Source organism: Oncorhynchus kisutch, linkage group LG19, assembly GCF_002021735.2.
Source record: "Oncorhynchus kisutch isolate 150728-3 linkage group LG19, Okis_V2, whole genome shotgun sequence".
In the NCBI taxonomy this organism is placed as follows: domain Eukaryota; kingdom Metazoa; phylum Chordata; class Actinopteri; order Salmoniformes; family Salmonidae; genus Oncorhynchus; species Oncorhynchus kisutch.
In genome coordinates, this window is record NC_034192.2 from 29657087 (window position 1) to 29721989 (window position 64903).

General features: G+C 42.1%; 2 protein-coding genes and 1 long non-coding RNA gene across 11 annotated transcripts in view; 1 reads left to right on the plus strand and 2 right to left on the minus strand.

Annotated features, from left to right (window-relative positions):
* LOC109864605 (collagen alpha-1(XXIII) chain) overlaps window positions 1-23951 on the minus strand; it is a 204965-nt gene extending 181014 nt beyond the window's left edge. For 4 of the 7 annotated variants that reach the window (XM_031797653.1, XM_031797652.1, XM_031797650.1 and 1 more), the window contains exons 1-2: window positions 23322-23950; window positions 22190-22259 (exon numbers count right to left, since the gene is read on the minus strand). In XM_031797653.1, the coding sequence (XP_031653513.1) occupies window positions 22190-22259; window positions 23322-23618 (367 nt within the window). In that variant the 5' untranslated portion in view covers window positions 23619-23950. Of the gene's footprint in view, window positions 1-22189; window positions 22260-23321 lie in introns of all 7 variants that reach the window. The other 3 variants (XM_031797654.1, XM_020452457.2, XM_020452456.2) reach the window with 1 other exon arrangement.
* A 7891-nt stretch (window positions 23952-31842) lies between these two features.
* LOC109864607 (dual specificity protein kinase CLK4-like) lies at window positions 31843-41202 on the minus strand. Of its 3 annotated transcripts, none has more exons than XM_020452460.2 (12): window positions 41060-41202; window positions 40288-40445; window positions 37564-37813; window positions 36797-36896; window positions 36322-36388; window positions 35984-36100; window positions 34771-34937; window positions 33632-33726; window positions 33332-33461; window positions 32868-32950; window positions 32544-32714; window positions 31843-32404 (listed from the first exon to the last, which is right to left on the minus strand). In XM_020452460.2, exons 2-12 carry the CDS (start codon window positions 40443-40445, stop codon window positions 32255-32257), a joined length of 1488 nt encoding a protein of 495 aa, XP_020308049.1. In that variant the 5' UTR covers window positions 41060-41202; the 3' UTR covers window positions 31843-32254. The 3 variants fall into 3 exon arrangements, with proteins under 3 accessions (XP_020308049.1, XP_031653516.1, XP_031653517.1); XM_031797656.1 differs by having other exon boundaries at window positions 31850-32404; window positions 41154-41197; XM_031797657.1 differs by lacking the exon at window positions 36797-36896 and having other exon boundaries at window positions 31850-32404.
* Window positions 41203-54067: 12865 nt separating this feature from the next.
* On the plus strand, window positions 54068-58774 carry LOC109864347 (uncharacterized). The gene is made up of 3 exons (XR_002251434.2): window positions 54068-54209; window positions 55169-55253; window positions 56357-58774. It is a non-coding gene; the product is annotated as an uncharacterized LOC109864347 (long non-coding RNA).
* Window positions 58775-64903: the final 6129 nt, after the last annotated feature.

A 64903-nucleotide genomic window follows, 5' to 3' on the forward strand; every position in this document is an offset into this window, starting at 1 on the left:
AGTGCACTACTTTGACCAGGGCTCTGGTCAAAAGTAGTACACTATGTAGGGAATAGGGTGGCATTTGGGATGCAAACCTCTCATAGTTCACTCTATCATGGGCTTGGCAGATCATCAACATCATAATCAAGAGAGACAGGATAATGGTTTTAGGACATAACTGTAATTATGTTAGCATATCAGCTCTGAGGGAAGAGCAATAATGTGTGAAATCAATGTGTGTGTGTGTGTGTGTGTCTGTGTGTGTGTGTGTATGAAGTCATGTCAGTTCGTGGCACACTGTCTTGTTTACAGTGACAGTCTGACAGTGTGATACTGTAGCTCAACTACAGTAGTTGCGGTTGAATGACTGATGTCTTTCTCAGGGTTGAACCAAAGAAAAAAATGGGTAAATAACAAATGAATGATGTTCGTTAGACCTCCTGGGTAGTTGACATTCCTGTAGCGGTCCCAGATTTGGGGATTGAGGAACTAGGAGGATGCGGGATACAACTCCATGCCAGAACATTTGGCTAAAACTCTATGAGTGCCTAAAGGTGATTGGTTCAAGGTTGGCTCTAATGCAATGGTTCTTAACCAGGGGTACTAGTAGCTGGCCTATACACAGGAAGTACTTGAGAAGACTCATAAGACCATAGGCTTACTGGTTAAATGCCCACGAGGGGTGAATTCGGTGGACAAAATGTATTTGTTGGTACAGTAACCAAAAAATGTTGAGAAGTTGAGAAGGGGTGTGTGCTCAGCCTCCTCCTATACTCCCTGTTCACCCATGACTGCGTGGCCACACACGACTCCAACACCATCATCAAGTTTGCCGACGACCCCGTGGTGGTTGGGCCTAAATACCGGCGACGATGAGACAGCCTACTGTGACATGGCAGTGTGGTGCCAAGACAACAACCTCTCCCTCAACGTCAGTCCAAGGAGATGATCGGGGACTACAGGAAAATGGGGGGTGAGCATGCCCCCATCCACATCACAGTGATGCAGTGGAGCAGGTCGAGAAATTCAAGTTCCTCAGTGTCCAAATCACAAAGGACTTAAAATGGTCCACATACGCAAACAGTCGGGAAGAAGGCACGACGGCACCTCTTTCCCCTAGGGAGGTTGAAAAGATTTGGCATGGGCTCTCAAATCCTCAAAAATGTCTACAGGTCCTCCATTGAAAGCATCTTGACTGGCATCACTGCTTGGTATGGCAACTGCACAGTCCTACATCACATGCTACTACACTGTGGTGCGGACAGCCCAGTACATCACTGGGGCTGAGCTCCCTGCCATCCAGGACCTCTAAAAATGGTTAAAGACTCCAGCCATCCAGACCATAGACTGTTCTCTCTGCTTCCACACGGTAAGCGGTACCGGAACTTCAAGTCTGACCTCAACAGGATCCTGAACAGCGTCTTTCACCAAGCCATTAGACTGCAAAATAGCTAACAAAAATGGACTATCTGCATTGACCGTTAATGCATTACTTAATTTCTCTATGCACTCTCTATGCAATTTCTCTATGCACACTCACTCTATGCACACTCTACACACTCACTCACACACTTAATTTGCTCATGCACACACATTCATACTGACTCTATACATATGCACACACAGTCAAATACAATAATCATATCGTATGCTGCTGCTTCTCAGTTGATTATATATTCTGATGCCTAGTCACCTTACCCTTATACATACAGTGCCTTGCGAAAGTATTCGGCCCCCTTGAACTTTGCGACCTTTTGCCACATTTCAGGCTTCAAACATAAAGATACAAAACTGTATTTTTTTGTGAAGAATCAACAACAAGTGGGACACAATCATGAAGTGGAACGACATTTATTGGATATTTCAAACTCTTTTAACAAATCAAGAACTGAAAAATTGGGCGTGCAAAATTATTCAGCCCCCTTAAGTTAATACTTTGTAGCGCCACCTTTTGCTGCGATTACAGCTGTATGTCGCTTGGGGTATGTCTCTATCAGTTTTTCACATCGAGAGACTGACATTTTTTCCCATTCCTCCTTGCAAAACAGCTCGAGCTCAGTGAGGTTGGATGGAGAGCATTTGTGAACAGCAGTTTTCAGTTCTTTCCACAGATTCTCGATTGGATTCAGGTCTGGACTTTGACTTGGCCATTCTAACACCTGGATATGTTTATTTTTGAACCATTCCATTGTATATTTTGCTTTATGTTTTGGATCATTGTCTTGTTGGAAGACAAATCTCCGTCCCAGTCTCAGGTCTTTTGCAGACTCCATCAGATTTTCTTCCAGAATGGTCCTGTATTTGGCTCCATCCATCTTCCCATCAATTTTAACCATCTTCCCTGTCCCTGCTGAAGAAAAGCAGGCCCACACCATGATGCTGCCACCACCATGTTTGACAGTGGGGATGGTGTGTTCAGGGTGATGAGCTGTGTTGCTTTTACGCCAAACATAACGTTTTGCATTGTTGCCAAAAAGTTCAATTTTGGTTTCATCTGACCAGAGCACCTTCTTCCACATGTTTGGTGTGTCTCCCAGGTGGCTTGTGGCAAACTTTAAACGACACTTTTTATGGATATCTTTAAGAAATGGCTTTCTTCTTGCCACTCTTCCATAAAGGCCAGATTTGTGCAATATACGACTGATTGTTGTCCTATGGACAGAGTCTCCCACCTCAGCTGTAGATCTCTGCAGTTCATCCAGAGTGATCATGGGCCTCTTGGCTGCATCTCTGATCAGTCTTCTCCTTGTATGAGCTGAAAGTTTAGAGGGACGGCCAGGTCTTGGTAGATTTGCAGTGGTCTGATACTCCTTCCATTTCAATATTATTGCTTGCACAGTGCTCCTTGGGATGTTTAAAGCTTGGGAAATCTTTTTGTATCCAAATCAGGCTTTAAACTTCTTCACAACAGTATCTCGGACCTGCCTGGTGTGTTCCTTGTTCTTCATGATGCTCTCTGCGCTTTTAACGGACCTCTGAGACTATCACAGTGCAGGTGCATTTATACGGAGACTTGATTACACACCAGGCAGGTATTTATCATCATTAGTAATTTAGGTCAACATTGGATCATTCAGAGATCCTCACTGAACTTCTGGAGAGAGTTTGCTGCACTGAAAGTAAAGGGGCACGCCCAATTTTTCTGTTTTTGATTTGTTAAAAAAGTTTGAAATATCCAATAAATGTCGTTCCACTTCATGATTGTGTCCCACTTGTTGTTGATTCTTCACAAAAAAATACAGTTTTATATCTTTATGTTTGAAGCCTGAAATGTGGCAAAAGATCGCAAAGTTCAAGGGGGCCGAATACTTTCGCAAGGCACTGTATCTAACCCTACCACTCCAGTATCCCTGCACATTGTAAATATGGTACTGGCACTGACCGTGTATATCGCTTACTTACTTTCTAGTGTCCTTATTTCTATTTCTCTTGATTTTCTTCTACTTGACTAATTTAGTCATTTATTTGTCGTAAAACAGATATTGATTACTGCATTCTTGGGAAAAAACAAGAAAGAAAGGCATTTCACTGTATTTGTAGACGTGACAATAATAACATGAGACTTAAACGACTGCATACAGAGACAACACAGGCCGTTCCATTTCTCTCTGCCTGACAATGTGTGAGTGACTGTACTACTCCAGGGAATGAGCTTGTGGGTTAGACGCACCTGCAGGGAACCTCTTTTAATGTGACACGTCCATCTTAGTCTACATCTCAACTGTGTTTATACAGAGTGTGCGACAGCCATCTCAGTCCCCTCCCATCACTCTTGGCTGAACTTTGTGGTAACGTACACACATCATTAACAGATTGTAGATACTGTAGATCACTAGGAACTATGTGATTTTTTTATTTAACTAGGCAAGTCAGTTAAGAACAAATTCTTATTTACAATGATGGCCTACCCCAGACAACACTGGAACAATTGTGCACCACCCAATGGGACTCCCAATCATGGCTGGATGTGATACAGTCTGGATTTGAAACAGGGACTGTAGTGACACCTCTTGCACTGAGATGCCGTGCCATAGACCACCGAGCCACTCTGGAGCCCATGGCTTGTCTCTGGGTAAAGCTACTTACCCTACTTAAAATCACATAGAGAGACAGAAATGGAAGGAGCGAGGGATGGACAGTTAGAAAGAAAGAAAGAACAAAAGAAAGAAAGAATGAAAGAAAGAAAGAACACAGAAAGTTCCTAGGGCTAGAACCCTGGACTCACAATCCAGTCAGAACTCAGACACAGACATAAACACTCACTTCTGGGGGTAGTGACTGGTGTTGTTGATTCCCAGGTGCTGAATGTCCTAATAACCATTAGGCGCGCACACACACACACACACACACACACACACACACACACACACACACACACACACACACACACACACACTTATGGAGTGAGTGGTGCTGAGTGTTTGAGGGCCAGGCAGCGCCACAGCAGACATGGCCCGGCCCTCGTAACCATCACATAGACTAAAAGGCATCGGTGATGCTGAGGGCCATTTCAAAGAGTTCAGCTCCAGTTTTACAAGCCTTTACAACCTCTCATTTAGGAGGTGGTGGGAGAGTGACGAGTCTACAGAGAGGAGTTTTAACACTAACCAGGGCTTATTGGGGCTGTGGAGTAATCCGGGTCACTGCAGAGAGGTGGAACTTTGTTATTCACTGTGTGTGTGTGTGTGTGTGTGTGTGTGTGTGTGTGTGTGTGTGTGTGTGTGTCTGTTTCACTAGAGCTTTATTAAAGATTTATTAAAGATAATAAAGATTGTGGCTAGTAATGGTGAGCGGATCTTTACCGTCCTTCTATACCCTCCTTTATATATATTTTGGGGGGCAAGCTCCAGTCCTAGAATTTGGATATGAAAAATGAATCACTTCTCACAGATTTCCTCACTCTAACTCTCAACACCTCAGTCCCAGGGAGAGATACCTCACACGATAATACATCCGAGAGGCAGGGAAGGATGCGTGGGAGAACCACACCATGAAAAATAAGCCTCAATCTGTTTGACTGGGTCTTCATCCAAAGATGCTATCAGGATGTAATAAGGATTCAATCTGCATTCCTAATGTACATAACAGACTGTAAATACTGACCAGATCACGTAACTTTTCACTGTACAAGATGTCTTAAATGATGAGGAGATTGGGAAATAGTATGCTGGACCTACTATTTGGAGGAAGGGTAGGGGTAAAGAGGTACGGGGACATAGCTTCTGCTTTAAGAATGAATTAATCACTGCATTTAAAGTTAATATAGGTCCTGAAAGGTCCTGAAATTCAGGTCATATGACAAGGACACAACATATAAGCTGAGGACGCCTTGTAGCTCACAACACCCCCAGCCAGCCAGGGGCCATTGCTGGGTGTTAGGAGTTTTTCCGCTCCCTCATTAAAAGGCAATTCAAGTTGTCACTCGCCACTTGTGATAGTTAAAGCAAACACCATAATGTTTCCCACATTTCCCTGCTCTCTCTCTCTCTGCTAGACTCCTGCCTCTACATGGGCTAAATCCCAAATGGCACCCTGCATAATGCACTACTTTTGACAAGAGCCCTATGGGCCCTGATCAAAAGTAGTGAACTACATAAGGACTAGGGTGCCATTTAAGACGTGCCCATACTGTACTAAGCACTCCACTCGATGAGCTGGGCTGAGACTGACTTTTTGGTTTAATGCAGTAATAAGAGCAGTGTGAGAAATATGCACATCTCACATTTCCACACCGGGTCCCAACTCCCGAGGCACTGAGGGCGGCATGCATCTCGCCGGTTCCTGCTCTACTTTTTTTGTGGCTATTTTCGTGTAAATTATAACTTTGTTTTCCTTGCAATATTTCTTACGACCGACAAACACTTCTGGATCATGAATGGGAAGCTACACACTTGTCTCTCAGCCTCCCAGATCTGGAATACTATTCTTTCCTTTGTTCGGCGCACAGTTGCTTACCTGTTGCTGCTGACCGAGATAACCGAAGGCAACGAAGAAGAGGAAGGAAATGGAGACTACAAGCTAGGCTGAAAAGACAGGCTACATGGCCTCTTCCTGGTATTCTAATGGCTAATGTCCAATCGCTGGAGAATAAACTTTGTGAACTCAGAGCGAGGCTTCAATCGCAGAGGGACATCAGGGAATGCCGTGCCTTTGTTTTAACAGAAACATGGCTGACTGACAATATAGTCGACTCTGCTATTCAACCAGATGGCTTTTCCATTTTTCCGTATGGATCGAACGGCAGTTTCTGGTAAGAGTAGGGGGAGGTGTATGCTTGCTAATCAACAATTCCTGCTGTACCGAAAAAACATCTCGAGCTCCTGTTCACCTGACCTGCCGACCCTACTATATGCAGAGGGAATTCATGTGTGTCATTATCACAGCTGTGTACATGCCGCCAAAGCAAACATCAAGGCAGCACTCAGTGAACTGTACAAGAATAGTCCCGTCCCCCCATAAATAGTAAGGTGACTATTTCTGCCAATCAGATCATGTCTCTCTGTTCCTACTCCCCGCCTACAAGCAGCAACTCAAGAGGGCGCCACCAACACAGAGAATAGACTCTGGACAGAGGAGGCAGACTCAAAGATGCAGGACTGTTTTGAGAAGGCTGATTGCATATTATGTTCAAAGATTCACCCATCAACATTGAGGAATATACATCGTCAGTCAGACTTCATTAGGAAATGTGTTGATGATATTGTAGCCAGAATAACAATCTGGACATACCCCAACCAAAAACCCTGGATGAACGGGAAAATCTGCAAATTCATTAGGGACGCATAAATACAATACAGACTCAGACTTTTGGCAAGGACTACAGACTAGGACTATGAGGCAATGGCTAGAGACTATAATGGACTACATTTACATATTTAGCAGATGCTCTTATCCAGAGCGATTTACAGTTAGTGCATTCATCTTAAGATAGTTAGGTGGGACAATCACATAACACAGTCATAGTAAGTACATTGTTCCTCAATAAAGTAGCCATCAGCAAAGCCAGAGCTAGTAAAGGGGAAAAGTAAAGTACAAGTGTTAGTCTTTTTTGACGGGGTGTGGGGTGGTCACGGTCGAGCGTGAGAAGGGTGTACATGGGGGAGGAGGGTGCTGTGGGGTTATTTAAGATACTCTTTGAAGAGGTAGGGTTTCAGATGTTTTGGGGAGATGGACAGGGACTCTGCTGTCCTAGCTTCAGGGAGAAGATGATTCCACCATTGGGGTATCTGGGCAGAGAAGAGCTTGGACTGAGCTGAGCGGTAGATGCCCTCCCTTAGGGGTGGGAGGGCCAAGATGATACCAGAGGTGGCAGAATGCTCGGGTTGGCGTGCAGGGTTTGAGCATAGCCTGAAGGTAGGAAGGGGAAATTCCTCTTGCTGCTCTGTAGATGAGTACCATGATCTTGTAGTGGATGTGAGCTTCGACTGGAAGCCAGTGGAGTGTGCGGAGGAGCAGGGAGAACATGGAAAGGTTGAACACCAGGTGGGCTGCAGCATTCTGGATAACTTGCAGGGGTTTGATGTAGAAATTAGTGTCTCCACCTGGGTGTCAGAAGGGGGAATCAGAAAAGTAGTTGAGTGTCATCCACATAGCAATAATAGGACACACCATGTGAGGATATGACAAAGCCAAGTGACTTTGTGTAAGAGAAGAGGAGAGGGCATATGACTGAGCCCTGGAGGACACCAGTAGTGAGAGTATGTGGTGCAGACACAGATCCTCTCCACGTCACCTGGTAGAAGCAGCCTGCCAGACGGGATGCAATTGAAGAGTGTGCAGAGCCTGAAACACCCAGGCCTGAGTGGGTTGACAGGCAGATCTGATGGTGCACGGTGTCAAAGGAAATTGATCAATCTAGAAGGATTAGAACATAGGAGAGAGAGTCAGCTTTGTCAGCCTCCGAAAGTGGCTTTAACAGCGGATACAGAGGAAGAGAAGTTAGACAAGAGGGAGTGAAAGGATGATAACTACACTTCCAGATTGCCTTTCCTCCATTTACACTCAGCAGCCTGCAGCCGTGTTCTGTAAGCTCGCAATGAGTCACGGAGCAGGAGGGGAGGGCTGAGCCGGCCAGGAGGAAAGGGGACAGTGCTCGTCATGGGATGCGGGATGCGAGGAGAGTAGGGTCGAAGAGGCAGAATCGGGAGACAGGATGGAGAAGGATTTAGCAGAAGTGAGAGATGATAGGTAAGAAGAAGAGTAGAGAGAGAGAGAAGACTGCAATGGCGCATAACCATCTGTGTAGCGGCTGAGTGGTTAGGGTTGGAGGAGGGGGAGACAGAAAAGGAAACAAAGTAGTGATCAGAGACCTGGAGGAGGGTTGCGGTGAGATGAGGTCAAGCGTATTTGCCTGCCTTCTGAGTGGGAGGGGACTGGGAAAGGGTGATGTCAAAAGAGGCAAGGAGTGGAAAGAAAGAGTTGGAAATAAATTAAAACGCAGATGTCGGGAGCTTATCAAGGTGTCAAGCTCATTGAGGAGCTCTAAGGGGACCTGGTGGACGATAGATGACAACAATGTTAAGTGTGGCTGGACCAGTTACAGTGACAGCATTGAATTCAAATGAGGAAATGGACAGGGGAGTGAGGGAGAAAAGGCAAAATCTCCACTTCGGTGAAATAAGTAGCCCTGTGCCACCACCGCAATGACCAGATGGTCTCGGACTATGAGAGGAAATGCAGTCAGATGAAGAGAGAGAAGCTGGAGTAGTAGTGTTCTCTGGGGTGATCCATGTCTCCGTCAGGGCCAAAAAGTCAAGGGGCTTAAGGGCAGTATAGGCTGAGATGAACTCAGCGTTCTTGACCGCAGATCGGCAGTTCCGAACGCTGCCAGAGTCCAGGAATTCCGCATGGGTTGTGCACTCAGGGAACACTAAATTAAAAGGGTTTCAGCCAAGGGGTGGGGAGCGTCTGTAATGTGAACAGGTATAGAAAACCAAAGCTACAAAAGAGCAAAATGACATATTCTGAAAATAACTAGCTGAGAGAATGGTGTGGAGCCTTCCTCTCTTTCCTTTCTCAAATAACTCAGTGGAACAACTTGGCAGAACTGTCTTTGTTTCGGCGACGGTCTTAGTTTTGCGGCAAGACCACCACTGGCAGCTGCCACTGAAAAACAGGGGAAACTGAAGTACTAACACTAATTGCTAATTGGATTGCAGAGGTGAAGACCACACCTCCCCATACTAATTGTTGATTGCCTAGGAGAGGAGAAACCACTCCCTTTCCAATACAACCACTGACTACAAAGATAACAACAGTCACAAATTGCCCTGTCCCTTAATCCTGGTTGATGTGTCAACAATCATCTGCAAATTCATAGCAGTCAGCAGCTCACACACCAAGTAGGCTATTGGGAAGACGGGCAGCACTTAAAGTAGATGGCCCTAGCTAGCAAAAAGACAGAACTAGATGACAACAGGTTAAGTCAAGAAGTATGCAATAGTTACTACTGGCGATACAGTATCAGGAGTCCTCTAGCTATAGAAGGCAAATCCAGCTGTGCTCACCAAAGCCTCCCTCCCAGATCAGCTTAACACATTCTATGCTCGGTTCGAGGCTGACAATACCGAGCCATCCAGGAAGGCTCTCGCTGCTCCGGAATACCAGGTGCATTCGCTCTCCGAGGCTGTTGTGTGGAAAACTCTGAAAAAGAGTGAGTAGTCACAAAGACCGCCAGCCCAGATGGCATCCCTGGCCGCGTCCTCAGAGTGCGTGCTGACCAGATGACAGCTGTCTTCTTTGACATCTTCAACCTGTATTCCCCACTTGCTTCAAGGAGACCACCATCATCCCAGTGCCCAAGAACACCATGGTGACCTAGCCACTGCACGAAGTGAAGCATGAAGTGCTTTGATAGGCTTTGAGAGGCTGATCATGGCCCACATTAAGGCCAGCATGCCAGGCACACTGGACACATCTCCAATTTGCCTACTGCTCCAACAGATCCATGGAAGATGCCTTTTCCATTGCTATTCACATGGCCCTAACACATCTGGACAAGAGGAACACCCACAGTATGTGAGAAGGCTGTTCATTAACTACAGTTCAGAATTCAGCACTATTGTTCCCTCCAAGCTTGACACCAAGATCAGAGGCCTGGGTTTGGACACCACACTATGCGACTGGATCCTGGACTTCCTGACGCGCAGACCACAGGCTGTGAGGATTGGCAACAACCCCTCCTCCACACTTACACTTAACACAGAAGCCCTAGAGGGGTGTATACTCAGCCCTCTGCTGTACTCCCTGCTCACCCGTGACTGCGTGGCTTTGCACGACACCAACTCCGTCATTTGCTGACAACACCATGGTTGTTGGCCTGATTACAGACAACAAGAAGTCAGCCTATAGGGAGGAGGTAAGTGAACTGGCATTATGGTGCCATGACAACAGCCTCTCCCTCATCGTCAGCAAAACAAAGGAGTTGATTGTTGAATTCGGGAAGCAGAGTAAGGAACATGCCCCGATTCAACATCAACGGGCCTGCAGTAGAGAATGTCAGCGGTTTTAAGTTCCTCTGTGTCCACATCACCGAGGACTTCGCATGGACCAACTGTTGACAAGAGTGTGTAACAGTGCCTCTACTTCCTAAGGCAGCTGAAGAAATGTGGCATGCCACCCTTGGTCATCTCCAAATACTACCACTGCACCATTGAGAGCATCCTGACCGGTTGCATCACAGCCTGGTCCTGGAATTGTTCCTTCCACGACTGCAAGGCCCACCAGCGGGTGGTGAGGGACAGGGCTCCTATTTATCAAGGATATCTACTCAAAAAGGAAGTCCTGGAGCATCATCAAGGACCCCACACACCCCAGCCACAAACTGTTCACTCACGTACCGTCTGCCAGATGGTATTGTTTTTTTGTTTTTTGTTTTTAACCGTTTTAGTAATTACAATAACTTAAAGATCTCTAATGATCGGTGTCCCACCCTCGGGACATTTGAGCTAATGTGCACTAATGTGATTAAGTAGCAAAAACATATTTGAGCAGACTTGATCCAACATTTTGAACAGAAATGCAATGGTTCATTGGATCAGTCTAAAACGTTGCACATACACTGCTGCCATCTAGTGGCCAAAATCTACATTTTGCCTAGAGTCCTAAGTCAGATAATGGCCTTTCTCTTGCATTTCAAAGATGATGGGGAAAAAATACAAAGAAAATGCATCGTTTTTAAAAATCTTTTACCAGATCTAATGCGTCATATTCTCCTACATTAATTTCCCATTTCCACAAACTTTCCACAAAGTGTTTCCTTTTAAAAGGTATCAAGAATATGCATATCCTTGCTTCAGGTCCTGAGCTACAGGCAGTTAGATTTGGGTACGATATTTTAGGCAAAAATTGAAAAAAAGAGTCTGTTCCTTAAGAGGTTCTAGGCATGTCAGTTAAGAACAAATTCTTATTTACAATCTGGCCAAACCCTAACGACGCTGGGCCAATTGTGCGTTGCCCTATAAGACTCCCAAGCACAGTTGGTTGTGATACAGCCTGGAATTGAACCAGGGTCTGTAGTGACACCTCTAGCACTGAGATGCAGTGCCTTAGACCTCTGTGCCATGAGGACTGATACCAACAAGCTCTGAGACAGCTTCTATCTACCAGACTGCTGAACACTTAAAATGGACTGACCACTGTCACTGACTCTCTCCGCACCTTAGCCCACACCCAGACAGACACACACACACACACACATACATTCATGCTACACACACACATCAAAACTGCTTCATACTGTACTCTTACTTAATATTGCTAAATACAGCACAATTTAAACACAAGCCCCACAATCCCACCTTCCCCAAGACACATGTAAACATTGGACTATAAATTGTGCCTACCTGTATTATACTTATGCTAAAATGTTTATTCTATTCTACTGAGCCATTTACTTCATGCTTGTATTCTCTTATATTTATATATATATATTTTTTTTGCATTGTCGAGAAGGAACCTGCAAGGAAGCATTTCGTTGGACAGTGCATACCATGTGAATGCTGTACATACAACTAATAAAACTTGAAACTGTTGAAACTGAATGCCAGGAACTGATTTGCTGCTCGAAACCATCAAATCAAATCAAATCAACCCGTATTTGTCACATGCGCCGAATACAGTGTGGACCTTACCGTGAAATGCTTACTTTACAAGTCCTTAACCATCAGTGCAGTTCAAGAAGAGTTAGAAAAATATTGACCAAATATACTAAAATAAAATATGCTAAAAAGTAACACAATAAAATAACATTAACGAGTCTATATACTGTGGGTACCGGTGCCAAGTCAGTGTGCAGGGGTACAGGTTAGTTGCAGGTATATCGAAGCATATGGAAGCTGCAATAGACCTTGTGCTCTCTTACTTTCTTTTGCCATTGCTAGAGTAATCAGAAATGAGGAACCAGAGGGGAAAACCTAGGGACACTGATCACACTTTTATTATCCACACTACATGACGGTAGGCTTCAGAGCGTGAGATGGCCTTGTAAAGACGTCTCAGTCATCACTCTACCTCCCGTGTGTCCACTTCCCCTTAAAGAGATGCTTGTAAAAAAACAATACTCATTTATGTCAAACATACATTTGTGTTGCTGTATGTTGCTCGATAGTTGCATGGGACTCTGTGGAGGGAGCTCTTCACTGTCTTTGTTTCTTTTTTCTTTACTGTCATATGTAAGCCAATTGCTTAAATATGAACACACATACACACACTGATTTTACTCACATATCCCATAAATGTATACTTCATCAAACCAATTCCAGCTGTTAATAATTTGGAGGAATCAACGGATAACAGCCAATATCACTACTTTACTACCATTCTGGAGCACCTTCTAACAGCCAGGACTGTGCGTGTGTGTGTGTGTGTGTGTGTGTGTGTGTGTGTGTGTGTGTGTGTGTGTGTGTGTGTGTGTGTGTGTGTGTGTGTGTGTGTGTGTGTGTGTGTGTGTGTGTGTGTGTGTGTGTGTGTGTGCGTGTGTGTGTGTGTGTGTGTGTGTGTGTGTGTGTGCGTGTGTGTGTGTGTGTGTGTGTGTGTGTGTGTGCTGCCCTTACCACAGTCCTGCATGGGTGTTTATCATTTTAACCAATCTCAGTCCTTCATGTATGGGCAGTGTGTGCTCTGTACAGTCCTTCATGTAGGGCAGTGTGTGTGTGTGTGTGTGTGTGCACTGTACAGTCTTTCATGTAGGCCAGTGTGTGTGCTGTACAGTGGCATTGCCTGTCAAGGTTTTTGGTACCATGGGCACCGTCCACCCCCCATCCTGCCCCACCCCATCCCACCCACCCAACATGGCAGGACATGGTCCCTCTCCTGGAATCCTGTGGTCCTCGTTGGGATGCCCTGTTGCCTGCCTGTGTCCAGCTGCTTATTTTTCAAAGGAAAGAATGTGAGAGTTGGCGCGGCGCTAAACAGTGTGGTTTTACAAAGCTAACTTTAATAAGATGGCCGATGAGAGACAAGGAGGTAGAAGGGCCCAAGTGTGGTGGGAAGTGGCGGGGCAATGCGGGGCGGGAGGGTGGGTGTACACGTGTGTGCCTTTGCGTGCGAGCGTGTGTGTGTGTGTATACCACCCCCATCACACATCCTTTCACCCCACCTGGCAGAGAATGTCCCAACAGAGACTCTCTCCTCTTATACAAATAAACCAGATATGAGGCACACACACTCCCATTGTCTCTGCTTAACATTGAGCAGATGAAATAACAGTGAATGGGAGAGTGAGAGAGCATCTAAAACAACATGATCTGAAGACACACATCTAAATGAGGGAGTCGTTTAGTGCTGAACTCTAAGCCCTCCTGTCGACAGGCTGATAGCGTCTTTATTAGCTGCTCTTCATACAGACACAAAGACATAGTGAAGAGATGGTCAGTCAGTCAGTGGTCTGAATAGCAGCAGCTCTCTGAAGAGTTGTGAAAGTTCTTTAGAGAGATGCGCACAAACTCACACACACGCACACCAACAGTTGGCATCCAAATGTAATACAGTCAGTGGCGACCCGTCCTTCAGGGCAGGTGGAGCTGGTATCAGTTTTATTTAACTTTTGTACACCTGGGGTGTTCCCGGTCAAAAATGACCCATCATTAGAAATAAATGGGTGAGACGACAATTAGTGTATAAAATTGAGTTCAGGCACATGCCCATTCATCAGATAGACACACTTCCTCTCCCAGACCCCCACATGCATGTATGCATGTCTGAGCACACACACTCACACCTCACTCCCCTTCTTGGCTTCCATGGAACCCCCCACGGGAACCTTTCCCCAATAGAATCTTTCCCTCACGGGAACCACTGTTGGCATTCTCACAAACAATCACAACATTGTTTCAGTAATATATAGAACTTTTCTCGCAGCTCTGGTATATAAAGCTTTTTTGAGGCCTTGCTCACAATTCATTCTGTGGCAGCACAATGACCAAACGATATACTGTATGTGAGGCTCTTGATCATATCTTTGATCATGACATCGGTGAGGAGGAGAGAGGCCAGGAAACTTACAGTGAAAATGGCTTAGAGGAGAAAGTAGTCTGTGATAAATAGCACAATATGTTTAATCTGAGTATTTGTTATAGTCAAAATAATCCATACATTATGCTTTTTTTCACTCAAAAACGAATTGTATGAGCTCAGGTCAATGAGGCCTACAGGCCTACAGATCTAACACCACATTAGGTGATAATATGTGTATTATGGATTCATAATCAGCTATAATGGGGCGGTTATTTTGGACCCGGGGAACACAGAATTAATTAACATGAAACGAACACAACAGGAGGGTTAAGCAATTCTGCCATATCAGCTATATTTTTAAAAAAAGGCAGTAAATGAGGCTGAATGAACTGTTTCACTGCCAGACAAGGCTCCGCTGATGCCAGGTGTAGCGGTTGTAAGGATTCACTCCATGGTGCTGAAAAGAAGTTTGTATGCACCGTTTGTCACCGTTAAAGTGCAATTAATGTATTGTTTAGTGTTGTGTTGTGTTGTGCTGGCATGCATCTAAAAAGCATTTTTGTTTGCCACACCAAGGTTTACGTGCTAAAATCACCACGGGTAAAGACCATAGGGAGCACATGAGTTTCAAGTTTGGGGAAACTTACAATTTATCCTACCATTTCTACTGATCCACGTGCCAGTTATGATTATTTTCAAATGCACAATTTAATTTCAATAATCATGTTTTTGTTTCTCAAAATCATTGTCACGTGGTTAATCATTTAAAAAACCTTTTGAGAGTTTACGTCATCAAGATCTACATGTTAAAATTGCCACTGAATCAACATTGGTTCCAGACATAATGTTATTATTATTATTTCAACTGTTTTGCAAGTCGGATAAACACTGCAAACAGCCTACCCGACCGCTCGGAGGCGTCCGCATGGTCCTAAAGCACACTGTTGCGCATTTTGCATGACATTTTATCGCATTTTATCACAAAGATAAAACTGGGGAGGGACAAAAATGCAATTTCAGAATGTGGGGGGGACATGTCCCTCGTCCCCAGGGAAAGTGGTGCCCTTGGAATCTAGTTTACAATAACAGTTAAATCACCTATTTTTTATATATATATACATATATATATATATATATATATATATATATATATATATAATTATGCCAATTTCAAAAATGCTTTTTAAGAAAACACATTTCCTGGGCTTAGTTTTGATTATTTATTAGTCATTAGTAATGGTTATAGGGCTCATGCATTGCCCCTGTGTCGGTGGTGTTGTATATGAGCCTGTACAGTGGTTGCTTCCTGTCTGTTTTATTATGGCTTTAAAATCAAACGTAGCTCTAGGAAGGGTGTTAGCCCCAGTGTGGGTCTATGCAGCCTGGCCTGCCCCTTCGCTTCCCGAGGGAGGTTGGGGTCTTAAGTGACCGAGCCTCCGATAACAATGGATGCGGTTGGCATGTAGTTTATGTGTATCTGGGTTGGTGCCCAGTGCGGGTAGACTGTGCCTCATAACCAGTGGTTGTGACAAAAGCACATATCACAGCATACTACAGCAAACTCTCTAGAGACAGCAGGAGCGGTAGAGATCCTCTCAATGATCGGCTATGAAAAGCCAACTGACATTTACTCCTGAGGTGCTGACCTGTTGCACCCTTAACAACCACTGTGATTATTATTATTTGACCTTGCTGGTCATCTAGGAACATTTGAACATCTTGTCCATGTTCTGTTATAATCTCCACCCGGCACAGCCAGAAGAGAACTGGCCACCACACATAGCCTGGTTCCTCTCTAGGTTTCTTCCTAGGTTTTGGCCTTTCTAGGGAGTTTTTCCTAGCCACCGTGCTTCTACACCTGCATTGCTTGCTGTTTGGGGTTTTAGGCTGGGTTTCTATACAGCACTTTGTAACATCAGCGGATGTAAGAAGGGCTATATAAATACATTTGATTGATTGATTGATACTACAGGTTGAGGAGGGTGTGAGAAGCTCAGTTCTGGTGATAAAAAAATACATTCTACTCCAAAATGAATGAAAATAAAATGATGCTGACATCTAAAATATATACTGAACAAAAATATAAACGCAACATGTAAAGTGTTGGTCCAATGTTTCATGAGCTGAAATTCAGGATCATAGGAAATTTTCCATACACACAAAAATATTTTTGCTCTAAAATGTTTTCAAATTTGTTTACATCCCTGTTAGTGAAAATGTATCCTTTGCCAAGATAATAAATCCACGGTTTGCTGATGTCAACGTTGTGAACAGAGTGCCCCATGGTGGCGGTGGGATTATGGTACGGGCAGGCATAAGATACATACAACGAACACAATTGCATTTTATTAATGGCAATTTGAATGTATATCGTGACAAGATCCTGAGGCCCATTGTCATGTCATTCTTCCCCCCACTATCACATCATGTTTCAACATGGTAATACACAGCCCAATGCTGCAGGGATATGTACACAATTCCTGGAAGCTGAAAATACCCCAGTTCTTCCATGGTCTGCATACTCACCAGACATGTCAACCATTGAGCATGTTTGGAATGCTCTGGATCGTCATGTACGACAGCATGTTCCAGTTCCCAATATCTAGCAACTTCGCACAGCCATTGAAGAGGAGTGGGACAACATTGCACAGGCTACAATCAACAGCCTAATCAACTCTATAAAAAAGAGATGTGTTGCGTCGCATGAGGCAAATGGTGGTCACACCAGAAAACCAGATACTGACTGATTTTATGATACACGCCCCTAACCTTTTAAGGTATCTGTGACCAGTCATGTGATATCCATAAATAGGGCCTAATTTATATATAGTGTATATATACTGAGATCATGTGACACTTAGATTGCACACAGGTGGACTTTATTTAACTAATTATGTGACTTCTGAAGGTAATTGGTTGCACCAGATCTTATTTAGGGGCTTAATAGCAAAGGGAGCGAACACATATGCACTTACCACTTTTCCATTTTAATTATTTAGAATTTTTTTAAACAAGTTATTTTTTAAATTTCACTTCACCAATTTGGACTATTTTGTGTATGTCCGTTACATGAAATCCAAATAAAAATCCATTTAAATTACAGGTTGTAATGCTAGAAAATAGGAAAAACACCAAGGGGGATGAATACTTTTGCATGGCACTCTACCACACCTTGACCAAACCGGCCCTGCGCATGCATCCACGTGCGCCATCCCCACCAGACGCGTTTATCCCCACCAGACGCGTTCATGACAGGCAGGTTAAAGTAGCAAAACCAACTTAGCTAGCTTGTTGTTGTTATTTCATTTGCACTGGGAGATTAACATTGCGTTGTTATTTGACTAGAAATGCATATGGTCCTTTTGTTTTGCTGGATCTTTGTAGAATTTCACTCCATTTTGAGTCATACAAAATGTGTGTTCTCTACTCTGACAATTAATACAAAGATAAAAGGGGACACCTCGTTTGTTTTTAGTTCGTTTTCTTTGATGAATCTCTCCTTGTTCATGTTGTGCCCTAGAAACGAATGTGTAGCCCTGTCAATAGATTGATTTATTATAAAAAGCTAAAATGTTGATACATATACCTGTCATTGAAATTACAAACTAATTTGTGGAATATTAGTTTTCTACATTATGTAAAAGCATTATGTTCCTAGTGAGATGCATTATATTGAAAATTGTACACTGTCTATTTAAGATCAAGTTTTTAATGATGACATGCATTGCTATGATCATTGATCTCCTGAAGAAGCTATCCCTTTTCCATTCTTTCTGCGCCCACAAATGTTTGCATATATTGGCAAAGTTAACAGTTGTTAGCTAGCTAGGTAATGAGGTAACAATTATGACTGAACAAGGTGTAAAACAAATCCCAGGTAGCATATTTGGTCCCTTGGAAGTTATGGGAATGTATGTTTTTGGTTTCACATTGATTGTGTGAACTAAGTCATGTTCTGGGAACAATCATTTTCAGGTTGCAAGGACGTTCTGAGAACGTTTTACTCTGGTTTCTTGAATTTTTTCCTGGGAGCTTTTATTAAGGCTCTGAGAAAATAAATGACAGGTTATTTGGAGGTTTTTAAATAACTTCCTTAAAACCTTCACTGAATGTTCCAATAAGACTTTTAATAACACTGCTAACGTATTTGGGGTTAACTTGGTTTACTCCAAGCACACATGGAAATTCATTTCCTTTTGCATAATCATGCAAACACATTTATTTTTTATTGTGACATGGGATCATTGACATTCAAACCTATAATCTTCTGTTCTCTATCCATGGAATTAGTCTTCTGCGCCACCGGAATGGAGCTAGTTTTTTATGCATACATAGCTGTTCATTTTTGTCTATTCAGATGGGTCCAATTTCAAAGGAATCAAGCACATTCAGATCAGGTGTGGCCAATTAGTGGGTGCAGTCAACACACCAGAACACAATTAACAAGATAGAGGATAGAGAGTTTTGTTGGTGCTGAGAACGAAATGTATATGTTTTTAAATATCCTTCATAGAATGTTCTCTGAATATTACTAAAGTTTTCTTGTGGATTTTATGTAAAGAGTTCTTAACGTTCTCGGAACAATTTCAGAACATGACAAATAGAACTATGAGAAAACCTGTGAAAACCTGTAGGAAACGTTATTACCAGAATAACTTTGTTTCTAAATGTTCTCTGAACTATTTGAGAACATTCCCAATGTCAAACCAAATTGGTCGCACTTTAGAGTGCTGGATGTCTATATCCCCCCTCCCCTTCATTCTGTTACAGACTACACATGGCTTTCATCAGCTGAGGCAGTGCAGAAGTGTGTGTGTTGTGTGTGTGCGGATAGTGTTAATTGCAAACACCTGAGTGACATGCTTGGCTCAAGTCTTATAGCTGCTAGGATGTCACTTTGGGTGATTATAAAAGTGTCACGATACTCAGTCCCTGCTTTCACTGCAGTGACACACATTTGACTCCCACATTACATGACAATGCATTTATATATTTTTTGCACACTCTCATTCATTTAGGATGATTTACAGTAAGTACCCTAAGCCCAGATTTAAATCAAGATACTTAAGCAACTATATTAAACCGTCACCATAACGTGTAATACCTACATGAGCAGACAGACAGACAGACAGACAGACAGACACAGACAGACAGACAGAGAAATGGCTCAGTCTGTGCTCTGGTCTTAGAGAGCATTAGGTTTCAGGTGGCGAGCGTGGGTCTTAAAGGGAGAAGGGCTCGGCTTACAGCGCCGTGCAGAGAGGGCTGCCTATCGGCCCCTCAAAGAACTAGGGACAGACAGACACACTGACTCACACACATACAGGGGGGCTCAAATGTACACACACATACACGCAGGCACTGAAGCACTCACACACACAGGCACGCACATACACACCACACCTGCATGCACACAGACCACACACATGCAACACACACACACGTACACACACTGTACACAATCACACAGACATACACAAGCACACACACACGCATGCATACATACTGTACACATACAAGCACAAACAGTATACATGTGTTGTCTCCATGTATGTGGGAACAGACTGGGAAAGCAGAGGACACCAAACTCAACAAACCCTATGCTAATTGGCTGAACTCAACAAACCCCATGCTAATTAGCTGACAAACATCCATCTGAAATAAACACATCAGCTGAACAATTAACTTAACAGCCTGGGACAAAGACAGTCTAATTGTTAAGAGATGGTTCAAACGTGTCTATGGGCTGTTTGTCTGCATTTAATACTCTTGCATTTTGATAATGCTAAGCATTTACAAACACCATGCTTTGGGGTTAAATAGAGACAAAAATAAAGATCTTTGAATAGATTTCAGAGAATAGCTGTGGTTACATTTCATTCCGAAACCCGACTAACCACAGTGAAACCACGTTGATTACACAGTCATTTTGTATAATGAACTGTGCAATAAAACGAAACATCTGATATAATATGATATTGACATAATTAAATGAAAAACATGAGTAATCACTAGGGGAGGGAATGAGCTATTTCAGAGCACATTACTTTTACAAGACCAGGTTACTCTCTACACTTATTCTCCAGGTGGTACGATCATTGAACCCATTGAGATGATGCACTGCATATAGGAAGTAAAATACTACAAACACATGTCCTTTACCACATTCTGCTTTCCCTCAGCTAATTGAGTACATACTGAAGAACAGGCTTCCAACAAACACTCTCACGCATACACACACACACACACACACACACACACACACACACACACACACACACACACACACACACACACACACACACACACACACACACACACACACACACACACACACACACACACACACACACACACACCATGAACAGGCCCCCAACAAATACTTTCACTCTCTCTCTCTCTCTCTCTCTCTCTCTCTCTCTCACACACACACACACACACACACACACACACACACACACACACACACACACACACACACACACACACACACACACACACACACACACACACACACACACACACACACACACACCATGAACAGGCCCCCAACAAATACTCTCTCTCTCTCTTTCTCTCTCTCTCACACACACACACACACACACACACCACAAACATCAGAGAGGAACAACAATGGTCCAATTGACTAACCAGCTGACCAGCTAGGGAAGAAGTATGGTGCAGAGCCACAAGTGGACCTGGAATGTTTTGAATGTGCTCCAGAAATTCAGGCATGCAAACTTTTCCACCTGCTCTGGAAGCCAGTGATTCACACAGGGACAATAGAGACATGGCTGACCACAGAGGAGACAAGAGCAATGCAACTCATGAAGACAGCTAGAGAAAAGACACACGCACGCCTGCACACACACACACACACACACCTCCTATCTCACTCTTCCTCTAAACTAGGGGATTTCTTTGTCATGGTGAATTAGGAGCCAGCTCTGTACTTCACAAGTTAATATGAAGAAAAACTCTCGATTAGATAAGTAACAATAACAACTTTAAGGTTCACATTTTATCAATCTGGGTAGCAAAGTCTTTGAGTAGAGGAAGCACGCATGGCAAATGCTGAAAGATGAATTTCCCCAAAAACAGGGAAGGGCCAGCATTCCTCATATAGTTACGATTACAGAAACGCATGAATAGCAGACGACTGGTTGTGTACATGAGTCGGTCTGGGTGTGTGCCTACGTGTTTGTGTGTATTGCACTGTTTTTCACCCTCCGGACTATCACAGGCCGTGTAATGCACACCACACGCCAAACGTGGCCAAACTTGGCGCATCGCCGGAACGTCTATTAATGTTAGCAGGTTCCACTGGCACTAAGCAACAGAGCTCACCCTGTCCTGTCCTGGCCATCCCATAGACATAGACCAATCTGAGGGGTATTTATCACACTCTCCCTCTGAGCCTCTCCCAGTCTGGGTCTACAGGCTTAGGGACACTAATCCTTTACAAAAGGCATCCATCCACTGAATACACACTTGAGGAAAACTTGGGATGCTGTAAACAACTATCAATATTAACTGGTGGTAGAGAGCGTAAAGCTCAACGCACTCTTCTGGATTCCTTCGATACACAGCCAACCCAGCAACAACTGACACTAGTGTAAAACAGTCCAGCGTGTGCGTGTGCGTGTGCGTGTGTGTGTGTTTGCATACATGTAATGTTCATGTGTTGCGTGCGTAGAGGCTTTGATAACCATGATATAGCCATGAACCAATAGGAGAGAAGAGAGAGACGTACCTGGTGGGCAGGAACACTCTTGGGGGACGTCCCTTGCCGTGCGCAGTTTGGGCATCACTTCACTCAGTCTCTGGGGAGAGAAGGGAGAGAGAGAGAGCGAGAGAGAGAGAGAGAGAGAGAGAGCGCACGAGAGAGAGAGAGCGAGAGAGCGAGAGAGCGAGAGAGCGAGAGAGAGAGAGAGAGAGAGAGAGAGAGAGAGAGAGAGAGAGAGAGAGAGAGAGGTAAGGCTCTGAAACAATGCAGACTGCGTGTGCAGTAGCAATAACCATAAATTCACCATAAAAGGTTTAGTAAATCCAGACTTGATCTGGAAACATTCATTTATCTGAGTTAGAGGGGAAAGTGAAGGCCAGGAGAAATGTTTTGGTACAAACATTATGTTGAAGATTACTGCACATTCCAGTTGGTTTGACTCAAGTCCATCTCCCGTCGGTAGTTTTAAGAGGGCTATATAAAGCAACCACTATGCAATGAGACATACTGGTGAATTTTGTGGGTTTATAACAAGCAGTATAAGCAGTAAGATTAACTTAAATAACTTAACCTATTGTTAGAAATGGACATTAACCACTATAAGCAATACATCAATCATTATGTAGCACCTTGGTAACGTGAATATAATACTGTAAAAAATGATAAAGTGATGTAATTATAATTTTACCAGTTCAGGTAAATAATGTACGAAAACGTAACCAGGTTTTCAATGACCTTTCCATCATCCTTTCTATCAAGAGGGGACTTTTTGGGAGATAGCCTACAACATATATGGTGAAATACTGTCACAGCACAGACAGACAGTATAAAAGCCAGCTTGTGTATCACCAAGCTTTACATCACTTATCTTTCATCAGGCGATACCTGATAATATCTAGAGACAGAAGGAATCTCACAGCGGTGACTTGACCATTTGAGTCAGTCGCTTGAGGAATCAACATCTTCAGACATGAGTCATTATGTCATTACGCGCAACATTACGCACGGCATTTAGTCTATTCTGGCTACATATTATGGAAACCCAAACAGGAAGCTGCATGAATAAAAAATAAAGAGAAATACACTGTGATATATTTACATAGTGTTACATTTTAAATGTCCCCCCCCCCAAAAAAAAAAACGTCGTGTAGCTAGCTACCTCTTGCAGGAGCGTCTCGATAGAACTCCTTAGTGCCGGTAGTACAGTCCCATCCTCGCGCGTGAAGGCGCTCTCCGGAGGGTTAAACACTGTGTTTTTCTCCAACTCCAGCGCATCCAGTCGGTTCTCCAGTTGGTAAGTCTTGAAGCTCATGAGTAGGCAGATGGCTATGGAGCTCAGGGACAACATGAAACACACCACCATAGGGAAACAGACCAGACAGCGCAGGAGAAGAGACCTGGGCGCGCATGGACGGAGTGCTGCCTTGCTCTCCCGGTTATCCTCCGTTGAATCCATAACTTTAAATCCCGGTTAGAAACAAATGGTCTTGATGAATTTATGAATAAAAAAATGTATAATGATGAAATATGCGCATTTAGTAACTAAACTATGTCAGACTTTGTAGTGTGCTGCTGCTACACATTCAACTCACCCCAACACGGTTTCTTAAATTAGCCTTGGAACAAGAGGCTGAAATGCTGAGCGCGTTGCGCACGGTTTGCATATGGCAGACACAGATGGGTGCAATCTGGATGCGCACCAGATAAATTGAGTCCTCTATCCCAGATCGTTTTGTTCCTGCGCTAGAGAGTATGTGGATGGGATGGGGAATCAGTCAACAGTCAAATTTCTTAAAAAAAAAAAAGTTGCATGTTCGGCAAATTGAGATGCGCCCGCCCGGTTGACCATGTGGGGGAGGGAGATACAGTCGACAGAGGGAGAGAAATGTTGGCTGTAGATCGACAACTTCCGTGAAAGCGTGAAGTTATAAGGCTGTGAATGTGTATAGACTATAGCCTAGATATGTTTTGAGTTACTTTGATTGGATTCAATCTCGGGCAGTCAACATTATAGTTTCAGGTGTTTGAGACTTGGATTTCAACCTCTAAATGATATTTGGCCCCATAGCAGTAATTTGGCCCCGGAGAGTCATGTTTTCTGTCCTTGGTGTTGAAATCAAATCAGTTTAATAATAGATCTGCCAGTCAAGTAGCCTACACCTCGGTTGTTGACTCTCAGAATAAGATCTCATCTACTTTGTCCACATTATATTACTGTAGTCGAGGCTATTTAATTATTCTTCAAATTCGTAAACATGAAGTATCAAGATGATGCTGTTCAGTGCCATGGGTAGGCTAGTCGAGTATCATGGCTGTTGAGTATCATGCCGGACAGACTCTCTCGATCGATAACCTAAATTGACCTATATTTGAAACAATTTAAAATACAATTGTTTTCGTGTTTGCACAGTATTTAGCTCACTGCAGTTCCTCAACCTGGTTCCTGAACTTGTCTGCCTTACCTGACCGCGGATTCATCCAATTGCGTTATTCTAACACATTAAAACGGTTGCCTATATATTAACGGAAATATATAATCTAATAGATATGTATCAATGGAAAATGTATGACACTCACCAAGTCTTCAGTTAAAGTGTGATAGGCCTGGGCAGTGAGCTGTCGATTATTGCGCCGCAAGCACAGGTTGTGGAAAAGCTCTCTCCTGCCACCTACTGCTCATCATAGCTTAAGTGTCACTCCACCAAACCATTATGATTTGGACTTAGATTTTTTAACAACTTTCTACCCCAAATAAATAATATTTTCTGAACACCTCACGACATGAAGTGCATATTTAATCTCCAAGAAAACATATTTTCCCATCTCAGGCATCAAAGACTATTATTGTCGGCCATTTTCTTCTGATACGGACACCACATGTCTTCAACCCTCTTATGGACTCTATGGAAGTTGTCTGAAAAAGATTATAAAGACACTTGTAATAAAATCAACATTTCCCTATGAATCATAAGTCCCTCAAACTAATTAAATAATTGCAAATTTAACATGTATATAAAATCTCACACTTTTGCTATACTAAATCCTGAAATGGACACTGTGTCAGCGGCCTTATCATTTTTAAAATCAAAAGTATGGTTTCACTTCAGAATTTGAACAAAAATGTTCATGATTGGTTTAAACATTTCAGACTGAGCTGAACAAACATTAAATTCATATTTCGTAACCTTTGTATAACAAAAGTGAAACAGGGTCTTGAAACAGGATTGAGACTAGGGTAACAGGGTAGAAGATGCGGTCTGCCCAACGCACCACCGGGGGAAAACTTACCACCCTCCAGGACACCTACAGCACCCGATGTCAACAAGAAGGCCAAAAGATCATCAAGGACACCAATCACCCGAGCCACAGCCTATTCACACCGTTATCAACCAGAAGGCGAGGTTAGTACAGGTGCATCAAAGCTGGGACCCGAGAGACTGAAAAACAGCTTCTATCTCAAGGCCATCAGACTGTTAAACAGCCATCACTAGCACATTAGAGGCTGCTGCCTATAGGCATAGACTAGGAATCACTGGCCACTTTAAGGAATGGAACACTAGTCACTTGAATAATGTTTACATATCTTGCATTACTCATCTCATATGTATATACTGTATTCTATACTATTCTACTGTATTTTAGTCCGTCCCGCTCTGACATCGCTCCTTCATATGTATATAGTCTTAATTCATTTCTACTTAGATTTGTGTGTATTGGGTATATGTTGTTTAATATGCTAGGTATTACTTGTTAGATATTACTGCACTGTCGCAGCTAGAAGCACAAGCATTTCACTACACTCGCAATAACATCTGCTAATCAAGTGTATGTGACCAATAAAAATGGATTTGATTTTGATGGTAACGTCTTCCATTTAAATTGTTTTTTGTTTACTCTCAAAATTCACTTCAACATTTTCTATAAACATTGTATTTCATAGCTATAACCATGTAGTGAGGACAATAGATATAAATTTGAATCAAACTGAGTTTTATTAACCAAACTTCATAAAATAATAAAAATAAAAATAACAGACATGAATAACATTGAAGATGTGGGCCTGCCTGTTAAAACACCACAGGCTGGGTTCCCACTGGGTACACATCGTATTGGATGGCTGAGGCTTTGGCTACCTGTCAGACTTTTTCGCTTTCAATAACCGTTTAATCAAACTCCGTATTTAACAAGTTGACCAAAGTCTTAGTTTTGTCCTGTTTTACACCGGACCTTTTATGTGGGCCTGGATCTGCAAGACTTCCTCCGGCCAAAAAAGCTAACTAACATTATGCCTTCTCATTGCAGGCGCTGTACACATAATGCACATAACCATCACATTATGGTGAGGATAGCCAAGATGTAAGCCCAGGCGCAATCGTTAGGCAAGGGCAATTGAAGTGTAGGAAAGTATTATACCGTGCCACCAGTAAATACAGGTAGTAGTGTTAAGCACAGTCTCCGCGGCCAGACAATGTTCTCATGGCTTCTGGAAAGAAATGCTAAACCGGTGTTGCTCATTCTGTCTCAGTCTCCAATATCTCTGCTGCAATAGTCTATGTGCAGAGGGGCTATGGTCAGTCTGTCTTATCTGGTGTCTCTTGCTCTTTCTCCCTTCCCGGTGGACCTAAGTCCTAGGACCATGCCTCAGGACTACCTGGCCTGACGATTCCTGGCTGTCCCGTCCCCAGTCCACCTGGTTGCGCTGCTGCTCCAGTTTCTGCTATTCTGTCTGTGGCAAAGGAACCCTGACCTGTTCACCGGACGTGCCTCATTGTCATGCTGCTGCTCCAGTTTCAATTGTTCTGTCTGCGGCTCTGGAACCCTGACCTATTCACCTGATGTGCTACCTTGTCACATTGCTCCTCCAGTTTCCGCTGTTCTGCCTGCGGCTATGGAACCCTGACCTGTCTCCCGGACCTGCTGTTTCGACCCTTTCTCCCCCTCCCCCTCCCTCTCTACCGCACCTGCTGTCTCAAACTCTAAATGCTCAGCTTTGAAAAGCCATCTGACATTTACTCATGAGGTGCTCACCCGTTGCACCCTCTACAACCACTGTGATTGCTATTTGACTCTGCTGGTCATCTATAAACACTTGAAAATATTGAAGAATGAGCCTGGTTCGTCTCTAGGTTTCTACCTAGGTTCCTGCCTTTCTAGGGAGTATTTCCTGGCTACCGTGCTTCTACATCTGCATTGCTTGCTCATTGAGGTTTTCGGGCTGAGTTCTGTAGAAGCACGTTTCGACCATGGAGCAGGTCTTACAGGTAAGTAGATACTTTTGGTGTGTGTGTGTGTGTGCCTCTTGCTTCATGGTGTTTATCCCAAAAGTCTGGCCGACACATCTCTACATGGCGGGATGTCACGGGGGAGGGGGGGGGGGATGTTTTCAAGAACATCATCAAACAGGTACCGGTGGATGTCATCACAAGCAGGCCAGAAGAATCTGTTTGGTCCAACACAATACACTTTACTTTGACATGCGTTTCATCGTGTTAAGGATGATGCCTGGATATTGGTCTTCGTCGTATCCGAACCTACACCACAGCCCAAGCTGCCCTGGACTTCCCCACTGGATTTCCTTCAATGGCTGTGGCCTTCCTTCACTGTCTGGCTGTGGCCTTCCTTCACTGTCTGGCTGTGGCTGTGGCCTTCCTTCACTGTCTGGCTGTGGCCTTCCTTCACTGTCTGGCTGTGGCTGTGGCCTTCCTTCACTGTCTGGCTGTGGCCTTCCTTCACCGTCTGGCTGTGGCCTTCCTTCACCGTCTGGCTGTGGCCTTCCTTCACTGTCTGGCTGTGGCCTTCCTTCACTGTCTGGCTGTGGCTGTGGCCTTCCTTCACTGTCTGGCTGTGGCTGTGGCCTTCCTTCACTGTCTGGCTGTGGCTGTGGCCTTCCTTCACTGTCTGGATGTGGCCTTCCTTCACTGTCTGGCTGTGGCCTTCCTTCACTGTCTGGCTGTGGCCTTCCTTCACTGTCTGGCTGTGGCCTTCCTTCACTGTCTGGCTGTGGCTGTGGCCTTCCTTCACTGTCTGGCTGTGGCCTTCCTTCACTGTTTGGCTGTGGCGCAGCAGTTGGCACATTCTTGCTGAAGCAAAGGTTGTGTGTTGAAGCACTTGCAGTCGGGTTGCTTCTGTGTTGAGCACATATAGCTGACATCACAATATATCAGATGTCATATCCACATACAGTGTCTTCGGGAAGTATTCAGAACCCATGACTTTATCCACATTCCGTTAGGTTACAACCTTATTCTAAATTAATTAACTCGTTTTTTCCCTCGTCAATCTACACACAATACCCCATAATGACAGAGCAGAAACAGGTTTAGACATTTTTGCAAATTTATTGAAAAAGAAAAACGGAAATATCACATTTACATTAGTATTCAGACCCTTTTACTCAGTACTTTGTTGAAGCACCTTTGGCAGAGATTTCAACCTAGAGTATTCTTGGGTATTCCTGGGTCGCCCCAGTCTGAGGTCCTAAACGCTCTGGAACAGGTTTTCATCAATGATCTCTGTTCTTTGCTCTGTTCATCTTTACCTCGATCCTGACTAGTCTTCTAGTCCCTGCCGCTGAAAAACATCCCCACAGCATGACACCTCCACCACCATGCTTCACCGTAAGGATGGTGCCAGGTTTCCTCCAGATGTGATACTTAGCATTCAGGCCAAAGAGTTCCATCTTGGTTTCATCAGACCAGAGAATCTCGTTTCTCATGGTCTGGGAGTCTTTAGGTGCTTCCAAGTGGGCTGTCATGTACCTTTTACTGAGGAGTGGCTTCCGTCTGGCCACTCTAACATAAAGGCCTGATTGGTGTAGTGCTGCAAAGATGGTTGTCCTTCAGTTTGGCTAGGTGGACAGCTCTAGAAAGAGTCACGGTGGTTCCAAACTTCTTCCATTTAAGAACAATGGAGGCCATTGTGTTCTTGGGGACCTTTAATGCTGCAGAAATGTTTTGGTACCCCTAGACACAATCCTGTCTCTGAGCTTTACAGACAATTAATTCGACCTCATGGCTTGGTTTAGCAAAGGTTGTGAATACTTATAGAAAGTAAGGTATTTCTGTTTTTGAAAAAATGTCTAAAAACCTGTTTTTGCTTTGCATTACGGGGTATTGTGTGTAGATTGATGAGGATATTTTGGGGGGTTTAATCCATTTTTAGAAAACATTAATTTAACAAAATGGGGAAAAAGTCAAGGGTCTGAATAATTTCCAAAGGCACTGTATATACAGATTTTCAGGTAATTTACTAGATGTGATGATCTAAGCAGAAATGTATATTGACAAGATCAGAATGCTTTTTCCAGTGATGTCACTCTAATAATCAGGGCCGGTCCTTGCCTTTCTGCCGCCCCTGCAAGAATAGAATAGTCCCAGTAAGCAAAATTACATTCCAGACGTTGAAGTTAGGTTCAATTTAGGTTCTGAATGAAAGATGAAAAGGTATTTTCTATATGTTTAAAATACATATGGACGTTGAAAATGCCTCTTTTTCAGACTTTGAAAATATGTGGTTTCTGGATGTTGAAATCTGGCTCATTTTTACTTCTGAATTAAAGTTGAAAAGAAGGTCATTTATAGACATCTATGCTTGGGCCAAATCCAGGCTGTTCCAGACTGGACAAAATCTAAAAGAAACAGACTGCACCAAAAAAAGATCCAAAAGGCGTCGGTCCGTGCTTACTGAGGTGTAGCCTACAGTGTTGCCTGAAATTTTATGATAAGCCTACCATTTGTAAAACACCAAAAGTAGACGTCCGTTCTGGACAGGACCAAAAAAAAGACATTGGCTCACGCTTAATGTGGTGTAGCCTACTATGTTGGCCTGCAAATATTTTCTTTTTCGCTCTGATCAGCTTGTCAAAAATGTACAGATACAAACTTGAAACCACTGATCATGACAATACGGTTCAACTCCTGGACAGTGTGATTGTCCATTCCATATTGTCCATTTTACTTTGAGCTGTCCTGTTTTTAGGATATGTTGCTTGTTAACATGACATTTTTATTTGATTTGATTGAGCGCCATTTAAGCTAGGCTATTTGATCGGAGAAACAGTTTAGCTCAGAAAGTACTGCCCTCGTCAATCTGCCTTCATCGATGGCCGCCTAATCCTGCTAATAAACCTATTCATGACGACTACTGTATATATTCTTAACATGGACAACATTGCAGTCAATATATGCATGTGGTTATGAGAATGAAGATAAACAATAATAATGAACTTGAATAATTAGATAACTTCACAAAGTGACAAACTCAACCATGTCAGTCTCACAACATGGTTTTGTCTCAAAATGCCCACTGATGTCACTTCCAGTTGATGACATCACATAAAGATAAAGGATAAATTCACAATTTTTATGGGGGGGAGATTGGTTGGCGTAACTGGGTTGAGGGTAGACTGAGTTATGCAACTAAATATTGTGTTTTTAACAAATAATCCCACATTTATTTGGAAACATTTATGGGATTATATGCACATTTTATTAGTAATATCCGAAATACAAATTCAGTGAAGGCCATGGAGGTCAAGACACAATGATTGGTGTCAGTGGAAAACAAGATAGTTTCTGATATTAAAGATGACATTTATGTAACTTTTCTTAGACTTCATTGCAGGGGACATTTTAAAACCAGAACCTGGAACCTGGTTCCCAACCTAAGGATCCTGAGTTTCCTGGGGGGGTCCCAATGCCTTATTGATTTGAGGGATTAGGGGTCATTTTGGGGAAAGGTTGAGAACCCCTGAACTAAACAGAATGCTGTGCACAAGGTTATCTTTGTTGTTGCACATAATCAGTGGGGTCCGGAATTATTGAATCCCTTGATAAAGATGAGCAAAAGATACTGTATAAAATAATATTTTATGCAAAAAAACTTCTTTTTTGGGGGGGGGGGATTATATTATTTTATACTAATACAATTGCTCAGAGAGAGATCATGTTTAAGATGTAATAAAAAAAAAATCTTTAAAAAAAGTCAAAATGATTGGATCATGTTTTCAATACTCCTGCACTCCCCTTGCGAGGATAAAAAATATGAGATTGGAGAACACATTGGGAGGGATTTTAGACCATTCCTCCATACAGAATTTTTACAGATCCTTGATGTCGTCTGCACTTTATGGATTTCCTTCAATTCAACTCACAGGTTTTCCAGTCCGGAGGCTGAGATGGCCATTGCAAAATGTTGATTTTGTGGTCAATTAACCATTTCTTTGTGGATGTTGTATTGTTGAGATTGTTGCCTTGCTGGAAGATTCACTTATGGCCAAGGTTCAGCCTCCTCGCAGAGGCAAGCAGATTTTTAGCAAAAATGTATTGGTTCTTCATAAAGCAAAACAGCCCAATAAAGATCCACCACCATATTTTACAACAGGGATGAGATTTTCTGAAAAGGCATTGTTCTTTTTTTTCTCTTTGGTCAGGCACACCATTGGTGTGCCTGACCAAAGAGCTCTATTTTCATGTCATCTGACCATAGAGCTCTTTGGCTACACACACCAATGGTGGGTTTGGCCTTCAAAATTACAAATATGCAGAAAATACCTCATATGCATAAGATTTTAGCAAAAAGCTGAGTTTGGTTTCCTCGCAAGGAAGAGGGTACTGGAGTACTGAAAACATGGGATGCAATTATTTTGACAGCCATCTTTGAAAATTCTGGACCCTACTAGATACTTTCATATTTCCGTTTTTATTGAGAAATGTACACAGTGATATTCCAAAAGTTACAAATCCAGTCAAATTGAAAAAAGGGACTTGAACAAAAATTGTACAACTCAATAATGCATCAGATTAATAAGTACAAACAGTTGCTACTACAATACTACAAAACAATAAATTAACACTAACTAGCATGACAGCGATGGACTTTGTGACATCGGCTGATGTAAAAAGGGCTTTATAAATACATTTGATTGAAATTTGATTGACTACGGAGCCATGTGGGCAGACTGATACAGTCATTGCTAAACAATCTCTCTCGGAGAGTCAGAAAGTATTGCCACGGCGATCATCAATCATCATGGTTGTCATGGCGATGGCCATTGCCCCAACGGTTGTCACAGTGACAGGTAGGGTTGGTAGGTCAGTTTTTGGTGGCCTTGAGTAGGCAGGTGAAGAAGGGGTGTCTGAGAGCCTGGTCCAGGGAGAGGCGTTTAGTCGGGTCATACTCCAGCATCTTCTGGACCAAGTCAAACAGCTGTTCGTGGTCAGCACTCTGGGCCGTCATGTAATGCTGAGAGAAGAATACAGAGGAGATGGTTAGATTCATCGATATCAGCCAACACAGGACACACCAACACTGTGATTCAGAAGGCTTTATATAATTCGCAATACAAAATAGGTTCGCCCATATTGCAAGAGGCCCTCCTCACCTTGAGTGGTTTGCAGTGTTTCCTCACATATCTGCCAGAAGAGCTGTGTGCGTCCCAGTCCAGCTTGTAACGATGGACGTACCGACGCTTCCTGGTTTTCTGCAGGAGGTGTACGGGTATGGTGCCGAGGACCCTCTCCATCATAGCCAGGTGTTCTTTACTGTCGTGGGTCTGGAGGAGAGAAGAGAGATGGAGATGAGGCTACATCCAGGACACACTGATCTACCCTTGCATAGAAAGAAGCCTGAACACCTTAAGATGAATGCATGATTTAGAAGGCATTCTAGTATGACGCTGTTGATGTGACAGCAGATAGTCACCCACCTGGAAGAGAGTTGACCCCAGGTAGTACTCGATGAGGATACAGCCCAGACTCCACACGTCACAGGCATGGTCCCATCCCAAACCTACACACCGAGAGAGAAAAGCATTACATCACTAACAGAGAAACGAAGGATGCAAGAGCCCCATGTGCCCTGGTTAACAGAAGTGCTATAGGGAATAGGGTGTCATTTGGGACACATCTCAAGTCTGTAAGCACCTGTATCACATACCATCAGCAAGTGCCTGGACTATTAATTGGTTGATAAGAGTAAATATTTATTGTACTTTCACTGTAAATATGTAACCCATTGCACATTTCATAATCATTTATTGTGTATTATTCTGTGTTTTCACAAACTATGTACTTTGTCCTTCTAAGCAAATTACCAAATGACTTTCCCCCTGGTGGGATAATAAAGTTGATCTAATCATGACTTGGCGTTATGGCAAAGTTGGTATCTTACCCAGAATGACCTCTGGAGCGCGGTAGTGGCGTGTGGACACTACGGAGGTGTGGTGGTCGTGTTCATACGTGGCGTTGCCAAAATCAACCACCTTCACATCCGGGTTCTTCAACGTCCTCTTGTCACGTCTCTGTAGGGCAGAGATGAGTCATGACAAATATTCATTTGAGTTAGTCAGACAGTACACAAAGTCATGTAAGGCTTGACAACCAAATCAGTGAACCAAATCAGCGAACTTCAGTTCATTTAAGGTGAGTCCGTGTATTGTCAAATCGGAGAGCAGGTAGATAAGACTCGTACCATTTTGGCATTGTACTCGATGTCGTACTTCGAGTCCACAAACAGAATGTTCTCCGGCTTCAGGTCAGTGTGTGTCAGCTTGTTCTTATGCAGGACTAAAACAAACACAAACAAAACACAATCAACACAGGCAGGAAAGTAGACAACACTCGGTTCTATTAAACCATATGCTTGGATACACTCGTATTAGGAATGTGCATCTTTTCCTTTCAAGACAATTCGATAAGCATCTAGATAAATGCAGCCTTTGTTTTTTGTCCTCTCCTCCTGGTTCTGAAATCACTATCACCCAATAATGAACTTGTCATTTTTGCAGATTAAGTGTTTGAGCTAGTAATCTATCAATATTTATCATTTACAAATGAGCTATGACAAGCCAATGAATATACAGCACAACTTTGGATTTACAACCCCATCTAAAAATCAAATTTAAAAAAAATATTGTTGAAAGCAAAACTATTGCTGATGGTGAACCTGAACAATCAAAATAAAATATATTTTAAGTCCCATTCAGCAGGTATAGCCAGATCAGTTGTCTCTGGTAGTTCACTTCTATTCTGGTAAAATATTTTTCAACAGTTGTCACTTTATCATTTTAATGCTGAAGGTGCAAGACCAGGAAAAGGAGCGAAGCTGGGCACAGTGCGCAGTTTGACTAGGCTACATATATTGCCTGGGGTTGTTTGGCATGTAAAATGACTTGTAGATCAATGACTGTCAACATAGTCACATGCAGTTCGACACTGAAGGAGAGAACTTATCAGTTGTCACAAAATATTAGGTATTTTCGGAAGGTAGAAAAATTGGTTACGGGTGATGCATAACGTTTGAATTGATTTTCTGACTGATGCAAGCTACATTTGGATCAGTTTAGGGTCTGCAGACTGACATCCCTAACTCAAATAACAATCTCTGTCGTCACCACTATTTACAATGTCTGCCTCTCAAATGACACCCATATTCCCCCAAAAATGCACTGCATAGAGAAAAATAGGGTGCAATTCAGGACACACCCAATAATTCAGCTGTGACATTTAGCAGTGGTCTTATCCAGAGTGGATGGTGGTTACTACCACAGAAATCCTATTCACTAACTACTCCAATACGTTCTAAAATGTAATTTTATGGTAACTACTCACATCGTACAGCTCTGATGATCTGGTAGGCCATGATTCTGATGTGTTCTACTGGGAAAGGCTGGAAGTTGTTCTGCTTAAGGAAGTCATAGGTACTGAGCCCCAGCAGCTCAAACGATATACACACGTGGCCATGGTGGTCGAACCAGTCCAGCATCCTCACACACGCACTGAGACAGAAAGAGGGAGGAGAGAGTGGAGAAGGACAGAGACAAAAGAGGGACTTGCATTTACATTTTTGTCATTTAGCAGTTTGCAGTTCCTATGCCTTCCACTAGATGTCAAGTCTTTAGAAATTGTTTCAGGCTTGTATTCTTATAAATGAGGGAGTAAGACCAGTCTGAATGAGTGGACCCTGACGTGTCACAGAGCTTTTTCATGCGAAACCCGAGAGAGTGCATTTCCTGTTTACCTTTTATATTGATGACGTTATTGTCCGGTTGAAATAGTATAGATCATTTAGGCTAAAAACAACCTGAGAATTGCATATAAACATCGTTTGACATGTTTCTATGAACTTTACGGATACAATTTAGATTTTTTTGTCCGCCTGTTTTGACTGCGTTTGAGCCTGTGGATTACTGAAGAAAAAGAAAACGCGAACAAAACAGAGGTTTTTGGATATAAAGAGACTATCGAACAAAAGGAACATTTATTGAGTAAATGAATGTCTTCTGAGTGCCACCATATGAAGATCATCAAAGGTAAGGGATGAATTTTATCTCTATTTCTGAGTTTTGTAACGCTTCTGCTTGGCTGGTTATTGTTTGTAATAATTTGTCAACTGGGCTATGTTCTCAAATAATCGTAAGGTATGCTTTCGCCGTAAAGCCTTTTTAAAAATCTGACACCGTGGTTGGATTCACAAGAAGTTAATCTTTAAACCTATGTAAAATATGTTTTGTTTTCTGAATTTTTATAATGAGGTTTTCTGTATTTGAATTTGGCGCTCTGCAATCTCACTGGATGTTGGCCAGATGGGACGCTAGCGTCTCACATACCCTAGAGAGGTTAAGGCAGCTAGCTAGGTAAGATTAGATCATTAAAGTGAGATATTTTAGCGATAGTCCATAAGTAAAGTGTAAGCCTGGCAGATAGCCTACTACTGCTGTGTAGCCAACTGCTGCATGTGTGACTGCTTCTCATCTTCGTAATGCAGGGCCAACCTAATTTCTGCTAATTTATGTGGCTTGTTCTAACTGTGTGTGAGACTTACTATCTCCGGTCACAGTCCAGAGAGTTCATCTGCTCCAGCACCTCCACCTCAGCCATGGCCGCCTCACGGTAGCGGTCAATGTTTTTAATGATCTTCAGTGCCATGCGAGCACCACTTCTGGAATCACAGACGACACAAACATCCAACAGTTAAGCCTAGAGAAGGGAGAGGCTTTCAAACGAGAAAGTGAATAACAGATTGAGTTTGTGAGAGCATACTGTACACATTCGAGCGGGTCATTCATCTCGGCTCGAGGGAGGTGCTCAAAAGTTAACGGAGAGAGCAGAAAGAGTAGCACAGTCACCATGACATCCAGAAGTTTCCAGTGAGCGACTTACTTAGAGTGATCGATGCATTCCACGACTTTTCCAAAGGCTCCTTCTCCTAGAGTGGACACAATCTCATCTACAGGGATTAAAGAGTACTAGTTAGAACCAGAGGAGTGACGACTGGCATCCACTACCATGACACCTGATCTGCCACAAAATGGCTGCCGCTAGCACTGATTTGACCTAAGCTGCTTTGTTTGATATGGATTTAGCATTATACTGTCTGCAACTAGAACAGAACAGGGCTCCAAGCCAACAGCACATAAGACACAGTACACACATCACACTAATAATGATGTTATGTAGCAAGGTGTAATACTAATCAACATTTAACAATACAGTGATAAACACTACCCGCCCAAATACAATACATGCCTACAATAGAATGGGTATTTTGCAACAGTACGCCATATCAAAACCAAACTGTAACAACAAAAGAGATATAGATAGTTGACAGAGAAAAAAAGGGGAATATATTCTATACATCTTGCTCTCAGCATGTCTCCCCTGTGATAGACCAGGTGACCCTCGTCATCATCCACAACACTCCTGGATCTTTTCCTGCTCCTGCGATGATGGCTCCTCTGTTGTCCCATCACCACCATCATCAACCATCAACCACCATCATCATCATCGACCCAGAGAACATCAGGCCAGGCCACCACAACCGGAGGGAACGTGCCATTCATTCATTCAGCGGGGGGGAATCGGACGTGGGGGAAGAGATTCGGATGGATCGGCCCATTCAGAGTGGGTGGGTAGTAGCGAACCAGGCAGCGCCAGCGGACCACAGCGGGAGCAGCACATTCAAATTCAGCCCCACCAGAGAAAGGCATAGGGGGCGTCACCACATAGTGGGTGTTACAGAAGAGAAACACGGCAACAAGAATGTTCATGTGAGAGACTTTCTCAAAGTAAACGGTACAAAAAAAATGATAAGCTATCACAGTGTTGAATATGCTAATATGAATTTGTCTCCTTCAAGTTACAGTTCCTGGTTATCTTCTGACTGTGAATGATAAATATAAAGCTTCCCTTGACTATTCTTATTGAAGCCTCGTAAAGGTGTTTGCTCCTAGTCTGTTAAAGTTATGCCTAGATGATCGTCAGTGAATTTAGGTACTAACATAGGATCCATAAGTCTTTTTTACTGTGGGTGTGGTACATACGGCGAGAGATACACACACAGAATGCTAACACCATTAATAACCATATTGGGAAGGAAAATGAGAGAGTAGGATGTTCTCATACCGAGTAAGAGGAGCGTAAGTGAGAAGGGCTGCGTCTCCGCCCTCGGCGGCTACTGCGTCTGCTGCGGCCGCTCCGACCAGATGATTTGCTGTAGTGGTGCCACTCCTTGTCCCTTTCGCGGTCTCCGTCTCTATCCCTGGAGGCGCCCCTGCTGTCCTCGTCGTAGCCCATCTCCAGGCTGGCTACTCTGGCCCCCTTGTCCTTAGACTCTAGCCTCTGCTGATTCAGGCTGTGGGTCTCCAGGTAATGCCTGAAAGGGAGAAACACAGCTTAGCGACTGACTCCTCCTCCTGCCTACTTAGCCACTGCTTGGTTCCAATGGCTTCACCGACACCCTATCCCAAGGGGCTTTATATGTATTAGTAACAAACTGATTTACGACTACATGGTGCTACATCATTATTAGTGTTCTTGGTGTGAAAGCCTAGAGTCTGGCGTTCAAGCACATGGTAGATTCATAGTTCTAGGGGTAAACTGACACAACAAACTAGACAGACAGAACAGATCATGACATGTAGGTCGGGAGGTAGCCTAGCGTTATTTACCGAAAGGTGAAAAATGTGTGGTTCTGCCCTTGAGCAAGGTAGTTAACCATCCACAACAACAGCTCTCCGATTTAGGATTGAGTTAAAAGCGGAAGTCAAGTTTTGGTTGGACCTTTTGTGCAATTGACAAAATAAATGTTATCCTTTCATATCAAACCTTTCACATTTATCTATCATAAATATGAGAAGCCGGCTGAATGTATATAATTTTGCACAAGCCCCCCCCCCCCCCCCCCACACTCCAATGTGCACACCGGAAAGCATAGGTGTCCACTATGACAGTTATTGATGTGGCTTAGTGACGAACCCGTGAAGCCCTTTCAGGAGAGGCTTTGAGGAATGTGGTCTGAAGCAGACCTTCCGAGCCATGATGGCACCCTGGTGGGTGTCAGGTCTCTTCCAGGAAAAGATCTGCATCGCTGGGGGACTTAATATTAGAGCTGCCCTGCCCTTTCCTCCTGCCCTGGAAACTTCCACCATGAACTTCGCTCACATAGCATACAGCTCAGGGACGGACACAGAAACTGGAAAGGTTTAACCTTCCAGCAATAAAAAAAAGACATTGAAAATGTCCAATGACTTCCCATAAGAGTTAAAACTTTGAAAATATAAAGAGCAGGGTTCATACACATATTGACAAATGGAATTCCATGACTAAGGAATATTTCAGGATATTGGCAATGAGGCCCATTATCTACTTCCCCAGAGTCAGAAACCTTTTTTAAATATTTTTTTAATATATATACAGCTGAAGTCAGAGGTTCACATACACCTTAACCAAATACATTTAAAACTCAGTTTTTCACAATTCACACATTTTTTCATTTTTTGTGTCTCACGAATGTTCTTCTTCGTGATCCGAACACCTCAAAGATAGATTCAACGGTCTATAACACTTTTTTCCAATGTTCATCTGTCCGGTGTCTGTGTTCTTTTGTCTATCTTAATCTTTTATTTTTATTGGCCAGTCTGATATATCACTTTTTCTTTGCAGCTCTGCCTAGAAAGCCAGCATCCCAGAGTCACCTCTTCACTGTTGACAAGGAGACTGGAGTTTTACGGGTACTATTTAACGAAGCTGCCAGTTGAGGACTTGTTTGAGAAACGGATGCCGCACTAGACACTAATGTATTTGTCCTCTTGCTCAGTTGTGCTCTGGGGCCTCCCACTCCTATTTATATTCTGGTTAGAACCAGTTTGCGCTGTTCTGTGAAGGGAATAGTACACAGCGTTGTACGAGATCTTCAGTTTCTTGGCAATTTCTGGCATGGAACAGCCTTCATTTCTTGGAACAAGAATAGACTGACGCGTTTCAGAAGAAAGGTCTTAAATTCTGGCCATTTAGAGCCTGTAATCGAACCCACAAATGCTGATGCTCCAGATACTAAACTCGTTTAAATAATCTAAAGAAGAACAGCTACTTTGACGCAAGGCATGCCTCATAATATAAAATAAAACATTAAGGGTTCAAACAATTAAGTATGTTTTCAAAATGCATACTCCCTCCAGCTCACATTGTAAAGTGGTGGGTGACGGGCTGATAGCCTGTTGCCTGCACTTGAATGAATGGGAGGTGCGCGTCAATCAATTTTTTTAAATAATAGATACTTTTTTAAAAATCGTACACCAAAACAATTAATACACAATGGCATTTAGAATTGTTGTGCAATGAATGGGCTTATAAAATCATCTATTACTCCAGCATTAAACAGCTGAGGAGCTGCAGGAGAATCCTGCTCAAAATCGGCTCTGTATGCAGTAGTTGTGTTGGATGAACCTATAGACGATAAGTATGATAGTCAAATGTATCAAGGTCACACCGAGAACATTAAAACGACTGATGATGAACAAGCAGTTGTCAATTTTTTTAGGTGTAACAGTTGGGATAATGGGTCAATTCCATTAACAACATTTCTCATTCCTGGATTGAGGTACATTTCCTGAGCCATATCGCTTGTCTCAATGTAACCTTGAATGCCTTCTGACCCCTGTGCAGGTCAGTTTAAACAAGCGTGATGGGATTTTTACAATTATTTAACCAGGCAAGTCGGTATGGTTGGTATTTCTAGTATGTAAAAAGGAGAGATCTAGTTAAGGGTTGCTTGAGGATAGGTGGAGCATCTGATAGTTCTGTTGGCGACTACAGTGAAGTGATGACAGATGGGGTCACAATATTTACCCTTCATTTGATTCGAGGTTAAGTCTTCGAGATTTGTTCTCCCTTTCACTGCTGTGCGAATCATCTTGCCTCTGTCGCTTTCGGCTCTCCACTCTCTCCTCCCAGCTGAACTCATTTAGCCAAACACCAGGGGAACGCATTCGCTTTGACTGCCGCATCTGCCACACAAGTGATTCATTTTCACATTAGATACATAGCTAGCTAACGTTAAAGCTAGCAACATGGCTAGCTGCCAACAAACGTCGAAAATAATTCATATCTAAATATAGCTAACAAGCTAGATATTCGTATACATGTAAGATAGTGAATTCAACCATACAATAGGAGACCTATGAAATTATTATTTTGCAAGCATTATCTAGGTAAGTTAGCAAGATAAACATGGTCAATCTATTCTCTTTGTTGCCACTGACTGGCGAAGTCTTTGTTCTATATTGCTAATTAGCTAACGTCGTTAGCTTTCTAGCTAACCGTAACTAAAGTTAACTAATAACAAAAATAAGTTAAACGTAAAGCTAGCTGGCTAGACGTCTATAGATAACGTTAGCAACATCTGAGAGACACGCTGTAGGGTCAACACACACAAAAAACGATTGTCAATATTTATTTTCGGGTAAAAAAAAAAAAGTAGGGATAGCCAGTTATAGTAACGCTTTAGCTAGCTAGCTTCCTGGTTCGTCGACGAAACGTGGAGGCTAGCAAACGGCTTAACATTGAACGGATTATATATGGTTTCCGTTCTTCTATGACACATGAAATAACCTGTCCTCACCTTATCTAACGTTTGATGTATCCCAAAATACGAATTAATAGGTTAAAAAAAATGTATTTTTCAGTAGCTACTTCTGTACACTGCACAAACTAACCTTCCTACAAAATGGCGAACTCTGCTGCTGGAACTTTCCGTACGTAAGTAAATAATTGACGTAATGCTGCTGTACTACGCCCAATGCTGGGAATTTTGGAGATTGTAGTTTTTTAAGAAAACGTTTCCTGTGGGCATTGAGGAAGAGAATGTAGGTTTCCCCTTTTATCTGTGCAGCAGGCCTGAAATCCAAACCATTCCTCAGCCTCAGTTGGCCCATTCTGATGAAGGTGTCCCACGAAACGTAAACCTATTTGTTTGTCCTGTAAATAAACTCCAACATCCATGCAGACACCCAGTGTTCGTATTTCTTTATTTTCCCTTCCTGGATAGTCACCTGTTGAACTGTCCTGGACTAAGTAATGAATGTTTTTGGATTATCAAATCAAACAGCATTTCCTGATTCTCTTTCCCCCCCAAGCACGGTGGGGTAGGCTGACAAACCTTTACAGATGCGCAATCGAGAGCATTCTGACGGGCTGTAGGAAAACTGCACCGCCCTCAACCGCAAGGCTCTCCAGAGGGTGGTGTGGTCTGCACAACGCATCACCGGGGGCAAACTACCTGCCCTCCATGACACCTACAGCACCCAATGTCACAGGAAGGCCAAAAAGATCAAGTACAACAACCACTGCCTGTTCACACCGCTATCATCCAGAAGGTGAGGTCAGTACAGGTGCATTAAAGCTGGGACTCTCAGTTCCATTACATTACAAAATAATAATTGGACGAGGGCCTGCTGAGGGGCACAGAGGTCTAAGGCTCTGCAGCGCAGGGCTTGAGGCGTCACTACAGACCCAGGTTTGATCCCAGGCTGTGTCACAGTACCATAGGGCGGCGCACAATTAGCCAAGCGTCTTCCAGGTTAGGGGAGGGTTTGGCCGGGGGAGCTTTACTTGGCTAATCATACCCTAGCGACTCCTTGTGGTGGGCCAGGCGCCTGCAGACTGACTTCGGTCATCAGTTTAACAGTGTTTCCTCCAACACATTGGTGCAGCTGGCTTCTGGGTTAAGCAGGCGGGTGTTAAGGAGTGCGGTCATGTTTCGGAGGATAGATGACTTGACCTTCGCCTCTCCCAAACCCGTTGCAGAGGTGAGACAGGATCAGTAGCAAGATGGTGCCGACAGAGAGGGTCGCCACACTTAGGAAACTATGCAGTATTTTGTTTTTTTTATGTATTATTTCTTACATTGTTAACTTCTTGGCTATAGGGGGCGCTATTTTAATTTTTGGATGAAAAATGTTCCCGTTTTAAAACAAGATATTTTGTCACGAAAAGATGCTCGACTATGCATATAATTGACAGCTTTGGAAAGAAAACACTCTGACGTTTCCAAAACTGCAAAGATATTGTCTGTGAGTGCCACAGAACTGATGTTACAGAAAAAAACAGATAAAAATCCAATCAGGAAGTGACGCATTTTTTTAAACCGCCTCATGCCAATGACTTCTTATATGGCTGTGAAGGAGCTAGGAGTCAGCGTACGTTTTCCACGTTTTCCCCAAGGTATCCGCAGCATTGTGACGTATTTGTAGGCATATCATTGGAAGATTGACCATAAGAGACTACATCTACCAGGTGGTCGCTTGGTGTCCTCCATCGCAATTATTGCGTAATCTCCAGCTGCAGTATTTTTCCGTTTGCTTCTGATGAGAAGCCAACTGCCACCACTGATAGATTATCAAATAGATATGTGAAAAACACCTTGAGGATTGATTCTAAACAACGTTTGCCAAAAAGTTTGGCGTTGTAAGTGACTGCATTTTCTGGTCTTTTTCTTAGCCAAACGTGATGAACAAAACTGAGCTATTTCGTCTACACAAATAATATTTTTGGAAAAAATGAACATTTGCTATCTAACTAAGAGTCTCATCATTGAAAACATCCGAAGTTCTTCAAAGGTAAATTATTTTATTTGAATGCTTTTCTTGTTTTTGTGAAAATGTTGCCTGCTGAATGCTAGGCTTAATGCTATGCTAGGCTATCAATACTCTTACACAAATGCTTGTGTAGCTTTGGTTGAAAAGCATATTTAGAAAATCTGAGATGACAGTGTTGTTAACAAAAGGCTAAGTTTGTGTTTGAATATATTTATTTCATTTAATTTGCGATTTTCATGAATAGGAAACGTTGCGTTATGGTAATGAGCTTGAGGCTATGATTACGCTCCCAGATACGGGATTGCTCGACGCTAGAGGTTAGCATAGAAAATCTTAACTGCTATTACATACAGCCGGGAAGAACTATTGGATATCAGAGCGACGTCAACTTACCAACATTAATCCAGGAATACGACTTTCCGGAAGCGGATCCTTTGTCTGCACCACCACCCAGGGCATTTGATCTGATCCCAGAGGCCGACCCAAAACAACGTAGCCACAGAAGAGGTAGACGGAGCGGCCTGCTGGTCAGTCTTCGAAGGCATGCGCACCACCCATATATTACGAGGCAATATCCAGTCTCGAGATAACAAGGTAGACAAAATTAGGGCACGGGTTGCTTTCCAGAGAGACATCAGGGATTGTAACATACTCTTTCATCGAGACATGGCTCTCTCGGGATATGTTGTCCGACTCGGTACAGCCACCTGGATTCTTTATGAGTCGGGCCGACAGAAATAAACATCTCTCTGGGAAGAAGGGCTGAGTTGTATGCTTCATAATTAACGACTCATGGTGTAATCGTAACAACACACAGGAACTCAAGTCCTTTTGTTCACCTGACCTAGAATTCCCCACAATCAAATGCCGACCATATTATCTCCCAAGAGAATTCTCGTCGGTTATTGTCACAGCTGTGTATATCCCCCCTCAAGCCAATACCACAACGGCCTCAAGGAACTTCACTGGACTCTATGCAAACTGGAAACCATATATCCTGAGGCTGCACTGATTGTAGCTGGGGATTTTAACAAAGCAAATTTGAGAACAAGGCTACCTAAATTCTATCAGCATATTGATTGTAGCACTCGTGCGGGCAATAAACTGTGACTATCGGAACTAGAAGAACAAGCATTTTGCTACACTCGCAATAACATCTGCTAACCATGTGTATGTGACCAATAACATTTTATTTTATTTTATTGAAATTGGGAGGAAAAGGGGGTAAAAAAATAAATCATCGGACTTTCATATTAGCGAGAAAACATTTTTCTAAAAACCTAAAGGTTAAATTGATACATACCATGTTAGGGTTTGTGTTCCCACACAGCCATGTCCCCATGTTACAGCGCTTGTTTACGGAAAACAAATGAAAGACGAGATAACCTGTGCTAATTTGCTATCTAGCATGCTCCGAACACCTGTGTGTAAGTATAACTCGGGAAGTGTAGTGGAAGTGTAGTTTCGTTGGATGGATCTGGGCAAAAATGCAACAGTAAGTGTAGCTTTTTTATTTGAAGGATTAGTTCTCGCTGATGAAAGCCATATTGCAAAATATGATTATTGACATTTCTCAACGTTAAAACACAGCGGCGGGATTGTAGTTCACATGAGCCAGTCGTGGGCGAAGCTAATGGCTGAAAATGGCTGTAGGGAGAAGGCAGAATGCCGCCTACAGTTTGGGCGCTCATGCCTTCCCTAGACCTGAGTGAATAACAAGTTCAATTTTATTAAATAGTTTGGGGCATAACCTCATCTCCTCGGAGCCAGATGATAATGACAGGTAGCCCTATGCTGGGAAGCTGGCATCGAAAACCCTCCGCTGTGAGAAAGGAGTTCCAATGATGGTAGGTTGAACAACAACCACGACGAAGGTGCTTTATTGTGCTTTTAGGCTATGAGGTAAGTAGAAGAATGACATTCCGTGCGTAGCTCATAGGAAAGGAGAGAAGAAGCAAGATGCTCTGCTGATGACACGTCTGTATTCATTCCCACTCTGCCTGTATAACTGGAAACAAAGTGAATTATGTTCTGCTTACTTGATGAAGGTAGCCCTTTCCTGTAGTCAAATGACCTTTGTTGCTTCATGAGTGGAACGTTATTAATATATTTTCATAATTACGATTATTTAAAAAAAAATGCAGAAAATCAGATGTGTCTATGTCAAACAGTTTTGTTATATTTCAGTCTTCTGCGATTTTTTTAAAGTTTATTTTACCTTTATTTAATTAGGCAAGTCAGTTAAGAACAAATTCTTATTTTCAAGGACGGCCTAGGAACAGTGGGTTAACTGCAATGTTTAAGGGGCAGAACGACACATTTTACCTTGTCAACTGAGGGATTTGGGGTGGCAGTGTAGCCTAGTGGTTAGAGCGTTGGACTAAACATTGCAGTTAACCCACTGTTCCTAGTCCGTCATTGAAAATAAGAATTTGTTCTTATTCTTATTTGTTCTTACCCTACCTAATTAAACAGCATTCAGTGGCTACATTCAACATGTCACATGTTTAAGTAGTTAGTGAAATTTTCTAAGCAACGTTTATTTATTTCTTTTTCAGCCAGCCACTGCCAGTATTTTAATATTGCCTATTTGAAAGTAACACCTAAATGCCTTTATAAATACAAGTTTCCAAATTTGTGCTTGCTGGACATGTTCAAATGTGACCTCCATTATAGACAATAGAAAAAAGGCTGAGGGCCGAAAAACAAGTGGGGATGGCCCTCAGTCAAAACAGTGGGTGACCTATCTCTGGAGGAAGCTCATCTGACCCAACCACCCCCCAGGACACAAGGGCCTACATAAGAGTTTAGTTATTCAAATGAATGATATATGTACATTCAACCTTTTGCCAGTGTTTCCTCAGTGACGCCCACCCACCCATCTTAGACACAACTTGGCACACTGATTGTCTTACCCTGGCTCGTGTCCTGCAGTGAGCCAAGTTATAACGTTGCTGCGGGCTGGGCACAGGATCAGGGGTCAGCAAATAGGGTTGCCAGGGGTACCCTCTGTCACCGAGCAGGTAACCATCGAACTCTATGCTAATATGAGGATTCAGTTTACATTTTCAGTTGCAATAGGAGGAAACAAAATATTGATTATAATAGGACATGCTTTCCTTTCAATATACTGTGGAAGCACCACCAGAGGGCAGGCTGGGCTCATGGATAGTAGCCCAACAAGGCATGGGAGACAAGGTAACCAGAGGCAATTAAGCACAGCTGACGGTACTAATGACATACTCTCCTTCCCCTATAAGAGAGAGAATGGAACCAGCAGAGATGGGGGGGGAAAGCTATCTCAGAGAGAGAGAGAGAGAATCCCGTGACTTTTTGTTGTAGTTTAAAGATAATCCTATTGTGTTCCTGTTTCATCTGGAGAAGATGTATGTTTTTCCTTGGAAGATTTTCGTTGATTATGTTGGAGTGTTTGTGTTGACCAAATGCCCTCAATAGAGAACCTACTCCTGACTCGTTTATTCCACCTTCCCGCTTTAGAGTGACGCCCAATTACTTGGTCCGCTCACAATACTGTAGAAGGAAACTGTCTCTGCTCTTGCTGGGTATGATGGGTGAGGGCTATACTGTAGAATGAAACTCTCTGCTCTTGCTAGGTATAATGGGTGTGGGTGAGGGCTATACTGTAGAATGAAACTCTCTGCTCTTGCTAGGTATAATGGGTGTGGGTGAGCGCTATACTGTAGCTGTGGGTTAGAAATAGGCTGAAATCAACCATTATAAACAGAGAAAGACATACGTTTTGGTTATTAACTTAAACTAAAAACTTGTTTAAAAATATTTTTGAGAAGAATTGAAGATGCGAAAAAGTATCTGGAAGATACTTCTGTGATGGAAAACCAGGATTTGGTTATATATATATATATATATATATATATATATAAACTCACCAGGGGCAAATCTAGTGCTCAGTGTACACTCACGAAAAATGCGCGAATCATGCACAGATCCAGGCCACTTTGCTTCCACGTTGCTGATGATGTGGGCTGCATCACATATGATCTTCACAGTGCAGAACAGTAATTAGCTGGAGTAGATGTATTGTGAAGTATTTTCTTTTGGAATGATAAAGGCTACTATTTAGGCCTACCTGCACATTAATGCTGTGGAAAGACCTTTTCACATAATCTCCTTCATTTTCTTGAGGAGCTGTGATAGTAAAATGAGTGGCATCTATGCAGCCAATCGCACCTGGAAACTCAAAAATACTTCAAATGATCTGATTAGTGTGTCAAGTCTCAAAGCTTCATACTAAATAAATTATTGCTTAGACTGATACCTGCAATTCTGTGGAAGTCTTCCTTGATGAGTCTTGTGGGTCTGTGACTTGGGAACACCACCAAAGTATACAGTAAACGTTTCAGTGCAAGAGTCACATTTCTGACAGACGTTTGCCTTGGAAATATGCTCATTGTCACCGATGTTATATGGAAAACTCACCTTGGCAAAAAAACGAAGTGCAACACAAAGAATTTGTTCTGAGAGCATGTCCACGATGAGTCATATGAACGATATGAGGGCTGAGAATATTGTTCAGATGAACGATATGAGAGCTGAGAATATTGTTCAGATGAATGATTGTGCAGAAAAACAGAAACGCTCAAACACATAATCACTTGGGAATGATAAAACATCCAAGCGGGGTCTGATCAACCTCTTCCCGACGGGTATTTGTGCTTCAATTTCAACTGGCTCTTCAAGAAAAGGACAAGCCATGTCTGACACCCTCCATCAGTCTGCAGGCTTCAGCTAAAGAGGAGAAACTCTGGGTTAGTTGAATAAAACCTGCCACTGGCCCGTGAATGAGAAACAGAGACAGAATGTTATAGTGTAACAGATGAGGGTTGAAGAAAGATGAAAAGATAATGAGTAGCAGAGTGGGGTTGGGCATGAATATACAGTATATTTGCATAAAGAATGAGAAAGTATTGAGTTTAAGTGCAAGCTATTTTGATAGTACCCCTGGAACCCAATTTAGAATGCTTTAAGGGGAAGTTCACCCAAAAACACTTCTGGGCTCATTATAACACTTACCTGGTCTTCCATCAGTACACCAGACTGTTTTTTTAATGTCCATTGCCTGAGTATTCAGATGTATGTAGGTAATAAGCTGATTCTTTCCCTGCCTTCTCCATTGAAACCCCATGTAACGTCAAAGTCCATCATAAACACCTCCCAAACAGGTATCCCATGATCGCAATAGTCCTTGTAATGACTTTCTCTGCACAATTTTTCAGCTAACTTATTTCAGTAGGCAGGTTTTTACAAATTGTTTCATATTGAAATTCAGAAAGAAAATTAATGCCCGCCATGAGTCAGTATCTGGGACTTCCGAGGTGGGCATGGTTGAAGGATGTAATCAATTTTCTGTTCTCACTCCCTCACAGTATTTGCTGCCCTTGTCAAAAGTAGTTAAAGAACGTCAGATCGAGAAAGAAAAGGAAATTGGAGACCTGCCTTATTTTCAGAATGGTACTGTTGTGCCATGTCATTTTGAGCCGGAGTATACTGAAGCTGAGAGAAAAGAAAAACACGAGCAAGCAGATGTCGAGGAAACGCATGCTCTTCCCAGAACGCACAGTGACTGATGTGGCAGTTGCGGAAGATGCCTACTGTACCTCTATCAATAGACAGTGAATGTCCTGGCTGTCGAGAATGGGACCAGGAGGTAGAACATCAGTATGACAATGCAGGTAGAACATCAGACTGACGATGCAGTAGAAGATGGCATGTGTGTAACTAAACACTAATTTCTTGTCTCTCATCAATCCTGGTGTGCTGGAGACTGCCCAGGGTCAAGTAGAAACGACGTGCCAAACCTGACAGTCCAAATGGGAAGCTCTCTGAAGAGTAAATGTTTTGGCTAATATTACTCACAGGATATTTATATTACTCTAAGATGAAAATAAATAGCCTACCTAATGACACCATTCCAACTGTATTTGAGTATCCTGACTACACCCCATAATGTAACTGGCTACTGTAGTCCCCTTCAAGTTTGTCTGACAATGATGTCATGCTGGCTACGTAAACAGTGTCTAGAACAAGTGGATGCGCTATAGAAATAGAATTTAATAGGATCTGCACTTCACAATCTGGATCTGAGAACGTGTCCTCAGTCAATTTACCTGGTAAAATAAAAGATCAATTAAAAAAATCTACATAAACAATAATTTATATTAACAAACAGTGCAGGAAGTATAAACTCCATAGTGGTAGTAAAGAAAAACATGTTGCTTGCTGCTGCAAGTCTAGCTTTTATACCAATAATATCCTAATTAGCCTGTATACCCACACAAGAGGAAGAAAAAGCTACATTGGATTCCAGGAAGTTGAGGAGGCTCATTACATCTTATATGAATAACTTGTCTCTCTTACCCCTTTTTCTCCCCAATTTTGTGGTATCCAATTGGTAGTTACAGTCTTGTCTCATTGCTGCAACTGCCGTACGGACTCAGGAGAGGCGAAGGTCGAGAGCCATGCGTCCTCCGAAACACAACCCAACCAAGCCACACTGCTTCTTGACACAATGCCCAAGTAACCCGGAAGACAGCCGCACCAATGTGTCAGAGGAAACACTGTGCACCTGGCGACCATGCCAGCATGCACTGCGCCTGGCCCGCCACAGGGGTTGCTAGTGAGTAATGGGACAAGGACATCCCTGCCGGGCAAACCCTACCCTAACCCGGAAGATGCTGGGCCGATTGCACACTGCCCCATGGGCCTCCCGGGTGGCAGCCTGCTGTGACAGAGCCTGAACTCTAGTGGCACAGCTAGCACTACGACCACTGCGCCACTCGGGAGGCCCATTTACGTTCGGACACCCGGACATCACCTCCAACACTCCCAAAAAAAACTCACTAATGCTTCCCTTTGTTGAGTCGTCATTCTGTTGCGATGTACGCTGAGAGTCGGGAAGCATGTTCAGGGTGGAATACATTTAATTAATAAATGAACAAAACAAGAACCACTTGTGAAATAAGTTACGATTATGCATGTAAGAAAACTTAATGTAAAATATGAGTGGCTAGCTTATAGAGTTTAGGAAACATGTCTGATTATTATGATACCAATCCATGATTGCTGGCAATGGAGTGTCGGCGAGGCCGTTCGACAAACTGCTCATGTTCACCTTAGTTTGAGTCCACGCCTATGCAGCCATATAGCTGTGAAGAGCACAACAGCAATCGGCCTGCGTAGACCAGTGGATGGGACTGAAATACATGCCGGTGTTATTTAAGTGATAATGCCTGAAAAGCCGGTTTTTGGAGGATATTGACACGGGTGTTGTTAGCCCCGAGACAAAGTCAAGGGCTGGCAAACCTTGCCAATATCTCCTCCAAACACTGGCTTCGAGGGTAATATCACTTTTATACAATAGGTTATTTTTTGGAAGCTTCATTAAATAGTACCCGCATAACACCAGTCTCAACATCAACAGTGAATTAGGCGACTCCGGGATGCTGGCCTTCTAGGCAGAGTTGCAAAGAAAAATACATATCTCAGACTGGCCAATAAAAATAAAAGATTAAGGTGGGCAAAAGAACACAGACACTGGACAGAGGAACTCTCTCGGCCAGCATCCCAGAGTCACCTCTCCACTGTTGGCGTCGAGACTGGGTACTATTTAATGAAGCTGCCAGTTGAGGACTTGTGAGGCGTCCGTTTCTCAAACTAGACACTCTAATGTACTTGAACTCTTGCTCAGTTGTGCAGTGGGGCCTCCCGCTCCTCTTTCTATTCTGGTTAGCGCCAGTTTGCGCTGTTCTTTGAAGGGACAGCGCAGAACCACAAATGCTGATGCTCCAAATGCTTGAAACAGCTAACACAACATGCCGTTGGAACACAGGAGTGATGGTTGCTGATAATGGGCCACTGTACGCCTATGTAGATATTCCATAAGAAAAATCTGCAGTTTCCAGCTACAATAGTAATTTATAACATTAACAATGTCTACACTATATTTCTGATCAATTTGATGTTATTTTAATGGACAAAACACTTTTGAACGGTAGTGTATATATAAATATTTTTGGGGGAGGGGGGCTTGCCTGTTTTGCATGTTATTTTGGCACATATCAGCTGGCAAACAATGTAAAAATATATATATATATAATTTAGTAAAATAAGCCGCATACACACATGGTCTCTTTTTTGTTTTCTTGAGTAAGGCAGCTCTAAAATGCAGGTGTTTCAGCTTAGCTCAGTGCTTTCTGTTATGGTGGAGCGAGCCAGCAAAAAATAGGAGCATTGCGCCGTGATTGGCTCAGTGTTCTGTCACTCATGGGGACACTACGTCATCGCCAAGTTTACGTCCTTAGTAAGGGTAGACATCCATAATTTCAGCCCTTTGGGTCCTGCCATAGAGTTATATTACAAGTGCCATTCCAAGAAGGCTCAAGGTCATTGGTCACAGATAAAATGAAATCAATTATTTGTGCAGTAGCTTTGATTGGACTGATCATGTCAACATCTTACTTTCAAAGTCTTAGCTAGCAGTCATCATCATGAATCAAGTCAACAATCTACTGGCAAATCCTTTTTAATCCATATGAAGAGAAATTATGAAGATAAATTATAGATAAAACGTATCGGTGGTCATCGGCCATTAGACAAAGATTACACAAGTTGGAAATCGCAAATTCAACAATGAGTCATTTGGAAGGAATCAGTGGCTAACTGCAAGCATTGCAAAGCAACCAGTATCCTGCTATTCAATGGAGTGGCTGTGTTTTTTGTTGTTGTTGAGTTCCCACCATAAATCCAGAGAATACCAGACTTTGATGACAAAATTTGCCCACAAAGGACTGCCGTGTCACCTTCATGTTACAAGCCAAGGTGAGTCCAAAAATGTCTTGTATGCTGCTGCATAAATGATGTATTATGCAAGAGAGATATGTATACTGTAGCTAAGAAAATAATACTAAGTGTATATTGTGTAGTAAGCTGTTAGTAGCCCATGTGCATCACCCTAATTGGTATATTTTCACCTCTTAATTTCACCTAATATTACTGTTCTGATTCGGTGGTGCTGCACATGTAGCCTATAACCTGTTTTGGAGAAATGTCATCATCTAATATTGTAAGAGGTTTCACTGTCTGCTTATATGCCCCCTTTATTCATCCTACGGTTCTGACTTGGTGTACAGGGAAAATACTGTAAGAGCAGCCCATGTTCTGCATTTTGTCTCTGTACATTTCAAAAGTGCGTAACACATAAACTCAGCAAAAGAAGAAACGGCACTTTTTCAGGACCCTGTCTTTCAAAGATAATAATCGTACAAATCCAAATGACTTCACAGATCTTAATTGTAAAGGGTTTAAACACTCTTTCCCATGCTTGTTCAATGAACCATAAACAATTAATGAACATGCACCTCTGGAACGGTCGTTAAGACACTTACAAACGGTAAGGTTACAGTTATGAAAACTTAGGACACTAAGAGGCCTTTCTACTGACTCTGGAAAACACCAAAATAAATATTCCTAGGGTCCCTGCTCATCTGCGGGAACGTGCCTTAGGCATGCTGCAAGGAGGCATGAGGACTGCAGATGTGGCTAGGGCAATAAATTGCAATGTCCGTTCTGTGAGACACCTAAGACAGAGCTACAGGGAGACAGGATGGACAGCTGATTGTCCTCGCAGTGGCAGACCACGTGTAACAACACCTGCACTGGATCGGTACATCCGAACATCACACCTGCGGGACAGGAGAGAAGAAGCAAGACACTGTGCTGATGATACGTCTGTATTCATTCCCACTATGTCTATATTGTCACTCCTGTTCCCGCTTCCCCTCCCTGGCGCTCAAAGGTGCCAAGCTCCCCAGCATTATGCACTCCTGCCACCATCATTAAATGTTGACTCCCCGTACCTGCGTCTCATCTCCGGCGTCGGTCCTTACACATATAATAGAAAACAAAGTGAATTATGTTCTGCTTACTTGATTAAGTTAATCGAGCATTCAGACCAGCCTTCCTGTTTGAACTTTAGTAAACTACATTTGAACTTTTTCACAAGACTTCAATGTCAGCTAAGAGCCTATGGTCCTACCATGAAATCAACACACTGAACAAGGATCCATTTTATTAAAAGCCATTTATTTAAGTCAGTTTCTTTTCAATTTGCAATTGATGGGGCCAGAATCCTGTAAACTGTTCAGTAAACAAATATGTACCATTGATCTGCCTGCTTTAGGGTGATTTATACACACTTTACTGAAAACACTGCACTGAAAACAACTACCATGGATGCCTCCTGGCCCTACAGGACTGCACAGTATGGAATGGGTAGGTAGGTGTAGGTACCCCATTCATAGATGCTAACTGCTTTAGAGCTTACTGATGATAGTATCTTCTGACTGGAAGAGTTTTATTAAGAGCACCGACGCTTGCTTCTAAATATGAAAACGCATAGCTGGAGGTACGATTTTGGAAACATAAGGAAAAGTATGTGTGTATTTTGCATTTCTGAAGTTTTGTTTGTTTAACGTGATATGAAAGTAGAGGGATTTATGTTTCTCGAACCATACCGCAATTGAGAATGAATTCACATTCAGATGTAGTATTTGGCTGTTTTGGCTTTCAGAGACAATTTGCCTTTAAACGGAACGTGTAAGGTCCTTGGATAAGGAGTAACGTTAGGCTCCTTTCATCTATTAATGGGGCTAGGGTGCAGGTAATTGGGTAGGGAAAGAATTTAAAAAATAAAAGATTGGTTCTGCAATAAAAATCCAATAAATTCAATAATGTTGAAAATCTGGATGTATATATTGTTAGAATAGGGAATTATTTAAGAAAAGTGAAAGGGTACATATACATACCACAATTGTAGTACTGTAGAACTAGCTAATGAGTCTGAGAAAAAGTAAATTGTGGTGACAGAGAGCAACCTTTGGTTAAATCTAGTCCATATATAGTAAAGGTTGCTATCTGCCAATGAGGGGCCATGTACACACAAACAGAAGCAGGAAGAGAGTTTAAGACAGTGATGTGTGAATATTAGGAAGTAGTCATTTTGTTTGGTTTCTTGTTCCTTGACACACACACATATATTTGTGCATAGATACACAGTCATATACCCAGACTCAAACCCTCACATGGCTCCTCATCTCTCTGTTTTCATCCTCCTCATCATCATTTTTTCCAGACTATCAGGTAATGGAAACATGTATCTATGAAGTCTCATGGTTCCTTTCAGTTTGCTTACTTGAAGTCAGAGACATGTAGTTCAGACATTATTTGCATAGGGCTTTAGTATGTATTTCACTGAGCAGCTCTATGTTTTAGAATGATGTATAGTCTGTAACATGTTCAGTTGTCGTTCGTGGTTAATTGTCACTGTCGAAAAAAGTTTATGTACTGAGAAAAACACATTTCTTTATTGAGATAAAATTTAAATAACTTTTGTTTCGTCTCTCAAAGAAAAACATTCTTATTGAATAAATATATTATACATACATATTTATATATACATACATATATATTACATGTTATGGTGTCCTTTTTGTGAGGGACATATATTTAGGCTGTTGTCTACAGATGCTGGTCATTTGTGGTCTGTGTCTGTGCAGACAGGAGGCTCCATCACCATCCCATGTCTCTATCATCAACATTTCAAAAGTTTGGGACTGTATGTAAGGTTCTATCTACAAAAAGATGATTCTGAGATAATTGCCTTTACAGTTCTGAACACTCAATGGTTTGAATGGTGGCAGCAATTTTTTGCTTCTATTCTTTTGAACTTAACATGATTTGGGTTATTTGGAGTACTGAACATTAAACAGAACAAGGCTATGTCAATAACTCAATTTTGACAAAATTGCAGATAGAACCATATAGTCCCAAATTCTCAATTTCTTAAACTCTGAGAAATTCTGGTTTAAAGTACATTACTTGTATTATTTATTTTCTATAGTAACTGCCCATCCTAGATGTGAAAGAATATTGTTCCATCTTCCCACTCCTGAAAAACAGTTTGATATCTGAAGTTTCTCCAAATCTAACTGAAGTCGTTTTTCTAAGTGTCACCCTGAAAATAATAGACCAATATTTCATGCTTTACTTCCTCACATAGACACCAGTCTGTGAAAAACAACAATTTGTTTCCTCTACAGTAATGTCAATGCCATCCACCGAAGACACCGAAGACTCATACTTAACATCAGCGTACAGCATGTATAGATCTGAAGACGTCAGTAGGTGAGTGTGCATAAACAATCAGACATTGTGTCCATGTTTTAATATGGGATTAATAATAGGGTCGTTTCATTTCAACATGCCATGACACCCACCATCTCAGATTGTTCTGCAATTGTTTCTGTAGTCAGAAACAGATAACATTAGCATTCCTACAACATTATTTTGATTCAATATTATTTGATCTCTGAGAAATTAAGCTCATTTGATTGCACCCAAATCGACCATTTGAAATTTACAGGATGTATATAATATTCAATAAATATAGTACCTAACATCTGATTTGGACCAAAACAATGAGTAAAGGCATGAGGATTTGAAAGAAATGGTCAAAAACCACCCACATGCCGTGCAAATCACAACCCAACACCGGGTATACAGTATCAGCTCTCTATGTTTGACACCACAGGAGATTGGTGGCACCTTAATTGGGAAGGACAGGCTCATGGTAATGGCTGAAGCGGAATAAGTAGAACGGTATCAAACACATGGTTTCTATGTGTTTGATGCCATTGCATTAGCGTCGTTCTGGGCATTATTATGAGCTGTCCTCCCCTCAGCAGCCTCCTGTGTTTGGAGCAGTATGGAATTGCGGTTTCTTCATCCTATGTAATGTATTTTCAGCGAATTTGGTTATGCTTTGTTTAACCATGTTCAGAGAAATTAGTAGTTGAAGTTGTTAGGTTTATGTCCCATCCTACGTCCTGATATTACCCAGTTCTGACCACTAGATGGTGCTGTCCCTGCTGCTATTGTAATATATTTTTTAAGAATACCACCTCTCGATGTTAAAGAGATAGTTCACCCAAATTACAAAATTACATTTGGTTTCCTGACCCTGTAAGGAGTCTATGGACAAGGTATTACCTGGCCACGGTTTGAAATGCTATCTATATGGTACCTATATTATTATTTGTACCTATATTAGCATTTCTGCGCTTCATATCCAAATCTTCTATAAGTAACATCATTGAATGAATTACTCTATCCATTTTTTTTGTGATAATTTAAGATGATTTGAAAGTGTGTTCCCTATCCACTTCAAACATTTTGTTGAAGTGGTGTTTGCTGAAGTGTCCTCAAAAAGCAATGTTATTCTTCTACAGATTACTCTACAGTTTGGAACGAACCGTCTTCTACCTGGTGAAAATTGTTAATGCAATGTTCTTCCTCCTGTGCACCATCATTGCTGTGTTGATTTTCAAGGTTAACAAAATTCGAGGTAAAATTCAGGATTGTTAGAAACCAGACAGGTCTCTTTGGTGAGAACAGATGTGTGACCATACAATTGTGTTTTAAGTTCCATTATTCACCAGCGAGATGTTTTTTTTGTTTGTTACAGCCAAACATTTAATTCAATCGGAATGTTTTATTCATTCGTTTTACTGGTGATTGAAGCTAAAACTACACTGTGTGCACAATTATTAGGCAAGTGAGTATTCTGATCTTATCATTATTGCTATTCACATTTTCCAACTCCAAACCATATAAACGTGAATGCTTATTGGATTGAATCATTTTCAGGTGATATGTATTTGTGTGATGAGGGAGGGTGTGGTGAAAGTGAATAACATGTGTATAATTATTAGGCAGCTTCATTACCTCAGGTAAAATGGGCCACAAAATGTATTTAATTAACTGACACTGAAAAGACAAATTGTAAAATGCCTTTCAGACGGATGAACACTCTTGAAATAGCTAAACTATTGAGGCGTGACCACCGGACAATCAAACGTTTTGTTGCGAATAGTCAACTGGAGCGCAAAAAACTCACGGAGAAGAAAAGGCGCAAATGAACTGCAAAGACTTGAAGATAATTAAACGTCAAGCTACCAGGAACCCATTATCCTCCAGTGCCACCATATTCCAGAACTGCAACCTACCTGGAAAGTCCAGAAGTACAAGGTGTCAAGTGTTCAGAGACATGGCCAAGGTCAAGAAGGCTGAAACACCACCACTGGATAAGATTCACAAGTTGAAGCGTCAAGATTGGGCAAAGAAATACCTATAGACACATTTTTCAAAGGTTTTATGGACAGATTAAATGAGTGACTCTTGATGGACCTGATGGATGGGACCGGGGCTGGATCAATAATGGACACAGGGCACCACTTCGAGTCAGGAGCCAGCCAGGTGGAGGAGGGGTACTGGTATGGGCTGCGATCATTAAGGATGAGGTAGTTGGACCTTTTTGGGTTGAAGATGGTCTGAAACTCAACTCCCAAACCTACTTCCAGTTTCTGGAAGATACTTTCTTCAAGTAGTGGTACAGGAAGAAGTCCTCAGCATTCAAGAAGGCCATGATCTTCATGCAGGACAATGCTCCATCACATGTATCCAAGTACTCCACTGCTTGGCTAGCCAGCAAGGGCCTCAAAGACGCCCGAATAATGACCTGGCCCTCTTCCTCACCTGACTTAAATCCTATTGAGAACTTGTGGGCCCTTCTCAAACGTGAGATTTACAGTGAGGGAAGACAATCCACCTCTTTGAACAGCATTTGAGAGGCTGTGGTTGAAAAGAAGGGTTGCTATATTGATAACTGAATATTTACTGAATAAAGTCCAAAATGTTTATTTGTCATTTTGCGTTACTTATTTGTTACACTTACTCTAAAAATTTAGAATAAACAAGTGAGTTGGGAGAAATTATTTTTGTAATTTAGTTGCCTAATAATTGTGCACACATATATTCCCCTGAGAAAGACAAAACTCACTTTTTCCTTTGTTAAAAATGCAGATTTGAGGTTCAGTAACATTTTGGATTGACGGAGAGCATTGTGTTTGTTCAACAATCCTAAGGAATACAATTAGCCTAATAATTGTTGCCTAATAATTGTGCACGCAGTGTATTTACCACAACCCCACAATCACTTCCTTCCTCTCCCCAATCTCCATAGGCTACCAAATATCTCTAGGTTCATACATGATTAGCCTTTCAAATATTTGATGAATTGTATTGATGCAGTATACAAAAAAAAAAAAAATGTAAGTCTCCTTTTCCCCCTCCAAAGTATAAAGTTGCCACATGGTTTTATTCCTTGGTCTCCATAATATTACTGGCCCACAGAAATATATGAACAAACTGATTTTCTGTTTTGTTTTGCTCTTTTGTCACTGATTTAATTCAATAACCAGTGTTGAATTGTTTTGAATGACTAATTACCACTGTTAACCTACATAAATGGAACACATGCATATTTTGCTAATAAAACATTTTACAGACACTTTAGGCTACTTATTGTTGGCTATGAACATTTTGCAAATGTCTTGTTCTCGCTGATGGTTGAATACTGCTACTCTACCACCAGCATGACGTCATTGTGCAGTCCTATATATGACATGTGGAATTCACAAATAGATCATGTTACAGATAGTACACTGTATTCAAATTGTGCTTTAGTACTGTATATTCCTCATACATATCTTATTGTGATTTTTCAGACTTGTATTTACCTTTACAATAGTTGCTGTATTGTTGTGAATGAAATGCTGTAACAAAAGTAAAGAACGAGTACATATTTACCTGTTTTCCCTATGGAATGTTTGCACAATTGATGACACTGTGGCCCTGTTTACATTAGGCTGTACTCTTTGACCAGCCACTGGTTTATGACATGGTCCACAATTGTGGCTCTGATTTCATCAGGGACTCTTATTCTTTGCCTTTCTACCTCTTCCTTTATTATGTCTTCACCTGACACCACCACCACGCATTCTTACACATCTTCTTATTTCTCCTCCACCAGCATGTAGCTGCTCTTCAGGGTTGTGATGTTCCTCCATGTTCACAAATGGTAGTGATTGTGCTGTGGGCAAGCTCCGTATATATATATGCTTCCAAACTTGATTGGTTGATTGGTAAGATTGTGATTCCTATTTCATTACTAGGTCACCTGGCAGGTAATTTGCCAGTTTAGCAGACATCACTAACATTCCATGTCATAGATGTTTATAGAATATACATGTACGCATGTCTGACAGATTTTGATAATTGAATGGGTCACTTTGCATGCGATGGCTCACACGATGAAAGAATGTTTAGAAGTTGTGACAATTTCACTGAGAATCAACTCAGCAGTTTTGATCAGCAAGCCATGTGCGTGCAGTTATTGTGCAAATTGTAGACAATTGTATTTACTCTTTTGCACATGTGTCAAAACACGTGCAATTTGCTTAAATGAATAAGAAATTCAAATCTGGTATGAACAAGAAACTAAATTGCTCAGAGATTTTAACTTATTGTTTTGAGAAAAAAAATATTATCTTTCGAAAATTGAGCCGAAGCGATTGAGAAAAACTGTAATATGGCTGCTACAGCAACAATATCTGTGAGTATGCATGTGTGTCCATTTTAAAGTGAGAAATGAGAGGCTGAAACTGTGTGTGGTGTTACATTCGCCTGCATGGCTGTCTAGTGCTACCTTCTGTGGTTGTCACTCACTGTCGTTTATAGGCCCTGTCTAACTGGGGAGGACAGGAGAGAGATGAGGGGGGTAGAGTTCACAGGATGTTACAGCAAAAACTCTTGTGTGTGTGAATGTGTGTGTGTTTGTGTGTTTGCGTAGCTCCGTTTGAACTAGTTAGGAAAGGGGAGAAATGATGGTGACAGAGGACGCAGTATATAACAGCTGAAACTGTGTTGTGTTACCTTTCGCCTGCATGGCTGTCCAGTGTTGCTGCCTGTGTCAGTCTGTCTCAACATTGTTCATCGGCTCGGTCTTATCTGGGGAGGAGAGGAAAGAGATGAGAGACCAGAGTTCACAGGATGTAACAGCAGAAACTGTGTGTGTGTTGTATGAGGAACAGTGACAAAGAAAATAACAAGAAACAGTTAGGTCATACTTAACAGAATAGTACTTCCTATCATAAATCCAACTCAATGAAAGGGGTCATACTTGGAACAGAAACCGACTTAATCGTTGTTAAACATCGTTATTAAGCCCATATATGCGGTATTACTAATAGGCTGTCAACTCAGTCACATGGGTAATGAATAGCCTACTATTAAAAATGTTACAAAAAAACACTGAAGACATAACTTCCTTTTATTAAATATCTTTACTCTCTATGCTGAAATTTTAAAAAAAGCGCGTCTCATTGGTCTGAACCATGCAAATGGCCTCATTGAAGTGACAAAAATGGAGGATAATAATGGCGCCGGAGGGGATGGCTGCCGTTTCACAGGCTCCTAACCAACTGTGCTATTTTGTGTGATTTTTCGCATTGTTTGTAACTTATTTTGTACATAATGTTGCTGCACCGTCTCTTATGACCAAAAAGAGCTTCTGGATATCAGAACAGCAATTACTCACCTCGAACCGGACAAAGATTTTTTCTTTAAGGATACAGGATATACTGCTTCTCTGAGACCAGGCCCAAATCGCTGTCATTCACGCAAAGAAAAGATGGAAAAACACGGCCGGAGATCGGGGAGCCTTGTGAGAATTTGTCGGCGAGTGGTTAACCCGCCCCTACCATCCGTTCTATTGGCCAACGTGCAATCACTGTAGAATAAACTGGGTGATCTCCGGTTGAGACTATCTTACCAATGGGACATTAAAAACTGTGATATCATATGTTTCACCGAGTCATGGCTGAACAACGACACAGATAATATAAAGTATTGCTCGCCTGAGGCAGAGTACCTCATGATAAGCTGTAGACCACACTATCTACCAAGAGAGTTTACATCTATAGCCCTCTATTTACCACCACAAACGGATGCCTGCACTAAGACCACACTCAACAAGCAGTATTATGCCATAAACAAACAAGAAAAGGCTCATCCAGTAGCGGTTCTCCTAGTGCCCAGGGACTTTAATGCAGGCAAACTCAAATCCGTTTGACCTCATTTCTACCAACATGTCACATGTGCAACTAGAGGAAAAAAATATAGACCACCTTTACTCCACACACAGAGACGCATACAAAGCTCTCCCTCGCCCTCCATTTGGCAAATCTGGCCATAATTATATCATCCTGATTCCTGCTTACAAGCAGTAACTAAAGCAGAAAGTACCAGTTACTCGCCCAATAGGGAAATAATCAGATGACGCAGACGCTACAGGACTGTTTTAATGGGATTCAACCAATGGCATTGAGGAGTATATATATATATATATATATATATATATATATATATATATATATATATATATATATATATATACACACACACCACTTCAGTCACCAGCTTCATCAATAAGTGCATCAACGACGTCGTCCCCACAGTGACCATACATACATATCCCAAACAGAAACCATGGATTACATCTGTACTGAACTAAAGGCTAGGGATGCTGCTTTCAAAGACACTTATCCAGATGCTTATAAGAAATCCTGCTACGCCCTCAGACAAACCATAAAACAGGCAAAGTGTCAATACAGGACTAGGCTTGAATCCTACTACACCGGCTCTGATGCTCGTCAGATGTGGCGATGCTTGCAATCTATTACGGACTACAAAGGGAAACACAGCCGTGAGCTGCTCAGTGACTCGAGCCTACCAGACAAGCTAAATGCCTTTTATGCTTGCTTTGAGGCAGGCAACACTGAAGCCTGCATGAGAGCACCAGCTGTTCAGGAAGATTGTGTGATCACGCTCTCCATAGCCGATGTGAGCAAATCAAATCAAACTTTATTTGTCACATGCGCTGAATACAACAGGTGTAGACCATAACGTGAAATGCTTACTTACAAGCCCTTAACTCTTTCTTGAACTGCATTGTTGGTTAAGAAAATATTTATCAAATAAACTAAAGTAAAAAATTAAATGAGTCAATGTGTGAGTGTACAGGTTAGTCAAGGTAATTTGTGCATGTAGGTAGGTGTAAAGTGACTATGCATAGATAATAAACAGTGAGTAGCAACAGTGTTAAAACAAATGGGGGGAGGGGGTCAATGTAAATAGTCCGGGAGGCCATTTTATTATTTGTTCAGCAGTCATATGGCTTGTGGGTAGAAGCTCTTATAAGGAGGAGCCTTTTGGTCTTAGACTTGGTGCTCCGGTACCACTTGCCGTGCGGTAGAAAAGAGAACAGTCTATGACTTGGGTGACTGTTGTGACTGTTGTTGCCTACCCTTATCACCTAGGGGCGGCCCGTCAGGAAGTCCAGGATCCAGTTGCAGAGGGAGGTGTTTAGTCCCAGGGTCCTTAGATTAGTGATGAGCTTTGTGAGCACTATGGTGTGGAACTTTGAGCTGTAGTCAATGAACAGCATTCTCACATAGGTGTTCCTTTTGCAAAGAGGAAAGGGCAGTGTGGAGTGCGATTGAGTCATCTGTGGATGTTTTGGGGCGGTCTGCGAATTGGAGTGGGTCTAGGGTTTCCGAGATGATGGTGTTGATATGAGCCATGACCAATCTTTCAAAGCCCCTCATGGCTACAGACGTGAGTGGTACGGGGCGGCAGTCATTTAGGCAGGTTACCTTCACTTCCTTGGGCACAGGGACTATGGTGGTCTGCTTGAAACATGTAGGTATTACAAACTCGGTCAGGGAGAGGTTGAAAATGTCAGTGAAGACACTTGCCAGTTGGTCCACGCATGCTTTGAGTACACATTCTGGTAATCTGTCTGGCACTGCGACTTTGTGAATGTTGACCTGTTTAAAGTTATTCCTCACATCGGCTAACGAGAGCGTTATCAGTCGTCCGGAACAGCTGGTCCTCTCATGCATGCTTCAATGTTGCTTGCCTCGAAGCGAGCATAAAATGCATTAACCTGCCTTGGACACACGTTCCGCTAGCGGAACCCCCCCACAACATTCCACTGAAAAGGCAGTTCAATGGCATGCAGTATCACACCAGCTCTTTATCACTTGACTGTCATTCAGAAAATTATTTCCTGAATCAGCGATAATTTCCCCATGTAACTAAACAGCTATACATCAAATTCATATCGAACAACTATTATGCATAATTATTGAAGAACTCGGTTAATGACAATATCAATTTTTGTTTGATTCATCTTGTTAAAGATACTATTTTCTGTTAGAAGCATTCAATTTTGTAATCCATACATTATTTTGGATATGTGTGCCAATTAAAACTGTTTTGACAGCTTAACATAGGGGGATTAGTGTCTATTTTTAATTAACCATGTTTGATTAATATATATCAAGTCTATTAAGACTTTTACCATTCTGTTGCTTATGAGTTTTAGTATTATTTTATTGTCGTAATTGATTAAGTATATGGGTCTGTAATCTGCAGGGGACTCTTCAGATTTTCCTGGTTTAATATAACTGAACTAACTGTTTGATACATGGAACTCAGAAGCACTGAACTGAGTGATGCGTTTTTGTCATTTGAGTAAATAGGGGCGCTACTTTATCCCATAATGTCAAAATATAATTGTATGGGAAAGCTGTCCATAGCTGGTGCTTTTCTTCAAGTGAATGTTTTAACAATGTCTAATATTTATTTTGGTGTGCTTTCTATATTTAGTGATTCTTTTTTTGCCTGTTGATAGTTGCTTCAGGGTTATTAAGTCTAAGGCTGTAGGATCAGTCCAATGTAGTTTCATTTGGATTTATATCGATTTTCATAAAAGCTTTTAAAATTGTTATTAATAGAGCTGTTTCTAATTAAATATCTTAAATTATAACTGGTTTGACATGTGTTCGTTTTGTGAGGCCTGAGAGGGGTTTCTGGTTTATTTGCCATTAAATAGTATACTTTATTTGAGTTTAACCTGTAGTGTTTTGGATCTCTTCAAAAGTAAAATATCATATTCCTGTTTAAATTCATAAATGTTATATTTCTTCTTTACCCATGTAAAGATTTTTATGGGCTTTTTCGAAAAGCTACATTTTAATTGAAGAAAAATGTATCACTAAGTCAGATTTAACTTTAGCCAAATATGAGATTACCATTCCCCTAAAGTATACCATAAAAGCATCCCAAATTATGTCAGGGGTTGGATTCTCTCTATGCTTTCTGTCTACATTTGTAATGGTAAACGTCTTTATTTTTTGTTCGCTTATTTAATGCAGGTGAAACGTTTAATAAAAACAACAAACATGAAACGAGACAACGTAGCAGTAGTGTCTACACAGGAAACAATACTGACTGAGGAAAGAACCAAAGGGAGTGACAAATATAGGGGAGGTAATCAGGAGGTGATGGCGTCCAGGTGAGTATCATGATGACATGCAGGTGCGTGTAATGATTGATGCCAGGTGTGCATAATGATGAATCACAGGACCGGTTGTTAGTATACCGGCGACGTCGAACGCCGGAGGGGAGGAGCGGGAGTAGACATGACGAACGTACAAGTGTCCTGTAAATTATTTGTAGAAATTCATATTTTCATAGTTATTGTATACGTTACATATATAGATCGTGTGAACGTGTAGGCTGAGCAAACATTTAACACACTGAAGGGTTCAAATTGATTTGGGGGTCCACCACCCCACCATTGATTATGTCATTATTAATTTGCTTACGTGCCATTGTACTTATGCTGACTGTATAGCTGAATATCGAGGCCTCTCTGTGTCTAGCTCTCTCCCAAAACTGTGAGAAAATGTGAGAAAAGGGACTGAGGGTGATAGCGAGACACTTGTATCTCCGAAACAAGGGCAGATTTGCATACCGTTGAGACAGGTTCTCAGAAACGTTGTGTTATGAATAACTTGTTCTTTTAGCTG

Excerpts from the sequence above, each read along its gene's own strand:
- LOC109864607 (XM_020452460.2), bottom strand. The coding sequence starts at position 40,445 with ATGCGGCAGTCAAAGCGAATGCGTTCCCCTGGTGTTTGGCTAAATGAG. Across the intron at positions 33,727-34,770 it reads GATCATCAGAGCTGTACGAT|TCCTGCATAAGAACAAGCTG; the intron begins GTGAGTAGTTAC and ends TGTTTGTTTTAG. Across the intron at positions 32,951-33,331 it reads CGCTCCAGAGGTCATTCTGG|GTTTGGGATGGGACCATGCC; the intron begins GTAAGATACCAA and ends CTCGGTGTGTAG.